The following is a 72,089-nucleotide window of genomic DNA, read 5'->3' as shown; positions in this document are numbered from 1 at the left end:
GGTTTACAGGAGGTGAATTACTATATGAGTCAGTTTTAGTCTTCAGTTTTTAATTATTGCTTTGTCTGTAACAAGGTAAAGAGCTTACTATGGTAATATAATGTTAAAAAAAAACAACCTGTTTACTAAAAAGCTTTTTGTCATTCTGTTACTTACTGAAACCTGGTCATATTTTTATTCAGGATGAGATATTTGATATGGTTAAGCCTGAGGACCCTTACAAAATTACCCTGCAAGATCTTGTCAACAGGTCAGGCAATAATTAACAGAACTTGGTAATCTGTGATAACATCAGTTTCCAGTAAGCTCTCTTTCTATTCAACCTGTTCTAAGCCCTCTCTTTGATAAGCAACTGCTATAAGGGGAACTAAGATCAAAGGGTCTCAGGATTACCCTTAGACTGACTAAATCTCTTTGGAGTCAACTTGTAATCTCACTGTGTGTGTGCTAATTTTTTTTCCTATTTTTAATCATGCAGTATGGAATTGAATGAGTTTCATTACCTTCATATGCAAAATGGCTAATGGCTAAAAAGATGTTTTAGTTTTGTTTTGCTTTCTTTATTTTAATATGCCCCCTCTCAGTTGGCAAGGCAGGCCAGGCCAGGCCAGGCCAGGCCAGGCCAGGCTTAAGGGTGGGTTGTTAGGGGAGGTAGGGTATCCTTGTAGAGTGTTTTGTAACTCTTGATAGATTTCCAATGCAGTACAACTGTGGGACGTTTTGGTTTCAATGATTGACTAAGATGTTTTTAAAATTGAGTGTTTTCTTACCCTTGATGGATTTACAATGTAATACAACTGTGCGATGTTTTGGTTTCACTCAATGACTGATATGTTTTTAAATTGACAGTGGTCAAGGGGAGACAGTGACAAGTATTCTGATTGATCTGAATGGCTTTTGGACCTATGAGAACAGGGAACTGCTAGTACAAGATGTCAATAACGAAGACCATACTTGAAGGCAGCTCCATACCAAATCCTTGAAGGCAGCTCCATACCAAATCAAAAATGTGCTTCATTTACATCTAGGCTTCCCAGACACTTATCATTGAAATTAATGGGTCTCCTGAAATGTCAAGGAAACTGGCCTTTAATAGGCTTTAGGAAGTTGTCTAAGGGTATGGAATCAAGACTTGTGTGATATTAGAACCAGAGGATATTTTTCTTTGTCAACTTTTTGTTGGTCTTTGATATGGGTTTTGTCATTGTAGTAATCACCCCCTCCTTTTTTTTAGAGGAGAATGGCTTCAAAGGAGATTTATTTGAGTGCCCTTTTATCTCAGCAAACTTTGGTCAATAACTTCACTCGAATGGAACCCGTGAAAAGGCTGTGTACTATAAAAAATAAAAACAAACTTTACTAAAATAAACAAATCACAAAAAAAAATTAATGATACCTTCTTTTTTCGTAATTAATGGTCGAGCTTAAAAGCTTCGAGCTTTTGTAAATGCAACCATGAGAACTTACATAGATCTATGCTTTTTACAATTGAAATGCAACCAGCTCGAGGGTAGATAGAAGTTTCGCTGTTCTCTCCAAACTGATTTGCAAGGGAGGATAGATACAAAAAAAACAAAAATAAAAAAGAAACTTTCATTCAACCGAATAGAAGACCTGTACCAACAAATTGATAGGGTTGCAACGAGGTCGCTTTTTAGTCCACTTGTGGAAAATGCGTCGATGTGCTCAGTTGAAAAGAGGTCACAATCGAGAACAAGCCTCCTGGTTTCTATTAGAAGTATATGGATGTCACGCAGGCTATGGTACACGTGCGTGACCATTCCGGTCCATCCATTCGTTGTGACAATCGGTTACCATTCACAGGCGTGGTGACTGTCGTATCAGATTACGTTCTCTAAACCTGTCTTTACAGATGACAGACGAAATAAGGGCTTCTTCACCATCAGTTTTGCATTGACTGCCGGTAGAGACGGTTATTGCTAATAACAATGTCACACCATGCAAAGCGCTTGCTTGTCGTCTGCACATCAATGTGAATGGATATTCCTTAAAATAAGACATCCGGAGACACTTACTGACTCATTTAACTGGCGTTTATCACGCAGTTGAGGGTCATACGCCTTTGGACTTCCCTTTACGAATCACTATGCCTGGTAACGATCATGGATCTGCTGACGGGTTTTCAGCTAAACTCGCGATCTTAGAGGGAAAATCAATCATAACTTGCAGCCGATCTTCGCAAGTTTACTTGGTGTTAAATCGAATAAATGGAATCATTAAAAACTTGCTGACAATCTAAACCAACATGAGGAAACAACAAATTTAATATTACTCGGTGTTAAATAGAATAAGTGGAATCATTAATAAACCTGCCGTGATAGATAAGAAAATTGAGGTGAATTAACATCCAATAAGTTTCATGCATATTAAGTTTGAAACTTTGTCTTCCGTGGAATTCAGTTTCGTGAATTTACACCAATGAAAATGAAATGACTCGTGACAACGATAGTTTTTCTTTTAGATTGAATAGTGTTACAGCCACGTCTATGACACATTATGCGAGAATAACATTTTACGTGGTCTTCTTAATCAATATATTCACTGAACACTTTATAAAATTGCAAGGTTAATATTAAACTTTATGGTCATGCGATCTTGCGTCATTTTTCGCAGACTTGAAGAGCTATTTCATGACTTTTAGAACAGCTCCAAGCATCAGCTAAATACCAAGTTTCAACTTTGGTGTTACCGGAAGGTTAAAACACGTCAATCTTTGAAGTAACTTGTCAGTTTTACATATCCATGCCCTTCTTCACTCGTTTCAGGATAACAAATACTTTTAGACATCTTTCGAGTTGTGGATAAATGAGTTAATTTTTTAAATATTTACACCTTTGCCTGTTTCGAAATAATGTACTATCCAAAATATTAGAGCAGCCATTTTACGAAATCATGAACTGTGGTGACAAAGTTGTAATTTGTATCTAATAGGTACATATGAGAGAACCTCTTGGTACATGATGCAATCACAGATAATTTGATCTACACTAAGTTACTCCCAAGATCTCCCTAACAATTTTCCTCACAGTTTGGATCGTTTTTTAGAATTGGCTGACCCTTTGCTAAAGCGTCATTATCATTAGTACCTTTGTAGAAGTCAAGAGGCAGTAGATTTGACCTGAAAATTGTGCCTCCTGTCATGCGCGGCATATTTTTGTTTCCTTACGGAGGAAGCAGTCAATACTACAAGCTTCCGACTTTCCCTCGAGATCGAGTACAGAGCTTCGTTACTTTACCGTTGTTTTCTTATCTTACTGAGTATTACAGTCTCAACTTTCAGTTTCCTTAAAATCTATCCGGCGAAAACTCTGGCGACAGTAGGGGCTAGTGCATGGAACAATTCATCAAGGACTGAACACAGCACGATACAAAAAAACAGTATCCAGTGCACCGTGGATACAGTTTTCATTAATTTCTTGTTGCCTGCACGAGATTGTAATGATCACATTGGCAGCCACCAAAGGACTCAAACCGATTCTTCTTTTAGTTTGGATCTGTTTAGCTACTTTTATACATTTTCACTCAGCTTTAAACCCAGTTCTCTATTGCTGGACGACAAGAGATCTAGAAGTAAAACAAGTCGTGAAAGATATGCGGCAGACATTTTCCTTATAGCAAGTTTCTCTCCTCTTAAAACCCGAGAAGTATTTGACTAAGTACTATTTTATTTTAAATCTATTTGGAACTACTTCGAGTGAGGTGATTGTTGCCTCAATAAGTCGACGAAACTGTTACCAAGCAGAACTGCTCGCTTGATATTCGAAGCCCTGCTTTCAACTGCCCCTTGTCAAGGTTGTTTTAAACTGCTCCAAACATAATTCGAACCCAATGGCTCCCAACAAATTTGACCACAGGCACAAATGTGACTTGACATCCACTGCTATTTCGCCCCTGTTTAAGGGGGGTGACAACTCTAACAAACGCTGTTTCGGGACAAAGCCAAAATTGTTCCGGGAATCTAGAGATTTCTCCGGGAATCGGGACACTTGGAAATGCTACCGGGAAACATGCGATAATTCCGGGAGATTGCAGAAAAAAATCGGGACATCGAAGGAATTTTTATTTCACGTTATTATTTTTGTTAAACTCAGTAAGTTTGGCATGAAATCTTGTGTAAATGAAAACACTCTTGTTCTTTTTGCCAAAAACGGGGACGGAGTGTTAGTTGTCAATTGTCCCAAAGAGGTATCGCAAACACATGTGTCATCTTTTCAAGGGGTTTGGAGTGCCATTTTCCTTGCATCAAGCGCTAGCGTGCTATACAAAATGAAAGCTGTACAAAATGAAAGCGACACTAAATGCGAGCAGAGATGGCAGAAATTCGTCAGCTGTATTGGAAGTGGCTGGTCATCGCACACACCCAACTCGCAGTAATGGAGACGGACCAGCTGCTTCATCAAAGCTTTCATGTGTCAGTAGACTTTGGAGTGTTGGGTCGGCGTGTTTTATTGCTGATGGTGGCAGGCTTTGTCTATGCACACCAACGCAAGAGTTACAGAATTGAATGGAGACCCTCCGCAACGGCCACGAAGCTTACGGTTTAACTGAAAAGAGACTTGGAGAAATTTACAAATGTAAGGTCAGGCTATGGATTACCCGTCAAAGATTAAAGCGTTGGAGCAAAGAACCACTGAAAGGTTACCGGGAAAGAAGACCGCCAGCATGGGAAAGTATGGTACCCCTGCAACGAAAACCATGGAGAATACAAGGATATCCTCAGAAGGGAAGAGAAGCATAGAAGGTCTTCTAAGAGAACATGGTCTTGAAAGTAGACTAAATGAGTTCTAGTTCACTTCTGTTACAACGCTTCGTACAGAAGGTATGTTCGGAGTATACAACCGAGATCAGGTGGTTCCATCTGCACTTGAATTTAAATACCGTATTTTCTCGATTAAACGCCCCCGGCGTTTATTAATGAAAGGCAATTTTCTGCCATTTTTCTAGGTTGATTTATTATTACCGATCCTTGGAAACCTAAGGGCAGTTTCTCAGTGCTGGACGATTTTTCCCTGGATTACTCGAAGTTACAGTTGCGCTCATCGTAGCCGTTGTTTCATGGAAATTCGCCATTGATAGGGATGAAAAAGTCGTCTGTACTTTCTTAGACCTAAGAAAAGCTTTCGACGTAATTGAACACAACATCTTGATCAGTAAACTGTCAAAACAACAGATGGGCCCTTTAGTGTTTCCCAGTCACAGCTTCAATTTTCGCGCCGTGAGTGAAAACGACGTTTTCAAGGCTCTACGAACCAGTTCCGAGTAAGGAAACACCATGGACATATCAAAGGCCACAAATGCAGACACCATTCCAGCTAAAGTCATCGGGACTGCTGCACCATACATCAGCAATGTTGTAGCTAAGTTATTCAATACATCTTTGAGAAGCGGCCGATTTCCGTCCATTTGGAAAACGGCAAGAGTAACTCCCTTGTTTAAAGGGGGGCTCCAGACCGAACGTGATAATTACAGACCAATTTTCATTCTTCCCTGTATCTCAAAAGTGCTTGAATCGTTTGCCAACACTGATCTTCAAGGTTTTACAGTAGACACCGGCCTCATCACTGACCATCAATTTGCATAGGCCAGGTACTCGTCTACCACAGTTGCGCTCATCGTAGCCGTTGATTCATGGAAATTCGCCATTGACAGGGGTGAAAAAGTCGTCTGTACTTGCTTAGACCTAAGAAAAGCTTTCGACGTAATTGAACACAACATCTTGATCAGTAAACTGTCAAAAAACGGTGTCACTGGAAATGAACTTGAATGGTTCAAAAGTTACCTACAGGGAAGAAACCAATTCGTGTCATACGGAAGTGTCGAGTCCGAACGTCGTCTAATCACGCACGGAGTTCCGCAAGGTTCGGTTCTAGGACCTACATTATTCAACATCCATATCAACGGTACCACCGACACTTGCACAGATAGCGACGTAGTACTATACGTCGACGACACAGAAATCCACGCCAGCGCAAAAGATGTAAGTGCTGCAGAAAAATGTGTCAACAAAGATCTAGAAAGTACAGCAACATGGTGGAATCAGAACGGTTTAATCAGTAATCACAAGAAATGCAAGGCTATGTTGATTGCATCAAAGCACGCTGTTAAAAACACCCAAGCGTTACAGATTATCCTCAATGGAAAACCAACGAAACAGTCAGATTACTTTAAGTACTTAGGAATTTACCTCGATCATTGTCTGACATGGAGCAAACATGTAGCCTATATACAATCTACGGTTTACCCTAAACTAAAACTGCTTAACAGAATTTCATCCTTTCTTAGTCGCGATATTTTGCTCAGAATCTGCAAGCAGACTGTATTACCTTTGTTAGACTATGGTTGTGTTGTACGGGGCGAATGTAGCAAAGAGAATGCCCAACGTTTAGAGCGCCTGCAAAACCAAACAATGCGAATAATATTGCATGCTGACCATAAGACATGTACTCAGGAGATGCGCGCCAAATTACAACTATTATCACTTCACAGTAGACGCCTTTTCATCAAGCTACAGTATGTTTACAAGATAATTAACAACATCAACTGCCCTAAGCAGTTGACAGGGTACTTAGTGAAACGATCACAGAGACACTGTCGAGCCTTTAGAGATCCAGCATTATTAGATCTACCACAAGTTAAGACCAAATGTGGACAGACCTCGTTTAAGTTTTCGGCTGCGAGTGCCTGGAACAAACTGCTAAGAGAGATTCGCGAGCTCACAACACTCGCACAATTTAAAGGCAGAACTTTCACTTACCTCGTAAACACGGACAGCGTAAATCATATTTGTACAAGTTAAATGTAATTTTTATATATAAATTATACATTTTAGATTTGTAATTGTAATTCTTATTGCTTGTAATTCTTTTTAACTGGTCACCGATTAATACCAGTCGATCTATATCTTGATCGACTGACCGGTTTCTTACCAGGATAAATAAAGTTATTATTATTATTATTATTATTATTATGTTACCGTACATGCGGCACGTGTACCATGTTGCAATCAAGATCTGTATCACTAACAGCACATCAACAATATATGAATGATACAATGAATATATATGAAGTTCATATATTTTGAACTGCGGTATCAAATACGTATGATGCACGATCCTTCGCAGTAGATAGCGCTATTCATGCAATAGCGAAAATCAGACCTGAAAAAAATCAGGCCTGTACGGGATTCGAACCACTGACCTCTGCGATACTAGTGCAGCGCTCTACCAATTGAGCTAACAAGCCAACTGGGAGCAGGCCGTTAAGTTGATTCGTAATAAACCCGTGATGATAAATCAGATACAATGAATATATATGAAGTTCATATATTTTGAACTGCGGTATTAAATACGTATGATGCACGATCCTTCGCAGTAGGATGTTATTGTTATTCGCAGTGGGATGCTATTGCATAAATAGCGCTATCTACTGCGAAGGATCGTGCATCATACGTATTAAATACCGCAGTTCAAAATATATGAACTTCATATATATTCATTGTATCTGATTTATCATCACGGGTTTATTACGAATTAATTTGATGGCCTGCTCCCAGTTGGCTTGTTAGCTCAATTGGTAGAGCGCTGCACTAGTATCGCAGAGGTCAGTGGTTCGAATCCCGTACAGGCCTGATTTTTTTCAGGTCTGATTTTCGCTATTGCATAAAATAGCGCTATCTACTGCGAAGGATCGTGCATCATACGAATATATGAATGATGTAGAACAAGTAGTAAATGATATGAACGCAAAGGTTTAAGTTTATAAACGGCAATGTCAACAACATCCGTCTTCAAGAGGTTACTATTTAGTTGTAATCGGTCCTTGTGACCTCAGTCGACCCCGAATAAACGCCGGGCCCCCGATTAAACGCCCCCGGCGTTTGATGATGAACTTTATTCATGTATGTATGTATGTATGTATGTATGTATGTACGTACGTACGTACGTACGTACGTATGTATGTATGTATGTATGTATGTATGTATGTATGTATGTATGTACGTATGTATGTATGTATGTAAATCTTTATTTAAACACGGAAAATCATCAGTTACATAATAAAAACTAAGATTAATCAACTGCTTTACATGATTGCCGTGTGGGAATCCTATATACCGACTACGTGAAGATTTCGCCTAAAATGGTTAATGGATGAAGCATTCTTTAAGTGTTTGGGCAATTTATTCCATAACATGGCCCCACTGTAAGAGAAGCTTCGTTTCAAATAATTGGTGTTTGGTTTGGACAAGGCCAGCCTTCCCTCAGAGTTTCTTGTGTCGTACACAGAGTGATGCTGAGAGAAAAGACTTTGCAGATATTCGGGAGCAAGGTTGTTTATAATTATATACATCATTATGGCTTTTTGTTTCTCTCGTTGAAGAGATAGCCTCTCCCAATCGAGGGTGGAGAGAAGGTGGTTTAAGCTCGTATCAAAGGGTAATTTAGTGATAATTCTGGCTGCTCGATTCTGTAATTTTTGGAGCTTATCGCACAAGTAGCCACTTAAACAGTCCCAGACGGGGTTGCAGTAATCAAAATGGGGCATAATCAAAGCGTTATAAATTTGGATTGCAGTTTCTTTGGATATAAAGGGCCGTACACGCTTTAGGGCGCCTATAGCTGAAGAGAATTTCTTGCAAATCCCTTCAATGTGGCTACCCCAAGAGAGTTGGGCATCTATAGTAAGACCCAAAGATTTGGTCTTGTCGACTCTCTTGATAATTTGGTCATCAATTCTAATTTCTAAGTCGTTGCATTGGGCAGATAGTCTTTGTCTTGAACCAATAATCATTAATTCTGATTTCTAAGTCGTTACATTGGGCAGATAGTCTTTGTCTTGAACCAATAATCATTAATTCTGATTTCTAAGTCGTTACATTGGGCAGGTAGTCTTTGTCTTGAACCAATAATCATTAATTCTGATTTCTAAGTCGTTACATTGGGCAGATAGTCTTTGTCTTGAACCAATAATCATTAACTCTGTTTTAGCAACATTTAGACTGAGCTTGTTAGCTTTCAGCCAACGGCTAAGGTTATTCAATTCAGGGGTTAGAGCTAGCTCAAGCTCTGTTAGTGTCTTAGCAGATATCGTAAGATTGGTGTTATCGGCAAACATTCTTGGTGCGGCGCCCCGCAGGGAGTTGGGAAGATCATTAATGTATATTAAAAATAGCAAAGGACCCAATATGCTACCTTGCGGCACGCCGCAACTGGGGGTACGGGCAGATGATAGTTTGCCACCGACACTTTCTCTGAGTTCGGCCACTCAAGTATGACGAGAACCACTTAATAGCTGCCAGATCGACACCCAAGTATGACATCTTGCGCAAGATTATTTCATGATCAATAGTGTCGAATGCCTTAGTGAGGTCAATAAAGACAACGCCGTTTAAGAGACCATTGTCGATATTTACCGACCAAGAATTTGTTGCCTCAAGCAAAGCCGTAAGCGTGCTATGTAGAGAAAGGAACCCTGATTGGCAGCCCAATAGCAATTTGTTATCATGTAGATAACGAAAAAGTTGATTGTAAACAATTCTTTCAAAAACTTTGGAAATTATAGGGATTACAGATATTGGTCTATAGTTGTTAGGATCCGATTTAATACCCTTTTTGAAAAAAAGTGTCAATTAAAAGTGTCCCTTTTTGAAAAAAAGTGTCAATTATAAAATAGCAGTAATAAAACCACTAAGTAAGGACACAACAAGATAATTTAGATAAAATAATAAATGACTAAGTATTAATATACGATTAAATAGCATAAAATATACGAATAAATAGCATAAAATTTGTGGTCAGCAGAATTAGGCTAGGGGACCTTAAGACGTGGGAGGGGGGGGAGGAATAGTCTGAGCCTAACTAAGATATAACTAAGAATCATGCACTGCAAAGACGTGGGGGGGAGGAATAGTCTGAGTCTAATTAAGATATAACTAAGAATCATGCACTGCAAACCAAGCAGCGCACACAGCCACCATCGTCCATTAACATTTTCAAATCCATTCCTCTAACTGCCCTCTTAAAACCCGCTAGTGAATTCAACGTCCTAAAACGGGAAGGTAGCTTAGCCCATAGCACAGGTCCTAAATACCTAAGGGAATGTCTGCCGTAATTAATAGAGTTAAATCTTGGAATAGTAAATTCTTTAACTCTTAAGTTATACACTGTGTGATTTGCTGAAAAGAAATCTTGTATATAGCTTGGTGCTAGCTTAAATTTTACTTTATACATGATGGTCGCTATATCTTGCAATCTACGGTTCACTAGGGTGGGAAATTTAGCCCATTCTAACAACTGCCTATAGTTAGCGTTCCAGTCACGGAAAACTGCCCTAAGACCCCTCTCCTGGACATCCTCCAGTTTTCTTGCATCACTTCCCCTACAAAAGTGCCATACAGTACTGCAGTAAGTCAAATAGGGCAAGACTGCAGCCTTATACAGCTGCAGCTTAGCAGTGGTTGGTATCAAGTTGCGCAACCTGATCATTACTCCCACTCTCTGACTAGCTTTTTTGCAAATCTCACTTATGTGGACATTAAAGGTCAATTGAGAAACAATGCGTACACCTAATAATTTAATGTTCTGATAGTTGGAAACTCTATTACCGTCTATGTCAATATTGATATTGGCATCTTTTTGCTTTCACTCGATGTTTTTCCTTGTATCAAAAAGATGATGCGAAACATCAATTATTAGCCGAAGGCGAGGTGAATATCGTCGAATAATCCCCGAGACAAAGTCAAGGGGATTATTCGACAATATTCACCGAACCTGAGGCGAATAATTGTTTTAGTATAATTTCAGAGCTGAACAACAGAGAAATTTCTAAAATCATAACATTTTAGTAACATTTATTAACATTTTATTTTAACATTTTATATAAACCGCGTGGAACGGTTTATATAGGGTCATGTAAGGAACCACTCGACCAATCAGATTGCTGGAAACTCTTCGCTCGGCTCTGAAAATATACTAATTACTTAAATAATCAGCTTGAGGTAATGCTAGTAGTAGTGGTGGTGGTGAGGAGGAAAGGGGAGGGGGAGTGGAGTGGAGATAGAACACCTTTTTCACTAAATGTCGGACGGTATTCTGATGGTCAAAATGGGAAAGTTTGCTTTATACATGAAGGAGACAAATTAGTAAGAACTCGACCCTGGTGAATTCAAACCAAACTTTATTAAACTCATAAACAAGTTTATTCTGCACCAGCGGTAAGCTCCCTCTCGCGATCTTTTTTGAGGAGACCCACGAATGCTCTCTTCTCGGCGGGATGCTGGAAGCGTCTATGGCCAAACTCGGACGACAAGCAATGACTGTGAACGAATGAAATGTCAAAATGATCATTATCAGAATAAATTCACTGATTTCTGGAGCTCATTAATTCATACTTAGCTCCAATTCTGAAAAATATCAGACCTGTGTACAACGTCCACTTAAATAATTCCTTTATTTAGCTAACACTTACTGTACGTTCACACACTAAAACACAAATATTAAGCTGCTTGTCGTTATAGGATCCTCGTCTCACCTTGCGCAGAGTTAGGACACATTTCACTTTGCCTACAACATATCCCTTGACCATGACGTAGTCTTCGTCCACTTCACCGTAGTGAGGGAAACTGCCCTAAAGGTAAGCCAGTGAGAGAGTTAAAGCATTGGTAAGGTGCAAATTACACAAAAAAAATACTTGTATTTCTTAACTAAGTTTGAAGAAAGTTTTCACAAGATTGGAAAGAGAGAGACGTCATGAGCTCTGACCTTTTTTTTGAGCTGAAAACATGGAGATTATTACACTGATCTGCTGGTGCCACTATTTTAAATCCAACTCAGCAACCTGGCCTGTCATTTGTGAGGTACCAAAGTTTCGATACGTCTTTTTCTGTCTCTAGGCAGTGGCTTGAATAATGTAAGGAGCTTCTGAGCTCAAATAACCTTTTTTGTTCTGATCAGAACAGCAGTTGTTTGTGAACCTTGCGTGTTGTAGTTTTGCGTGTGCGGTCAGGTTACAAAGCTGTTTTCAAAACCGTAGCGTCCATAGGCGAGTTTTAAGATACTTCAAGATAATCTCAAAATGCATTGAATAGTAAAATGTGATTATACTTCTTACTGGCGGTATTTTAAATCAGTCGGGTTTTTGAGATTACTTCTCAGATGAACTAAAGGTAAAACATGTCTTAAATTGTGAATGATGGCAGAAACAAGCAAACGGTTGCCCAGATGTTGAAATGTTTTTTTTATACATTATAGTAGCATCTGTTGTCTTATCTTATTTAAATTGAGCATTTTCACTAGAAGTAAACTTTTAGTGAAACCAAGTTGTGACGAGTTGTATAAGAGCGTTAAGGGCGAGAAGATTATGCAAGCTTTAGTAGATATTTCGTTAAGTTTGCAGCATTGTATGTTTGTGCTTAATTAGAGTCAAATGGCTTCGGGGACTGGTTTGGTAAAGGACTCTCTTACCCGTTAAGTAGACGCACCCGTGGACCCGAAACCACTATTGTACTTTCCTCTCACCGGTTCATTTCACCCTTGTGTCTCTGTTTGGATGGTATTTCAATTCCGTACCATAGTACAGTAAGTTGTTGGTCAGTGGTGACAACTTGATGTACCGTACACTGCCCGTTGTGACTTTGAAGATTATAAGTGGAAAAAAATCAATCTACTGAATTAAAGAAAACATTTTTTTCATATTTAAACATTCAAACCATATCCATCATTCAACGTCTATAGCTGCTTGTCTCAAATAAACAAAGGATATTATAGAACTCATGTCTCTACCCTGCATGAATTATTTTAGGTGGATAACGACAGAAAGGAATATTTTCATAGTGAATTTTTTCAAGCTGAAGTGCCACAACTACAGGCCAATATATATCGCCAAGCCTAAACAATGAGCTCGGAATGTTTCTTTCAATGTTGGTTCGATCAGCGCAAACAAATCTCGTAGGAGAGTACCTGTTTTAGATATGGGATACTAAAAATACACTTCAATTATAAATGTGTTTTCTTTTTCCTTTTTCTTTCTTTTTCTTTTTTTTTTTTTCTTTTTTCAATTCCGGCTTAACAGCAAGCCTATCAACAGCAATAAAGATAGTACATAAAGAACTAAGGCCGTTCTCGATATATTGGAACACTTTAGTTCAGGTCTGCAAAATATTATAAAGTATAATATAAAATGAGACAAACAGCAACTCATGGAAAAGGTTAAACCTAATTCTTAACCAGCCGTTTTGAAGATCAGTAGAGGGTTTTATCCAAGAAACCAATTAAACCAGTAAAAAGTGATGTTAATGACGAAAAATTAAAGTAATGAAGTCTCATTAAACACATTCCGTTACATTCTCTAATATCATTAAGATAAGCCGCTCCTTGCTGTGTTACTCGGTTTCACTTCTCCGTCAAGTTTTAATCGCTTATATACCAATATTCACTCTTGATCTTCAACGTATGAGAAAAAGCTCAATTAAAGTTCTAGTGTTGATGTTTTTCACAGTGCATCCATAAAATGCTCACAGTTTTATGTGGTGTTACATGAAATTCAGCATTTATTAATGAAGGGGCTTACCTCATTCTTTATTTCACCACTTATTTTAATTATCTATTTATTCACACAAGGCCTTTGACTTTGCTGAGTAGAGTGCAGATGTTGACGAATCGCTTGGGATTGCCGATAACAACTTGTCTCCAGGTCGATATATGCTAACGTAACCGTGATTAGCTAGTCTACACTGAGAATGAGTCACTTGGCTTTAAAACAAATATAATTCACAATATGTACAACAGAGGAGTTGGATTTTTATCGGTATTATTAAGATAAAAGATACACATTATATTATATACAAGCCTGAAATATGTACATTTTCGGAGTAAAAAGAAGTCGATGCAATAATAAAAAGAAAAGTCGATGGCTCCCTAATTTAAACTCAACTGCACCGCATTCGTCGAATGGTGCCAATGGCTGCTCGTCTGACTTCTCTGATCTTCCAGCAGTAAAGGATCGGGTTCAGAGTTGAGTTAAAGTAGATAAGGGTTATAGAAATTGCCCAAATGGAAACAAGAATTGGTGCCGTACAACCTTGTGCGATCATTACTAAAACAGTTGTACCAAAGGGGAGGTGACAGGCAATTAATGAAAACTGTATCCACAATGTACTGGAAACTGTTTTTCTGTATCGCACTGTGTTCAATGGCTCGTTTCCATTTGGTTGGCCTTGCCGAAGATTTTCTTGTATCTGAGCTCGATGCTGAAGAAGCTTTCGATAAATCTTTATATAACAGCAAGTCGAAACCGTTAGAAACAAGAGAACATTAGCCGAGATGTAAGCAAGGGAGACTGTAAGGATGTCGATCCAATTAAGCGTGATAACACAGCCGGTGATGGCAGCCCAAGAACAGACCACGATAACTAAAGTTTTCCTTAAAGTAACTACGTGTTTGTATCTGATGCCCAGGAGCAGAGCGAGACATCTGTCCAAGCTTATTGCGGCCACTGTGAACAAAGATGCTAAGCACAAGGTTGTATTAATGTAACCGGTGAGTCCCACTGTGACGGCAGCAATTTCCTCCATTTTAAATTGGAACGCCATCAGAAGCGTGATGAAAATTGGCTGTGAAATGAGCCCAGCGCACAAATCAGTGATCGCCAGGAAGCCTAACAAGATCTTAGAAGGTGGATGGAGGGACGACTGCTTTTTAAGGGCGGCTAAAATGAGAAGATTACCCAGAATAGAAGTAATCGCGAAAATAATATTAAGAAAAATAAGAAACCATAGCGTTAACTTCCCACCAAACCAGTGCAAGCCTGCTTTTGGGATTGTCCATCAGCCATGTTCTGTGACGGGAACTTGCTATCGCATGATCGCTGGTTACTCTGATACTGTGTTTTGGATCTGGAGTCAATTTTTTAAATCAGTGGTAACAAATCAGGAATAGCCAAAGTCGAAGTCGAGATTAAGTTGATTCAAACATGCAGCTGCTACCAACTGAGTTTGGCTAAATCCCGCCCTGATGATCATAGTTTCACTTTTAACTAAAAGCCGAAATGTCATCTAACTTAATCAATGAACACGCCGGATTTCAAAGTCACTTGAACTGACAGTTTGCAATTAGAAAAAAATGTTCATGTTTGATTTGTGATGTGGAAGAAAATGTCGGAACATTTTTTTAATTCACCAATGTCACTATAATTCTGATGATTAAATTTTCTCCATTATTATCATTGAAGCGAATGGAAAAACATCGATGGGGAAACTGTTTATTGTTTTTGACTGCTGTCAAATCTCGTTATTTTTCTTAATTCGTGAATGAAATCAGTCCATTATTACATTTTGAACATTTTTTTCTTAAATGAAGGAGCCGATAAACTCATGGCGTTTCCATCTGGCCGTAAAAAAAAACATTTGTTGGTCGCATTATGGTGCGACCCACATAAGACCTACCTACGTTCGCAGGTACATACGCACCTCCAAGACTATGTCACATCTCGTACATGTATCTACATATGAACGTTCGACAAAAGAACAAACTGATAATTTGACACACTATTATATCAATCGAAATTTAAAATTTTGAGTTTTTGCTGAGATACAATACTTTTCCAAAATAACTGTAAAAAAAAAAAATGGAAATTGAAATGTCAGTTTTACGGAAGTGAGCTTTCGACTCCACTAAGTCCATTACAATTAGAAAATGGTCCCCGACTTTAAGTGAAGCTTTAAAAAATTTGGAAAAAGACGCAGAAAATATAACTTTTCGGTAAGTGCTTTCATTTCTTCTAACTCTTGACTAAATCAACACTTTATGTTAATTTAACTTTTGAATTTCAGAATCTTAAACGTTGAATGGAGCATGTAGGAAGGCGGTTAATTTGATGGGTCAAGAGCAAAGCTAAATACAAATTTTTAAACGTTATCGGCTAACTTTATGGAAATGAAGCTTTTCAAAATTTAATGAAGAATGGTAGGGTCCAGTACATCATTTTCCAGTTTTCACAATATTTCTGACCATTTGTTTCGTTCAAGAATAATTATTAACCCAACAAATGTATACATTTGTATAAATGAGAGTTTGGATGATTCTTTTCCGACGGAGTGTGCCTGTATGGGGAACGAAACTCAAAATACTCTCCTTACCTTTTCTTAACCATCCACCATTTTGTTTTGTTGCGCTCTCGCGACTTTCCGGTCAATAAACTTAATTTCCACCTTCTGCACTCAATTTCAACTTACTACTTTATTTGGGATGGACCAATGAGCATACTAAAATTATGGCATGCATATTGATAAACTGCAGAATACCCATTTTTTTTTTTAAGATTACTCCCATCCTACGAATCGCAACGACCTTGGATCCTCTCATCTTGCCTATTAAATGAATATTTAAATGAACATTTATATTCCAAGGAATATAAATACTCCTGCAAAATCAAAGAGATAAATCCAGATATTTCACAAATTTTGAAAGTGCAATTGAAATCAAAAGGTAAATTACAATTCCAGTTACCGTGTTATTTTAATTTCTTCTTGCACTCCGACGCTTAATGCATAACGTGTCGCTAGTTTAATAGTGTCTACTGTGCATTGTTAATGACTCCTCGTGCTCTAACCAAAGTTATTATTGTGATTAATATTAGCTTTTCAAGTTTTGTAAATTATTAATGTTAGCACTGTTAGTACTGTTATTACTGTTTGTGCTGTTAGTACTGTATGTAATGTTTTATTTTGCAGGAATTAATAGTACAAATAATAAATTAATATAGATATAAAAAACCGCGAACGCTTTTTGCTCCGAGTTGAAATAAATTTATGCCAAGGAAGCACTATGGCCGCTACTTGAAAAAAGATGGGTCTAGGTTAGGTGGGTGGTATCCTCTTCAGCTTCCTTGTTGTTGTAGTAGTTATTGGGAAGAAATAAAAGTTACTCTTAACAGTGTTCAGCTTATTTATTTTGGACTCGACCAAATCTCTTCGGATGGGTGGGTGATGTTAGCAATAGTAGTATCTCAAAAAAGCCTTAAATTGGTCAGCGGTATTAACAGTGCCTCATAGATAACTCAGTTTGCCAGCCGGCAATCAATTTGAACATGTTATAGAAACCTTAGCAGCCTTGACTTGGAAAAATGTTTTCGAGAGCTTTCATTCCAAACGGAAAGGAAATTAATTCAAGCTCAAATGAGTTGCATAGATTTTCTAAATGAGCCGAGGAATTAGCTGATAGATACCCGTTATTATAATTAACAATTATTCCACGAGCGCGCGTTGGATATGAGATGATAGATAGCCAACGAGGCGCGTAGCGCCGAGTTGGCTATAATCACCTCATATCCAACAAGCGCGAGTGGAATAATTGTTTTATTAAAAACGTTAAATTAAATTATTAAATTTTATTAAATTTTTAGCTCCCTTTTAATTTTAAGCTGCCACGTACGCTTACCATATTTGTAGATTATGGTATATTGGCTGATATACGATAATGGCTAAGCCAATAAAAAGTCTTGAATTGCATTATCCAATGATCTAGTTTTTTATAATTGTTTATATACCATATGTACAAATTTTGCTGCTCTTTCATTGCTCTTTTTTTTTTAGTTATGCCCCTGGTAAGAAATTTCGCAAAACATTAGCTATGCAGGCTACAGCCATCTTGACCTCACTCATGGTCCATACTACATACGTCGTGTTCACTCCTTCCTTTTGAATCTGTACCTATGTGATCATTGGCAACGTGATGGGTTTACCGGGACGTTCTCCTCCAAAAATAAACGACAGTTTACAAAAGAGACAGAGGGTCTTAAATTAGTGCGCAGTTTGAATGACTACTCTCAAGTTCCTGTCTTCGTCGGGTTTGAATGCAGGTCGCGTTTGCCTTGGGCATAAGGTGTGGTACACCACTCCATCCAGATACTAGTTGGGCGCTACTATCAACCGAGCAACGAAGCCACATCGTGGGAACAAGGCAAACTTTAGTGCACGCATCGTTCTCTTAGAGGAGTGTGAAAAATTGTGATCCGTTGTTCTCTAAGTTCTGTCCTTGCTGCCTTTCGAACTCTTGAGAAGATTAGCGCCTTGTCATTTCTCGGAGGAAGTTGATGCTGGCTTCCATCTCATTGATTTTTCTGTGAAAGTACCAGCGTAAGTCATCGATTTTCTTTACCATGCATGCGAAAAATAGTAGGACCTGATAATCTGTAGTTATATTCAGTAGTGACAGGGGACTACGGAGGTAAATTGAAAGCGAGGATTGAGGAAATGATCGTCACTTAAGAAAGCTCTTAATCGATAAACACATTCTCTTTGTCAGTCACAGAAAATGTATAGAGAACAGTGTAGATGGGTTTATAGGGATGGGATGAATAAATGCCCGATGGTTTTATTTATGGTTTTTGAAAAGCAATCCTGATAATGTTGCTTGTAACACTCGACCGACTTTCCCATACAAGGCAGATTTCGTTCCTTTGATAGAAAATCTAAATATTCCAGCAACAAAATAAGATCGTGACGTACGAAAACGAAACGTGAAGTTCTAATTTCAGTTGCCAGCTCAGTTTTCTTCGAATGACATACAACCTCTGCACGATTTCCTGTCTGAACACTGAGTGTGTTACAGACAATTACATTTTGGTTAACATAGAAATTAGAATCGCATCATTGAATACAATCTCGCATTCTGATTGGTTAACGAAGCGAAGTATTTAGCGTGGAATTTTGAGTTGAAAACGAGGCTAAGTGAAATTGTTTCGCATCTTCGTAAGCACAACTGTTACAAAGTTTGGTTTCTAAGTCAATTTAAAATGTTTTCAAAACCACTGTCACCTTCTAGAGAGTAAAAACAAAAAAGCATTTCAAAGTAAGCCTGAAGTTCTTCCTTGTTTTGAAGTGAACTTCAAATTATTGGAGAGGCATGAAAAAGCTCTTTCGCTCGCGACAACTCGAAAGCGAGAAAATCCTTTGAAAACGGTTCAGAAAAAAACAATCTCCGAGCTAACAGGTCACGCCAACCCGGGTTCAATATCCATCTGCAGCCATAATCTTTCAGAAAAACAACAACGGATGTCAAGCAAGTTGGCTGGGTTTTCAGTCGTACCACTACGACTGTCACTGCTGCCAACGCCAGCGACGGTCCACGCACTAAAGCTTTGCGCAAAATTTAGGTGAACAGTCTTGCACTTCCATCAGTAGTTGGCAATAACACAGCATCAATGAATAACGGCATTGATGATCTAGCAGCAAGAGTTCTAGGTGGATTGTTCACCAATGTATCGTTCAACAACTCTCCAGTGAATATTTCTATCAACTTTGAGTCGAATGCTCATCCCAACGATTCTGAGCTAATGGCAGTTGCCTATAGTGAATTTCTACAAATAAAAAGATTAAAGTTTTTGGACTTTTCATGAAACACTTCTTTGTTTTTAAAAGAATAAAGAATCGATCAATACACGTATTTACACTTCAAGGCACTTACCTTATATTAATCGCGATGTTATTGCACTCGAAGTTAGTGCTTTCGCTTGCACACTTCATTTCTCTCAGTTTGCCACCAAAAAGGTAAAAGATGTAAACTATTTTCCTTCTCGAGCAAATTATTTGGAATTTTGAAAAAAGATGTTAACGATAAACGGCTTGTACATTCAGTGAAATACCAGTATTTTCCTTAAATAGTGTGAAGCTTGTTTAAAAAGTTAGAAAATTATTGTAAAATCAGCACGAGGTACAAATCAAATTGTCGTAGGTTCAAACGTGTACGACTAACCTTGATTGTGAAACTTTATCTTCAGTCATAACTAAAAACAGAACAGAATCTAAATTGTTTGCTTTGTGTTATTTGTCTGAAAACAATTTTGAATGCAGAAATTAAATGGGAAAAACCCACAGTCAATAAACCTTCGAGAAAGTTAGAAATGAACCTTTCTGTTGATTGATTCCGATCTACCGAGAAGGTAAGCGAAGTAGTACTTCATGTGCAGAGATACCTTCATCAGAGACAGAGGGACATGCAAGTAGCCTAACATTTGACCGACTTCATTGAAATGAGCAACGATAAATGGTGATGTCAACCATCAAACTGCAGAAAATCAACGAATTACAAACCATACTGACTGATTAGGTCCTTACGTGATTTTGACTTCGAGTATGAATTACTTCCAACTGTCTGACTGTATAAAGAAAGACATATTTCCCAAGTCCAAAGAATTAATCGAAGACTAAAAAAACTGATCTCGCGTTTTTTGTTTTTTCAGATTTCCATTGAAAAAGTTTATGCAATTTACTCAAAATTTTACCCAGTTCCTGCCCCTCTTGCCTCCAGTACACCACCCATACCCTATTCTCATGGGTCCACACCCACCCTGTCCACCACCACATAACTCGTTAGACACTGGGAATTGCTTTAGAAATTAAGAAAGAAAGTGTTTATACACAAACCATTGACAAACGTATAATGCTTGAAATACAGTGTTTTTTTTTTTAATTTTTTATTAACAATACATAGTCACGAATTATTTAGAACCTGACCTTCTAAATTTTATCATAAACTCCAATTCCATAATGTTTTTTTACAGGTTAATTCTTCAGCCATAAGTCCTGTAAATGGTTGGTAAACGGTTTACTGTATCAATTAGATTGGAATGTACAAAGTAAAAAAAGGGCATTTTATCACCAGCTTCTGGAGATGTGTCTTCAATTTTGTCTTCAGTAAGTTCTTGTTTGGTATTTTATCTTTTGCTTGTCTGTGTGCCTTTTGGTTATTTCTTGCTTCCTTTACGATTACAGTTTCTGAAATTGTTCGTTCCACAGTTCTTGTCCAAAAAGATGTTTAATGAACATGACATATCTATTTCATGAGTTTCTCAGCAAATTACGAGTGCCTAAATCAAGGAAAATTTGCTGTGACTATAACAAAAAAGTACAACTGATCACATTCAGTCAGTCAAATTTTGACTGACTTAAATGATTTGTCTGTTCACAGTACACCTCTTAGGCGCTTTTACTACATATTCTTTGAAAAAAAATATGCTTTAAATTATATAGCTTGCTTTAGATTTAACAAATGGTAAACACCACAGCGTACACTAATAAGTTATGGATGCACGCGGGAGGTTGCTAAGCACGAAAGAAGCGTAAGAGTCGCTTGAGGCTATAGTCGAGAGCGACTCCAGCTTCTTGAGTGCTTAGCAAACCTCCCAAGTGCCTCCATAACTCAATAGTGTACGCTATGGTGTTTACCATTTGTTTTATAACATAACATTGATACATTGTAGCTAAAGAGTTCCCTTTTATTTAACAAATCTTACGTGACCAGAAAAAAAACAAGCGCGCGCGGAAAAAAGTCTTTGCATTTGCTCACGTCAGCAGCGCACACTCATGGGCAAATGGGGGGGACGCTAAATTGACCAATCAGAGCGCGCGCTTTACTTTGGTTATGCTATAAAATACATTTTAGAACAATTTTTTTCCCTCAAGTGTAAATTTCAACAAGCCGAGCCACAACTCCATCATATGCTTTAAAAAATGAAAAGAAGACTCCCAAATAGGTTGCTATTTGTGTGTATTTTAAGTGTATGATCATGGACAATAAAAGAAAGGATCTTGCAATGCTGTGGCAAAGTTCACTCCTAAACAACCAGCATGGAAGAACTCTCCACTTCTTTTGCAGCCAAGGCAGTCTTCCTTGTCATCTATCTGACACGCCTTGCAAACAGGAATATCCCTTCCACTGCCAAAAAGTGAAGTAAAAGTTCAAAATAATTGCTTAATTCTCAGTTTGCTATTTAGGATTGAACACAATACAGTGGTTATTGTAATAATAAGAAGGGAATAATTATTGTACTGACCTCAAAATGTCATTGTAACAGCTGCCAAAGAGTTTGGGTAGAAGCTTCCTCCTCTCAATAGAAACATTGACCATTCTGATCAGTCTGTTATCAGACAAGTCCCTGGCAAACTAAAGATAGATCTTACAGTTATATTATATAGACCACTTTCATAAATGGCTGCCGGATTAATATCCTTCTGCTTAAATTTAAATTTGCCTGGGTGGCCTCGCTTTAGATAATGTATTCTTTTGAATTTTGTACTGGAGAACGAGGCCACCTAGGCAAATTTAAATTTAAACAAAAGAATATTAATCCGGCAGCCATTTATGAAAGTGGTCTATATGATGTAAGATTTATTGATGCAAAAATGTAAATATTTACATCAAAAAATGTAAATATTTGTGAAATCGTTACTGTGCTCGTGGGCAGAGAGAGGAAAGTAATGACCACCCTAAGAACCAATGAGATTGAAGGACTTGTTATCGTGCCCTCTGAGAAGAAAATAAAGATCTTTATTTACCTTTGTATAGTAATTTACTCCCCACATATTAACTGTTTCATGTATCTGTTGTGGTTCAATTTTATCCTTGGTTCAAATTTTATTTTCCTTTGTTTCAAACTCATTATGAACATTAACATGACCAAAAACAAAGGAAAATAACATTTGAACCAAGTTATAAAATTGAACTACAACACATCCACCCACGTGTCGTCCTTGGAATTTTATTTGGTTAATAAAGATTTCTGGAAACTCACGCTTTCACAATCTTGAGCTGCTTTCTTTGTTTTCTGAAAAAAAAAAAAAAAAAAAAAAAAAAAAAAGAGAAGAAAGAGTGCAAACTAAACAGTTCCGTTCCACACGCGCATGTTGTTCACAGCGCGTCGTCTTTTCTTCCAAACCTGTGTACACTATCAAAATCCGTTCAGGCTGAGGTTAAAGAAAAATGTAATAATTTTGAGACTATGAAAAACGCTTTATTAAATAGTCGCTAAATCTTGACAACCACGAATGATTGTTGACATTTATGAAGATGATTTTGCATTCTTTCGTACTCATTTTCTCACCGGCAGAAGTTGTGCACCTGTGGAACGGACGCAGTAGATAGTTGCCTTCGGACAATTACTTTCGGGTTAAGATCATCATGCTGCATCGAAACTATGGAACGCTTTACTGGACGAGTCTCGAAAGATACAAACATTTACTACTTTTAAAAATTACTTAAAAACATTAGATCTCACGGGACTCCAGCGCGGTGAGGATCTCTCCTTAATTATATTTCCTGCTTTTAATGTTTACGTTTTATATATTCAACTCGGTGACTACATTGTTAAATTCTTATATTTTAATATTAGCTAAGTCTTAATCTCAATTTATTCAAATTCATATATCTTCACAAGGTTTTAGAATTTCCTTTTCTCTTTTTATTTCGTGGCGTACCTGTAAATTAGCTTTTAGCTAAGCGTTCTGACCACGTTAAATAAATTGATTGATTGATTGATTGACAAGGAAGTCTTCCCTGGGAAAACCTACGCTCATTTGTCACTCACCGTTGACGTGTGCGGGTCAAATTTAAATGCTGGTAGACGAACAAAAGGAGCTAATGAGATATCTATTGTTTACTTCCACCAGCATGGTGGCAGTGAGGTAAAGTGCGAACAACCTACTTCGATCTCAAATTTAAGGCCACAAATAAAGACAGTTTCCATTGGAGAAAGGAAATAAAAATCTCAAAAATTCTTGTATTGTGATGAAAACATGAAATAATTTTGAGGAATGCTCCCGCTGTTCACTGCTTTAGAGTAGCTGTAGCTCAAGCTGACTTAACTCTAAGAGTTCTACATCACACGACGGTTGATTGACAAATGGTCCATTGGGACCTAAGGCTCCTTTTATAGCGCGCCTTCGTGTTTAAGTTCCCAAGTTGAGCTCCCCTCAGTTAGTTATTAATAAAGTGGGACGACCGCTGACACAATAAAATCATACTGCGGGAGGGGGTCACAGAGTCCACGTGGAATATTCGCGACCCAGTATGAAAAGTTCAGTTCAGGCTGACCTTGCTAGAGGAGTGTTTCTTTCACTGAGTAATTGCAATCTGCCAGTAGTTCTAAACTTCAATATAGCAGGGTAAGTTACATTTCGTAAAGGAAAATTTCGTTACTTAGTTCATAGCTCGTCTTACACAATCATGCGGCGGCAACGCGAAGGTGCGATAGAATATTGCTGTGAACATCAAACATGCATGGTCCTTAATAGCTTTCCAAATCTCTGTGTAACCACTATTTCTAACCATTTTTCAACTTGTTTGTCATAATATTGTATGGTTAAGGTTCCTGGAGTTATGGAAGGAGGATATTCGGTCAAGTGCTCGCGGTTTGGACGCAGATTGGTCACACCAGAAATCACGCTTTACAGGATGAATCCTACTAAAGGTTTGCGAACCACTTTCGTTACGTTAATGGTGTCAAAGTTTCAAACATTCTGTTATTCTAGTGCACTATTCAGATCAGTGTTTGAGAAATATGTATAAAAAGTGTTGACAGTCTGTTGTTTGGTTCACTGCTAAGAATATTTTATTAGTTTGAAGCTAATTCTCCCTCAAGTATACCTGCGACGTAGTGACACTGATGTAAAGACCGTAACAAAAGACAGAAAATCGCAAGAAGTCCTCAGGTTTGCTGAGGTAAAGAATTAACCTAAATTTTGAAAATAACGATCGTTGCATACTATTGTTGTCACAATAGTACTTTTCGCGATAAAATGTACTATTTTGAACATGGGTCAAGCTCTAGCAAAGCACACAGAGTATTGCCTATTTCGTACGGCCAGTGTGGTTGTAGTTTAATTTAGTGGCTTGTTTGACCTCCTTTTCTAACGGAAATATTTCATGGTTAAAAAGCAATTATTTCTTAGCTCATTCAATAAACATGAATTAACTTTTGTTGGTCTAATCATTCAAACTCGACCAGCCTAATGTTACATATTGTAAAGAAACTTACACATGGTATAATCTTGTCATAGTTTTGGTTTAAAATGATATCACATTGAGCGTAAAATCAAAGGACTTTATGACTTTGTAATTATTCTTCCATAAGTGATGGACGAGAGGAAAATCAAGCATGATGTTGCATGTAGCAAACAAAGCACTGCAAGTTGTGTTTCAATATCAAAATGGGGAATACAAGTTCTCTCATCTTCCCTATTTCTTCTGGGGTTGGCAACTTCTTGTTACTAACTCCACAAATGTTGTGGCCTTTGAGCTCATATGTGTACGTTTAGGGCTGAAATATGTGCTGTACTAATTAAACTGCAAAGTATGGTGGTCCACATGTACAGGGGTCAGCTGCAAACAAATACATATTGGTGCCAATGAACATATGTAGATGAAAACAAGTATATATTGATGCAAAAAGAATAAAACATTATGTAAAACTAATAAATGTTGCTTTAAATTAGTAAAAGCTCAGACAAATGAGAGTGAACATAATGGAAAATTAATGAATGCTGCTGCAAACAAATAAATGTTATTGCATCAAACAAATAAAAGTAAAAGGTGCTGCAAGTAGGTAGAAGTTGCTGCAAACAAAAACTAAAAAACCTCTGTGCTGTGTTTGTGGTTTTGCTTTGCTTATCTTGATAATGTTAAAGATCATTGGAGTAGCCATCATGTACGGCATTCAAGGCATGACACAGTCTCAGGAGTGCCAGATGTCTTGTTCTTTTTACCCGAGTATTCAGGAGCTACTGACTGTCTCACACTTCTGACACAAGCTGAAGTCAATGAATGGATGAGCATTGTGAGCTCCCACAAGATACAGAGGAATATGCAGAATATTTTGAATATGTTATGAGGAACAGGAATTGTCCAATCAATTTAAAAGAAGCTTTTGATTTGTTCCAATATTAATTTTTATTCACCTATAACAAGTTTAATCCAATGCTTAACGTAATCTATGGTACCAATTTAAACTTTCTGCAAAAATGGAGTACTAAATGTTTGTCAAGAAAATCATTGTTGTGATGGAAACAATCACTGAATTAGGAATAACAGTAAATGATAGATAATAATGAAATGTCGTGGTCCTTTAATTTTTTTTGTTAAGAAATCTAAGTCCGCAATGTTGGTAATTTATATAAACAGTTTCTCTGTTTTCTTTGAAAATCATGAGCTTGATATTATTTAGTGTCATTACTTCCTTTATTTCAAAAGTTGAATCCAATACAGCTAGAAGGTGTTGAAGTTCTTGGTGTGGCAAAATGAACCATAGCTTTTTGTTGTGTTCTGTAATGACCAGTATGCAGACATTCTATATTATACAGTGTGGGGAAATTTTCCAAAATCTGGGAAACACACCACATGATTTGCAATCTCCTATTATGTTAAATGTGTTAGGGTTAACTTTTTTAAGGAACGAAACACATTAAGTTTTGTTGGTGGCCTGCATATGCCCATGACTTTACATCAAACTGTTACCATCCATGAAGCCATTATTATTGTCAAAATCAGGCAGTGGTCTTTCAAATGCAGCTGAATGTTCTGCACTTAAGTCTTTGGATTGATAAGGTACCTATCATTCTATGAGACCTTTCACCTTTTAGGTTTTTGAACAAGCATGTTGTTGACATCTAGTGTATCAATATATTCCTCTTACAGGCCAAGCTTTATTGAACCTGTTTCATCTTGAATTGTACCCTCTTGCTTCTTCAGCTGACGTTTACTGTGAGTGTAGATCACTTTGGGTGGAGAAATAGCTACTTAGCTCATAAATTGATGGGTTGGTTTGGTGTCAAATTTTAAAGAGATGTTACTGGAAGAGCGTCAGAGCAATCAAGCTCTTTATATATTGGATAGTCACTTTCATCAAGAGAGATTGGTTTTCATTGTGGTATTATTTTGAATCATGAGGTCATCTTATTGACAATCAAATGAGTACTTGAAGTTTGTCATTTTGATTTGGCTTTTGGTCACTTGTAGAGTGGTTGGGTACTGTGTTTACTGTAATTACAGAAGAATATTTGGCAAAAGACATGAAAAAAAGACAATAATAAACTATCATGTTACACACATGCTCTTTGCAGCCTATTTCCAGATTTACTGAATAACAATTGGTAGCAATAGCTTGCATCAATTGTAGACACACAACACTGGTGGAGAGTATTGCAATCATTAAAACGTTGACATGCCCAGTTATAGTGATGCACAAAGTAAAACAGGAAAAAACTAGCTTAAAAAAGCGGAAACTCTTCTGGTTCATGAACAGATTACACAAGCATCTGTAAATAACGTTAAGAACTTTTAAAACAAACAGCAAGTTTTTCTACATACTAATTAGCGTGTCCCTGTTTAGCTACCTTTTTGTAGATAGATAGCTTTATTTAAAAAATCCAATGCAGCCAAAAGGCTGGATTACAGACTGTACAAATGTTTACTTAATACAATTACAAAAAGAATGAAAAACTAAATAAAAAAAGGCTAAAAATACCATATATGTATATATATTAAAATTCATGAACGAGAGAGCAAAAATACTATTGATATATATTATTAGATATATTATACATAATGAAATTGAAGAAATAGCCGAATTATACATGATAAAGCCATTAGGAAATAGCTGTGTTGTACGTGATAAAACTATTCTTTAGTTAATTTTTTCTGCAAAAAAAGATATGTTAAAAGTGCGCTTTCTCCTTAAGGCTATGTTACTGAGATTACATGACGGTAAAAGGCCATGTAATTTGTGGCAGCTGTTGTCTTTGATCTCACTGAATAGGCACTGCGTCAGCAATTGGCACCGTTGGTAGAGGGTGGCAATATTGCACTCTTTAAGAGCTTCTTGGTAGCCTAAATGTGGGAAAATTATCTAAGTGTACAGCATTGAATTTTCTCCAGCTCTTCAGAGAGATACTTGGGTAGACCATAGTGGAAAACTTGGCAAGTGTATTCAGACATGGGCTGGATTGTGATGGTACCTGTCAATGACCTTTTGACAATCCTGTCACAGCTGTTCCTGCTATGTTGACAACTGGAAAAATTTTAAACGTTATTTGTTTGATCTTGTCTATTATTACCTGATCCTAGGGAAGCTTGTTTCGAATTCCCCTCGTGTTTTTTCCATCTAATTCATCCAGTTATAAGAAATGCCACACAAACTGTACTGCAAAACTTTTTCAGAAGTGGATCTCGATTGCTGTAAAAGAAAGATTCTCTTTGGTATGTCCACCCCTGATGTAGTTGATTTATACAAAGATGAACTGGATGGTGGACTTGGTTGGACCTCAACGGTTTTTGACAGGGGGCGAGCTGATTCTGTTGTGCCACTGATAACCGAAATTAGTGTGTCAAACTGCTTCATCATTTGTTTCTGTTGCTCCCATCACGTACCTTGTTACCGTAGATGAGACATTTGAGCATATGCTCAGTAAGCAAATCACTGGGCACTATGATCCAACTCTCTATCAGAGAATGACAGCATATAGAAGACACCATAGCTGTCAGATTACTCTACTTAGACTCGTAGAAGACTCGTAGAAGACTGGAAATAAGCTGTTGACAGAAAGGAACTGGTGTACATACTGTCTACTGACTTGAGTAAAGCCTTTGACTCTCTTAGCCATTCTCTAATCGTAAAGAAACTTGAGGCCTATGGCACTGGAAAAAAATTTCTCAACCCTCTTATATCATACTTTGACAATAGGCTCGATAGAGTGAAAATAAAAGGAGTGACAAGTGACTGGAAAAGGATTGTGCTTGGCTGCTCGCAAGGCTCCTCCTTTGGCCCCCTTCTGTGGAATTTGTTCCAAAACGATATGTCATTCCATATAAATAATGCTAATTTGAGCATGTATGCCGACGACCATCAGATGTATATCATGGGGAAGAAGCATGACGTTGTCGCGCAAAGTATCAAGATACATGGAGAGAGAGCTCTATCCTGGTACAAGAACAACTATCTCTCAACCAACCCAGAAAAGTTCCAGCTATTAACGATCAACCCGAGAAATGTTGACAAAGACAATGATAATCAAACTTTTTCTGTCGATGGTCATACTATTAAGAGAATTGGGGAAATACGGCTTTTAGGGGTTCAAATCAATGAAAAATTGAGTTTTACTAGTCATATCAGTGATCTATGCTCTAAGGCCAGTCAAAAAGTAGGGGTCCCAGTGCGGCTATGCAATTTGATACCCTGTAATGCTAAAGTATCACTTTACAGGTCTTCAACCTACTGCCATCTAGTATGGCACTTTTGTAATGCATCAGATCGGAGAAAGCTTGAGTGGATTCAGGAGCGAGCAGTTAGGGCGGTGTACAAAACTAAATCAGCTTCCTATCAAGAACTGCTAAGTCGCGCCAAAGTACCGACATTGTACAATCGGCACCTACAAGACATTGCCACTTTGATGTTTAAAGTTGAGCACAGTCTCGTACCTGAGAATATTTCTGACTTATTTAATATAAAGAACACTCAGTATAATTTGCGGAACAGTGACTTTGAACTGCCAAGATTCGAAACTGTAAGATTTGGTAGGAATTCTGTTAAATATATGGGACCTCTCATCTGGTCGAAGTTACCAAGACACTTTAGAATGATAGAAACTCTAAATTTGTTCAAGAAGAACATAAGAAAAGTCAACCTTTCAACTCTCGTTGAAATTTAAAACAATTAAATAGCTTTATAATCTTTTAATTATCTACTGTAAATATCTATTATCTACATATTTAAATGTATTTGACTTTTAAATGTTTTAGTGTCCCCCATTAGCTTATAGCTAAAAACATAGACACTTAAAGTTTTTCATTCATTTCATTCATTCTACAATAAGCTGGAAACATGAAATGATTTGTGAATGGCCATTGCGCTCCATGCCACAGAGCGCCACGTACACGGACAACATTTGTGTGCTGGTGACAGAACTGGTGGCAGTTGTGTTTGTACTGATGGCAGTGGTGTCTGATGAAGGTGCTGAAGATGGTTCTTTAGGTGATTTGAAATCTTGTAAAGTAGACTTGTAATGCTTGGTTTGGCTTCTGCGCTCGAGGTTTTCATGATCATAAGTTCCTGCCAACTGGTTTGCACCTTTTATTACTCTTCTTACGTGTGTTTTGTGTCCACTACGAATTCGTCTGGATTTAACAAGGCTCAGCGACATAACGACGACTCTTCCCAATTATTATCTTTGTACAAATCCAGTATTCACGGACGGAAATCAATGCTTTAATAGCTGGGAATACCAGAATGTGATGGCTCGACAATACTTGTTCTTTGGTCAAGTCTTCAAACACTCCTATTACAAAGTTTTGCTTGCCATCCGGCTTGAAGGACCATGTGAAAACTTTAATCTGGTACTCTCTACAGGTTAAGTGCCATATGTAAAAACAGCGTACAATTCTTGAACACAACAACACTAGAACTCAATGAAAACTTGGCGAACTGCCATAAGCACGTTACATCTCTCTCTCACTTGCGGGGGGTCTCATACCCCAAAGATACATGGGAAAAATCTCTGACACGCACATACATACACATACATAGGTTAGCTGACCACTCCTTATGGGGGCTTTTCAGGGGTAATTCCCACCCATCCCACCCCAGGGGAGGACATCCACTACACAGTAATCTTGTGCATGGGAAATTAACGTCTCCTACCCCTAACCCTGCAGGAGACGGGGCCTACAGTTTCTTCGTCCTTATCCGAGAAGACTAGAATATCTATCCATTTCTTGATTATAGAAAGGTAGCAATTTCTCCTCACTTATTTTTAGACGACGAGTATTGGTCCAGAGACCATGAGTATTAGTAGATTTCAATTTTCTCCGATATGTCAGATTCTGGGTTGCCCAACTTGGGTGACACTTTTCACTAGAATTGTTTGTTGTTTTGCTTTGTTGATTGTGATAATGTTTAAGGGTATCCATGTAGGCATGACACAGTCTTAGGAGTGCAAGAATGATGTCTTGTTCTTTATGCCTGATTATTCAGGATCTACTTACTGTCTCATACCTGTAACACAAGCTGAAGTTGATGAATGGCTGAGCATTGTGAACTTCTATAACATACAGAGGAATATGCAGAATATTTTGAATATGTTTTGAAGCACAAGAATAGTCCAACTTGTGTAAAAGAAACTTTTGCTTTGTTTTTTTTTTTATTTACTTGCAACAACTGTGGTCCAATGCTTAACATAATCTATTGTATCAATTTAAACTATCAGTTGAAAAATAAAGTACTAAACATTCATCAAGAAAATTAATGTTGTGATGTAAACAATCGTTGAATTAGGAATGACAGTAAATGACAGATAATAACAGTGTCCTGATCCTTTAATTTTTTTTGATAGGAAATCAAAGTTCAGGATGTCGTTTATCACTCTACTGACAAGACTTTATACTCAATGTCAATATATTCAATAACAATCTCTGTTTTCTTTGAAAATCATGAGCTTGATATTATTTGGTGTCATCACCTCCTTTATTTCAAAAGTTGAATGCAATATGGCTAGAAGGTGTTGAGGTTGTTGGTGTGGCAAAGTGAACCATAGATTTTTGTTATCTTCACTAATGACCTGTATACAGAGATTCCATATTATATAGTATAGGGCAAATTTCCAAAAGGTGGGAAAGCACCACATGACTTGCAATCACTCATTATGTTAGTTCTGTAAGGGACAACTCTCTTTAAGGGATGAAACACGTGAAATTTTGTTGGTGGCCTGCATATGCCCATGACTTAACATCAAACTGCTACTGTTCATGAGGCCATAATTATCATCAAAATCAGCCAGTGGTCTTCCAAATGTAGCTGATTGTTCTGAACAGAAGTCTTTGGATTTTCAAGGTACCTATCACTCTATGAGACCTTGTACCTCAAGACTTTAAACAAGCATGTTGTGTTGACATCCAGTGTATTGATCTATTCCTCCTGCAGGCCAAGCTTTATTGAAACTGTTTCATCTCCAATTTTACCCTCTTGCTTCTGCTGACTTTTACTTTGAGTGTAGATCACTTTGGGTGGAGAAATAGCTACTTAGCCCATAAATTGAGGGGTTGGTCTGGCATCAAATCTTAGAGAGATGTCACTATAAGAGCTATTAAGCTCTATTGTACAGTCACTTTCATCAGGAGAGATTGGTTTTCATTGTGGTATTTGAATCATGAGATCATCTAATTGACAATCAAACAAGTACTTGAAGTTTGTCATTTTGATTTGGCTTTTGGTCACTTGTACTGTGTTAACTGCGATTACAGAAGAATATTTGACAAAAGACATAAAAAACGACAATAAAAGAAACTGTCATGTGACACGTATCCTATTCAGAACCTATTTTCAGATTTGCTGAATAACAAGTGGTAGCAGTAGCTTTGGATGGATTGTAGACACGTGCCTGTGGAGGGCATTGTATTCCTTAAAATGGTGATATGCCCTGTTATACTGATGCACAAAGTAACTAAAAAAAGTTAATTTAAAAAAGAGAAAGCTCTTCTGGTTCATTAGCAAATTATGCAATCATCTGTAAATAATGTCAAGAACTTCTAAAACACCGTCAATTGAAACTCAAATCTGGCAACAAAATAACTCAAAGAAAATAGCAACACAGGGCTAAAAATTAACTCCAGTGCTTGGTGGCCAGTTGGGCCAGTTAACTTGAATTCTTAGTCGCCCATCCCAAAAAGAAGTAGCCCAGGATTTCCTTTTGTTTAAAATGAAACACTCGAATAAATGCCCTATGGCCTTTAACGGAGCATTAACTAACAACACAAAAAGGAATTGCTCCCCCCACCTCCCAGTAATGCCATTCCAGCCATTCATGATAAGATGTGTTGGATGTTTTTGTTTTTTAAAGTAAATAAAGTAAACTGCAATAAAGTAACTTTAACAATTTATTTGCACTTGTTATAAAACACTGTAGAAGACTCGTTTTTTAAAGACATAATTTCTTGCATGCAGTGACTGTGGTTACACTTGTTGATAGGCTTATCCAGAATTGAGAAATACCTGTATTACAAGTATTTCTGGATAAGCCTATCAACAAATTCTTCCTCAAATTCACTGTCATCTGCATCATCTACTCCAGAATCTCTTTCTTCATCTGCATCATCATCTGTGCAACCAATTATTTCATCATGAAGAGCTTCCTCTGGTGAAGCTGAAGGCAGTGCTTCCTCTGAATAAGAGGGTGCCGTTTCTGGATCAAGAATCACACATTCTGCATTAGAGTCGGCTTCTGCAGATGTTCCTGCTACTAGACTTGCAATTGGAACTGCAACACTTGAGGCAGTGGAAACAACAGTGTTATCAGCAGCCACATTCACAACAGCTGTTGAAGACTCTCTTTGACTTGCCCTGTCCTTTAGAAGGGGGCGTCTTGTCCTGACACTTGAGGTGTTCCACAACTCGATGGCAGGCAGAGGGTCGAAGTTCTGTATATCAGCACTCAGAAGTTTGACAGCCAATAAGTCATTTAGATGTTCTTCTGACAAGGTAGAGCGGATGTCACTTTTCAGGATTTTAAGTTGGCTGAACCCTCTTTCAACTTCTGCACTGGAAGCTGGAAGTGCAAGCACAAGATCGATGACTGCCAGAATATTTTGGTGGTTATCAGAATACTTCCTGTTGATGACAGACCAGGTGAGCTTTGGTATGTGTGCAGCCTCACTGTGGAGGAATAAAGAGATTGTTTTAGTCATCCGCCATATTTGACGTACATTTCCAATTAACAGTAAAATGCTTAAACCAGCAAGTAAATTTCTAATTACACTTGCAATTATGTATGAAACTTACTGCTCATCATAAATAGCAGCTTTCAGTGACGTCCATTCACTTTCTACGTTCTCCAGTACAACGTCAGATGATTGTAGAACATCTCCATAGTGCGCCAAGATGACTTGAAGTTCTTGGTCTCCAAAGTCTGAAATGTAATATAATTGTAATTTAATTAAATGTATATAAATGTATAAGTAGCTGACAGATTAAGGAAGCCACAAAATGACAAAACAAAGAGGAATTAAAAGTGTCACAGTACTCTCTATTTCAGCTGTCTTAGCACTGGGCCAGCTGGAGATCTTAGCTATGTGAGTAGCCTGGAAAATGCCCCGTGTTGTGTCAGAAAACTTCTTCTCCAGAGAAGAGATGAGGTCGGTAATAAGTTGACTACGTGCTGCTTTAAAAGCCACATCTGTTCCTTTCAGTGGATGTTCACAGAAGGCGTCCTTGTCATTCACCTTACGCAAATGGGCCCCATCACTATAATCAAAGATAAAGCCTTAGGATTATTTTTGTTAATTGTTGCATGCAATTGCTGTAAGACTGCTAAGCTGTGAAAAGGAATAAGAATCCTACTTGTTTAGAATTGGTTGGGTAAGTACTGTACAACGAGAAAGAAAAAAATACTTGCATGGATTTAATTTTCTTGAGTACAGCAAGAGTGGAATGTACGATTCTGTGGACATCTGACACTGCTGCTGTCTTGTCTTGTTGAGAGGCTGACAGCTTTTTCAGTGGCTCACAGACTTCGAGGAGAAGGTGCATGTAAAGGATTACATCCTTAGAAGACAGAAGCTTCAAGAAACATTTGGCTTTGTTCACTTGAATCTTGTTTGATATTCTGCTGTCTGTCAGAGTCATCTGAAGTTAGATACACAAAACCATCAATTATTTTTGTAAATTTTTCACAAACAAGAATTAATTAATAGTTGTTTTTAGTCCAACTGATTACCAAACAGAACGAAAACATGAACAATGATATTTAGAGTTCTATTCATGCTTGCCTTATGGGTAGGCACATTAAATAAAGATGACAAGTAATGGTAAGTACGCAATGCCAGGATAATTTAAAATACTTATAATGTAAAATCTCAAAAACTTTACCTGTTGAAGGTGAAGTATTATTATGGGATATGAGGAAATAACACTTTCCAGTGCCCTGTGTAGATGTCCCACCCAGCGGGTTCCACCAACTCGTGTGGGAATGCGAACTTTCTTATGGAGGGTATTAGAACACCTCTTAAGCATCGACCGATTCACTGTGCTATTGTGATAAAAGTAGTATAAGCCCATCAGCAATGTAGCAACGACTTTTTCATGGAGACTGTTGGACTTTGAGGCATCCTTGAAAGCCAGCTCCAGCCTGTGAGCGAAGCAGTGGACCACTATCACAGATGGCTGTTCTTTCTGAAGCAAAGCAATGAGGCCATTCCGATGACCAGTCATATTTGAAGCTCCGTCGCAACCTAGCCCAACCAATTTTGAAAAAAAGACATTGCATGGAATCTCAAGATAGTGGGCAACAGCTTTCTTCATGGCACTCAATATTGAAGCAGAGTCACTCCTTTCAACTTGGACACTTGCTGCAAATTTTACCACAGGCATGCCGTCTTCTACATATCTCAGAAAAAACATTTCTTGTTCGCATATAGCTGAATCTGTGGATCCATCACTTAGAACAGAGACGAATTTGGCTGTTTTTACAGCAGAAGCAAGCGACTTTCTTTCTACTTGGGCAATAGCTTTTGTGAACTCCTTTGCTGACTCAGAGTTTCTGTAAGTTTTCCCGAGTTTCAAACCTTTTACTTCATCCAGTTGACAAAGCCAGTTATAGTCAGTGAATGGTCGGTTGTGAATTGCAAGGGCATGACAAGTTTTAAAGAGTTTGGTCAACTTCTCTTTAGTTTCACTGTTTAGGGTAAGCAAGTATTTCACGACTGGTGTTTTACATGGGCGGTTCTTTGCAGCTACAATAGCTTTTGCCGATTTGTGATTACGTGATTTCTCGTGCAACTTTATGGACTCTAACTTAAATTGGCTATTTCCGGTGGCGAAAGTATTCTTGTGACTTACCGTCGCATCCACAGTTGCTGCCTCTTTGCAAATTGAGCAAAACATCGTGTTACTGTTAGCTTCGTAAACAAGCCATGCCCTCCCAACTGTCCAGCTGGTTTGAAATGCTCGCTGCCTTTTCTTGCCGTAACTTTTAGCACTTTCCAAATGATCTTCCTTGGTTTTAACTTTTTTGGGTGGTGGAGGCTCGCAACCTTCAACAAATTTCCACATATTTGTCTGCATTCTGTTTTCACATCTAGGCGAAAAGTATGTTCGAAAAGCGAAAACATGTGTTTCGAAACCATCCCGCACGGAAGTCTGGGGGAGAGTCACGTGGCAATTCCAAAATGGCGCCTTGAATGTGGATCGCTCGTGAAAACACCCGGGTGAAAACGGCTCGGAATTTCCACTTCAAAACTAAAAATTTACTAAAATGGACGATGTTAGAGTCCAGGCAAAAAACGAAGAGAAAGGTAGTCCGATTAAACTACATATTGGGTTTTATTTTTAACTTTGTACTTCTCATAATTTACATTGCATTACAGCTTTTCGAGATTGTACATGTAGTCGCCCATCGGGCGATCAAACTTAAACTTTTGGTCGCCCTAGTCAGTTTTAACTCGCCACTGGCGACCGTGCGACCGTCAATTTTTAGCCCTGCCAACAACGCGAGTATTTTATTCTCATGACACCCTAGCTTATTTTACAGTAGAAAATCAAACTATATAAAATGTTGACAAAAAAAGTTTTCAACAAAAGAACAGCAAGTTTTTCTTTATATTAATTAGCATGTGCCTGTTAGATATCTTTCTGTTGCAAAGATACCCGTCAGTGGCCTTTTGACAATCCTGTCACAGCTGTTCCTGCTGTGTCAATGACAATGGAGAAATTTTTAATATTATTTGTTTGATCTTGTACATTTTTACCCAAACCAAGAGAAGCTTGTTTGCAATCTCCCTTACATTCCATCCACCTAAATCATCCAGTTATAAGAAATGCCATACAAACTGTGCTGCAAAAGTTACTTCAGAGGTAGTAGACCTTGATTATAGTTGGTTCATTGAAAGATGGACTAGATGGAGTGGACCTTGTTGGACCTCAAGCGTTTTTGACAGGGGGCTAGCTGATTCTGTGATGCTACTGATAACTGAAATTAGCATGTCAAACTGCCTTATCATTTGTTTCTGTTGCTCTACAATAAGCTGGAAACATGAAGTGATTTGTGAAGGGTCATTGAGCTCCATGCTACAGAGTGCCACGTACATGGACAACATTTATGTGCTGGTGACAGAACTGCTGGCAGTTGTGTTAGTACTGGTGGCAGTGGTATCTGATGAAGGTGCTGAAGATGGTTCTTTAGGTGATATGAAATCTTGACAGTATTAAGCACAGTGAAGAGCAAGAGCTCATAAAGTTTAAATGAGATACACAGGGTGAACTTTAACATGTTTTAATTACAGTGGGCAATTTAATTCAAGAGGTGGAAGAGCTATTGATAAATGCAATAAAGTTTTTGTGTTAAATATTAATTAAAAAATAATAATAGTATGGGAGATATTGTGTTTTAAATAGTATCCCTGACACTTGTATCCCATCTTGGGGTAGTCGCCCTCTTTTGATAACTTTGATTTTTTAATTGAAGGTGATTTGCAAACATGGAAGGAGATAACTTTCATTAGTGAATTATTATCTATGCTTTGAAGGGCTTTACAGTAAGGATCAACAGTGCAAGTGGCAATTTCATGCACATCTTCCCTCTTGGCCATTGTACATGCGTAAGAGAGGTCTGGTTGTGAAAATTTACTTTTAGAGCTGCTTGAGATTTCTTTCATTCCAAGATCGTATACCGCAGCTGCTGTAAGCCTTGCTTTGACCAAAAACTAACATTTCTGTGTATCAAAATTCTCTCATGACTGTAGAGTGTGGACTTGTCTGCATCTGAATTTGTGTTAGAATATTTTAAAAGTAACTTAGTAAGAGATATATATGCAGACTCAATGTTACTTTTAGCAAAAGAAGATAATCATATAAAAACTGATTGGAAATGCTTTATTGTAACACTTTTAATGAGATTAAAAATCATAAACAAAGGTGTTAACCTTAAAAGAGTAACACCCTTGGGAGAGTGGTCAAATCAGATGTTGTGCAAAGTACTGACTTTAGTAGCTGAGGAAGACAAGATGGGTTCCATAACAGGAGATTGGAAATACTGTCATTTCTCCTGCAACATTAAAAAGATAAAATGACAACTTCTAGCTCCACATTTTTTTGATCTGCCATATCATTATAACAACTAAAACAATAAAAACAGGTTGCATTTTTAGCAAATGCATTTTGCTAGTATGAAGATCTTACAGAAACTTAGCTACCTAATTTTCAATGTAAAACGCATTGCAAACACTGGTACATGAGGGGCAATAGTTAATTGGCTGTAGTAGTCGACAAGCTGCAACCCAAGTTTAAGCAAATAAGTTTGAAAAAAGTTTTCGGAAAGAAACCAAAAGTGGAGTCATGAGAAAGCACTTTTTTATTGGTTGCGAAATTGAATGAACACCCATAGCAACTCACTAACTTTGAAAACTGAGAATGTGTGCATGAAATAGTCATGTACCTAAAAAAACAATTATCAATATGGCAAGATCTAGGACACAATATTATGATGGAGCAGTATCAATGGATTTTCAGTGAGGAAGATCAGTGAAAAAGTTTACCACATTTTTTATAGAATCAAATGCTTATTAGACCTCAATTTTTTTAATGACTATTAAAGTATTAAGATAGATTACTTCTGTCATTGCTGAATGGAGGTTGTAGTTGTTTCTTGCTAAGAATTGAGAGAAGATCAAAATGATACTTGAAAGAGTGATATATGCAAACTGATTGATACTCAAATTATCCCCTAAATTATACAAAATGGTAGTAGCTATCAACTGCATTGCTCTTGTACATGAAAACGTGTTCGTTAGCAAGGCTGGTGCAGATGTGCGCAGAGATGGCCTCAAAAAAACAAAAATTCATTCTTTCATTTGCCCTATCTTGTGTTTCTTGTCCATAGTACAACTCTAAACAAGGATCCTTTTTCGTTCATGTCAACTTACGTGATACTGCTCAACAATCCAGCCCTAGAGATCTCTGGAAACTTGGATTCCGTTAAGAACAAATTGTAGTACATTGTCAAGTGATCTCATTAATCAACTCATCGTGAACTTGATGCAAAGGCATTGCTGGACCTCTGCTTCTTCATGCTTCATTTTGTTTGCCTGATGGTGGAATTATGATATAAGGAAATACACAATTGCAACTTCTCTAACAGCTCCATTTTAGTCTGTTGCTCAAGATCCTAAAGTGTTATACCACCGTACCAAAAACCTAACTGACAGTATTTTCTTCCATTCTTTATTATGTTCTTTTGGTATAGTTACCTAGGTACTAACAGCTGAGAAAATAAAGATTAGAAGCTGTAACGCAGAGACACTTTTTTGAGATACTAAACAAAACCATGACATAACGGAGTGGTTTAAGATCAAAACTGGAGTGAAACAGGGCTGCAACATGTCAGGTTCACTATTTATACTAGTCATGGACTGAGTGATGAGAAATGCATTGAAAGAGGGTAACACCTGAATAAGATGGAAGTTTATGGAACGCCAGGACTGTCTTGTGTCAATTTTCTTTATTATAAGCTATGCTTTTGTCGTTACATGCAGTACGATTGTCATTATATGCAGTGCGATTGTCGTCATATGAAGTGCGTTTGTCGTTATATGCAGTACGTTTGTCGTTATATGCAGTGCGATTGTTGTTTTATGCAGTACGTTGTCGTCACATGCAGTGCGATTGTTGTTACATGTAGTACGGTTGTCGTTATAAGCAGTTTGACTGTCATTGTATGCAGTAGGTATGTCGTTATATCGAACTGTTATGATCTACCCACAATTCAAATCACTCGTATCGGATCCAAGCTCCTCGCAGCCAAATGCCGCCATTTTGTTTGTTTTCGCGGGAAAGTTGAAAGCTAAAAAAGCCAAATGGAGGGCAAAATGGAGTCGATGGCCTGCATCCTCAAACGACTAAAGTTAGGTTATTTAACGGAAATCTTCCAAAGGGAAAAGAATCACTCAAGATATAGTTTCACATGTTATCCATGCATGAAATGAGTCAATTAGGTGTGAATAACGTGGAAGACATGATGAAGTTACGAATGGAATGCTCGACTTTCGGAAACTGTACACCTCGGGATGTGGAGCTCCTTCGTTCATGTTATTGTTAATTTGCTTAAAATCCCGTGGGAGTTTCGTAACCCAGAACTTTTATGAACTTATTAGCATTCTTGTTTTTAACCGCATGTGTTGTAAGTTGCTGGTCAGTTTTAGTTTAATCGTTGTGTATTAAAGGTCGTATCTTAAAAGTTTAGAGTTGCTTTTCGAGTGAAGACACAACAGTTCAATATCCCAAAGTCCGTGCTTGAGTATCATTTAAAAGAAGGATTCAAGATCAAAGATATTGCATCAATGTTGTCCGTGTCAGAAAGCATAGTGTATCGAAGAATGCGAAGTTATGGACTGAGTGCCCTCGATTTCAGTGACATTTGTGATGATGAGCTGGACTATCACTTATCAGAATTATCAAGAATTTCCCTTCTGTGGAGAGGGATTGATGAACTTTCTTCTACGAGAAAGGGGTATCAAAGTTCAAAGAATGAGGCTGAGAGATAGCATTCATCGTGTGGATGAGAAAGGAGTTAGTGAAAGAAAGGATGCATGCAATGTAGGGTATACAATGTGCAGGGTCTAAACCATTTGTGGCATATTGATTCAAACCACAAACTTGTTAGGTGGAACTTTGTTATAACGGATGCAATTGATGGTTACAGTCGACTGCCAGTTGTTTTGAAATGCACAGACAAAAACAAGGCAGCGACTATTCTAAAGTGCTTCTTGGAAGCGGTTGAGTTCTACAGCCTATCAAGCAGAATTCAAACTGGTAAGGGCCGTGAGAACGTTAGTGTTGTTGATTACATGATATAGATGAGGGGAGTCGACAGAGGAAGTGCTATAACGAGTAAGAGCACCCACAATCAAAGAATAAGACTGTGGAGGCATGTCTTCAGAGGTGTCTGGGCATTCTACTATCAGTTATTCTACTTCACTGAAGATGAAGGTATTTTAGACCCCTTGGATAACCTCCATCTGATTGCTCTTCACCATGTATATCTGGCAAAAATCCAAGGAAAACTAGAAATTTGGAGTAGGGCTTGGTCACAGCTCAGAATTTGTGTAGAATTAAAGCACAATGAGATTGACTGTCGTGGCATTGAAGGGTTTATAAATTATGAAGACGTAGAAGATGGCTCTGGAAGGCCAATATTTGACTCCCTTTCTTTTGATGTTTTGAATGATGATTGTAGGCAACGACTGCATTCTGACATACAGCTTTGTAATGACTCTCCGTCCGTGTTCAACCCACCCCCTGAATCACTTATCTAAACTTACTTCCAACTCATTTCCTGCCCTGGGACACTGGACACGTGACTTGTAATGCAAGCCTAAGGAAGTCTTTGGGAAGAGCTGTTTAATGAGCGTGACTTTTCGAACTCTAAGTCTTAACCTTAGCAGGCAATTGGCAGCATGACAGTTGTCTCAGTAACTCTTACACTTGTCATCAGAATCTAAGTCTTACTCTAAGCAATTGACTAGCGGCGGAACAAGACACTCATAATGCAAGGTGAACGACGTCTTAGGGAAGGGCTGTTTTATGAACGTGACTTTTTGAAGTCTAGTTCTTAACCCAAAGTAGACAATACGCGGCGTGATAGTTGTCTTATGATGCAGGGAGATTTCCCATGTGAGGGTTTTAAACGGGAGATAGACGGGTGTTACAGATAGCGTAGCTATAGTAAGGTGTCCAGACTTTGCATGTTCCTTTTCCAATAGTTTATTCCAAGAAATGTCTAAGTCTAAAGTAAGTGTTACAGTTAGTGAACCTCCACCGCAACATGACTATCTAAATCCGTGACCTGAGAAGCGTGACTTCCAACCTGTATTTTGTAGGAAAAACTCTTAAGTGTCGAGAAATTGAAAAGTCTTACAGCATAAAGCCTAGTTGTATCACTTGCTAAAACGCTCTTGGTCCTTTCTAGATACTACACGCGAATTTAATGTTACTCGGCTTTGAAGTCATGCTGACAAGACTAAAAAACGAAAAGAAATCTACGTGAAATAAGAAAGTCAAAGGAAAAAGACTCTTGAACATAGCTGCTTTAGTGTTTTAATGTTAAGTGGTTTGACTTTTTGGAAACGACAATTGTTCGCACGAAAAAGCATGGCTCTTAACTTTGTTTTCAATGCTTCCCACAAAAAAGCGTGGCCTATAGCTTTAAGTTCAAATTGTTTGCAAGAATAAGCTCGGTTTGTAAGTTTGTTCTCAATTTTTCGCACAAAAAAGCGTGGCTTATTGTTCTTAGTTCAATTGTTTGCAAGAGATGGCGTGGCAGCTAATGTTTCGTATAAATGTTGGCATAACAGTGTCCCGTAACTGTATGCAGTGTTCTCATTGTCATCAGTGATCCGTAACTTTTTAATGTGAACTTTGCTGAGCATTCCAGGTTCTTTGTTTCCACAAGTTTGACGCAACAAAGTCTTGGTGTTCCAAAAGCTTAAAGTGAATGACGATTGAGATTCCAGGTTTTTTGTACCCGCAACTTTAACGCAACAAAGGTTTTAATCGCAACTTTCATTCAACGATGGGTGGACTTCCTGTTCCAACATGTAGTGTCAACTATCAAGTTTTTTTGTAGCAGCAGCAACTCTAACGCAACAAACGTTTAACAGACTCAATGAGCAAAGTTCTGAGTCTCTTTGTTACTGAAACTTTGACGCAACGATGGCTGGACTTCCCTTTTCAAAAGCTTAAAGTCAACGATGATTGAGATTCCAGGTTTTTTGTACCCGCAACTTTAACGCAACGAAGGTTTTAATCGCAACTTTCATGCAACGATGGATGGACTTCCTGTTCCAACTGTAATGTCAACTATCAAGTTTTTTTTGTAGCAGCAGCAACAAACGTTTAACAGACTCAAATGAGCAAAGTTCTGACGCTTTGGTACCCCAACTTTGACGTGAAAAATTTATACCATCCAGTGTCTCTTCTTGGGTGTAGCCATTTGCAACGCTTGCTATTGTGTTGACAGCACGCTCAACACTGAGTTGATCTCCTGCAAATAACTGAGTATCAACTTCACCTTTCCCATTTTGTGGCAGATAAGTGTGAAATTTCTGGAGTACAGCCAACATTTCCTCATTTATTATTCCTCGGTTTTGAAAATAACTCCAAGGGGAACCTATAAAGTAACATAAGGCATTTTATCTTTTGATTTGAAGTTACACTAAAGAAATAACCTAATTGAGTAAGATCGTTGTCAAATCTGTAGTTTATAGAAGTATACTTAAAGTTTGTAGTCTAAGAACATTTATTTCATTAACTGCCTTGGCTTACAGCCTGTTCTCATGGTAACAAATGCTTTTTGGAACAATAACCTATTTTATTTTAATAGCCAATCAAACTATGTCACCTATACAGCATTTCACATCTAGTGTTACTAATGCTAGTTAGTCCATACATTACCTTGCTTGACTTTGAAGACATCTCCTTAGAATGTCTATGAGGGATGTGGTTGATACAAACATCTTTTAGTGGAGCTAGCTGTTCAAAGTAATCTGTCAAAATTCTGGATGTCAAAACAATATAATCCATTCTCTGTTTTTCATTATCAGCGATGGTGGGGAGAAACTTGAGATTCTGTACAACAAGAATGTCAGATTTTGCCTTCTTACTATCAAGGTGGTTGCCACTAACTCTGTTCTCTATCATCTTATGGTTTACGCAGTGATAGTCACGGTTCTGTTTGGTTGCTGTCATGTTTCTTCTATGCAAATTCAGGTCGATGTTATCAAAGGAGACAACAAATCCTGGAGGGGATGATTCTTGGTGCTTTTCAATTTCCTTGGCAATGTTAGCTCAGTCTAGAAAAGAGGTTGAAGCACTTTTCTTGTCAAGAAGTAATTCAAGGTGAACATTGGCCTTTGTTATTTCTTTCTTAGCATTTTGAAGCTGTATGTCATGATCCTCTCCCATCTGATCCAGTTTGCTTAGTATACAACTGTTAGATGCAGTTAACTTCAACTTGGATAATCTTTTCAGAGTAGTCTGTAGAAAGATAAGAAGAAAAATGCACACTTCAAAAACATTCTAGAAGTATATATGGCTATTGTGTTCTTGAACTTCTTTACTTTTTTTGTGTTTATAATAATATTACTTATAAACTATATGTTGCTCACCTATTTTACTTGATATAAGCACAATGCAAATAACAAATATATTTATTTATTTATTCACATGACTATTTAATGTTTACTTATTTATATGTTTGTTTTATTATTTATATACTTAATTTACTAAATTATTATGATAGCCACACTTAATTAAGTATTCTTATAATTATTATAAAAGTTCTATTCGATATTGCAGACTTTCCAACTTACTTCTATCGATCCAGTCTTTAATAGTATACCAAGCACAGTTGCTGTAGCATTCATTTCGCAGTTCCTTTGCTTTAAAAGGATCGAACCTGCTAGGGCCATACTGGGGCTCCATGTCTGAACACTTGATTTGCTGGTTGTACTTGCCATCAACAGAAAAGAGTAAAATATGGGCGCTTTCTGTTGCCATTCATCACAAAGGGACTTGAATTCAAACTTCATCAGGTCTTCTTTAGAAGTTTTTCTCAGAAGGGTGGGATTCTTACGAGAACAGAGGATCTTTACTTCTGTTGAAACCTGCATCAGAACCCTTTTAATTACATGTTGCCTGGTTAGTTGGCACTTCATAATTGCGGATGATATGCGCGACGGTTCACCCGAGGCTAATGCTTTTCCAATTCGGCTAAATTCACCGTGTAAGACTTTTCTAATCGCTCGACTAGGATAGTTTATCTTTATCTCTGCTTCGACGTTCTTTGCTGGTGAAGACGTAGGAGTTGAAGTTTTCAGTGGACATAATGGCAGTACGTTTGCTTCAAGAGCATTTGTTGAACACAATGTCAGAGGCTCAAACAATATTTTACTTATAGAAGAGGTAGAACTTTGCACTTCCCTCTCATTTATTTCACGAGAAAGCTTTTGCGATGAAGTACATGGGGTATCATCAAAACTCCGCGATTTCGCTGTTCTCTTTTTGACAACGGCGCTACTCTCTTGTTCAGGTTTATTTAGCCTCTTTAATCTTGTTCTGCTCTCTTTAAACTTTTCGTTAAGTTCCCTTTTAAGTTCTTCGACTTTCTTTCTGGCGTTTTGAAGCTTTTTCAGTTTATCATAACACTGTTTGCAGACATAAACATCTGGATTGTGATTATTAGACAAATTAATCCCGAGTGCGAAGTCAACTAGTCCCTTTAGGTCGACTGAACTCTTCCCAAATATCAGCAATCTCTCTTTCTTGGCGGCTACTTTTGAGCAGAAGAAACAGTTGTCTTTCTCCCCAAGATATATTATTGGTGTTTGACTCGTAGGTTTGTTATAAAACGTTTTGAAAGTGGATCAAACCCTTTCGCTCGAAGAAAATCTACAAACTTACAGCCGTAACAAACCTACGCATGTTGGCGCGAATTCTCGCTAAATCTGATTCGCTGATCGGCTAACAAAAAAAACAATAACCGAATTCTGATTGGCTTATGCATACAATCGAAACGGAATGTGGTACTGCTTGAAGCAGCCGTGTCTGTGAGGCAGCGTTGCGTGACCGAAACGTCACGGCTGCGGGGAGACTAGTTCTGAGATGGCTATATTGGGTCTTGACAACCACTCGAAATTCCAGCTGTGAAGGCGGCTCAAAACATTATCATCATTAGGACTCTGCAAGGGTGGCCCGTAGTTGAGGAGAAAACTGCAAGGAAAGTGTCTATACCCCCCCGTCTTTCTGGTCATGTACCCATTTCCCGATGACGATATAGACTGCGACATCTGCAGAACAAGACAGTAGTTAAGTTTTTACAAGTCGTGCATTTCCTTGGTGAAAAGCCCACAGGAGTCCCTTGATTTACTTCCATAGGTTGGAGGAAGGTCAGGTCGGTCTTCCTGCGCACCCTGGAGAGGGCAGTATAGGCCAGGCCCGGTGGGTACTGTTGGACAAACCAGCCATAGGAGCAGATGTTTTGGGTTCTGCACCTTCGACCTGCAGATTGTTTCCTTGCACACGCAGGAGTGAACTAGTACCTGGTCACGTCGCCCTCTCCTTCCACAGCATGGGTCACTGGATGCACAAACCGACGCTCCCCTTCTGAAAACAGAACGACTAAAGTGGTCCCATGGCCATGTACTAGTGTGGCATCCTGCCCTTTGACTATTCTAGAAGTTTTGTCCCGGTTTTCGTTGATGACTATCTTCATACCACGATAAGCGAGGATGGCATTACCCTGGGCTACTACACCAACAGCAATTTGACTGAGGGGTTGTCGGTATCCGAAGAGCGGCTTGATGACGATCTCGTTAACCCTCTGGGCAGCAGCCCGAGAAACTGTCGTGATTGTTGTCTCTGGGAAGCGTGAAAAGGCGCCAAAGATCTTCTCGTCTTCTAGCTGTCCAGCTGGACACAGTACGACTGCCTCCTGGAAGTCATCAAATTGAGCGTTTGTAGGCTGCATGTATCGGATGAGATCCAGGAAGCGGCTGTACTTTGTATCAAACCACTCTAAACTGTAGGTAGAGTCCATGCTTAACGGTGTTTACCTTCACGAAGGTTCCATCTGCAAAAATCGATACAGTGTTGGTGATCCTTCTTCCCAGAACTGTCTGAAGGGGCTGCTGTTGGCACTTATCTCCAGCTATTACCACTACCGGCTGGGAATTAAGGCAGTTGAAAGTGCTTGCCACCATGTTGAAGGTCTTGGATGAAACCAGGGACGCCTCATCGATGATGACCATATCAAAGCAGTTCAGTGCAAAGTTGACGTCACCTACCTGCTCCGGGAAAGCCGTGTGGATGGTTTCTGTGTAGATAAAGTTATTTTCCGAAAGAGTCAGGATAAATACATTTTTTTCAGGTTAGATTGCTGTTTTTACCCTGAACGTCGTCCAATAAATTTTTGTTGCAGCCTACTAATCTACACAATTTCGAAGGAAAATATTCAGATGCTTCACCATTCCTGGAGGGTCTCCACTCATCGAAGCGTGTACTGTAGCCAATGTAGTGTATTTTCAGTCTCTTGTTGGGTTTGTCAACCTCCGTGACTTCAACATCATGCAATTTTGTATCTTTTCTCTGTGAAATGACCTTTTTAACAGGGGTGTATGCTGAGTATTCGTTGCAGAATCGCTGTGGTTCTCTTATCTCTCTCTTTGGCTTGTCGGCCATTTTGAAAATTTTCTCAGGAGGGCATCTAGGTTAGCGGCCGCGCCAGGCTGGAACCGACAAAAACAAATCTCCATCGCAGTGGGGAAACAGTTTGATATGTCTTTTCGTGTGTTCGTAAGCAAATACGGTTCTCCCTTGAGAGTGAGACATCATGTCTCTCGATTGACCCTTTGAAAACGCTCATCTTAAAACTAACGTTTTCAGCAATTAAAAAAGGAGGCCTAAGGCTAGGCTTTTTAGGCTAGTTTTTTTGTTGACAAAGTTTTTACTTCTTTAGGGAATGATTGATAATGAAGGGTATGAATTTTTAAACTGTCTATTTATCTTGTTTTCACATTTTTTTGTTTCCAGGCTCCGGAACTGAAGAAAAGCTTTTCAAAGAAATTTTACGTCATGAGATAATCGTGAAATATAATCGTAAATGTGTCCTAGGCATTGTCATTGACATTGACATATTAAAATACATATCAATGCACTAGCAAATAAATAGCGAACTTAGGGAGAAATTGTATGCAGTCACTCAATGAGAGTATAGTTCAAAACCACTTTAACATAGCATTGTAGAACGTATTATATAGTATTTTAACGGTTGATATAGACATATTTTTAGTCCCTAAATATTAGTTTAAAATTAAGAATTTGTTCATGCTTAGCGTGCGTATATCGCATTATGGATGCATGCGGGAAGTTTGGATAGCACGAAAAATGCGAGGTTTTTTCTGCTTTGCTTTTTCTGATGGTAGGATAAGGACCTAAAAGGTACATGCCGATAAAAAAAAGGGCAATTCTTCGCTGGTTTCTTCCATATTAAAGAGAAGGAAACTGCATTGCAGCTTAACAAGACGGCAACTCTGCAGCCCCACGTAAAAAAAAGCTCACGTCATATTTATGCACGGGTGTGCGTAAATAAAGATTTTGTTCATAGCGGCTCAAGTACGCCATGAAGGACTTACATAGGGCAAGTACGCACGCTATGTTATAACGGGCAATTATACCATTTTTTGCTGTTTTTGAAAATCCAAGGAGAGGTAGGCAGGCAAGCAAGAAATTGTACAACAAATGTTCCGAAAATTCTAAATCTCAAATCGTCTTCCTAACAGATATTTTTTCCGAAAATTGTCGTTAAGGTGTCCTTGTGACGTATCTATTGTTTATGGTATTCTCTCACAACCGACAGAAAAATACAACTCTTTAACTTGACTACTTTATTTACTGAAGTAACAATTTTAATACGGAGCGATATTGATAACCAATAGAATAAATATCCACTTAACTTAGCTACGGAGTGATACTAACACCTATACAATGACTTTTCCTAGAGCCCTTTAGAGTGGCTTAGAAGTTGACAAGAATAATTGTGAAGAAAAGACTAAATTCTTTTACAATACTGTTTAATCGTAACAGTATTTGGTTGCGAGAGTCGGCACCCTCGATTAGTCCTTTATCACTGGAATAAGCTCCCATCCTTCCTCACCCTTAAACCCTCTTCAAATAAGCACCCACTTTGAATAAGCCACGGAATGAGTCTAAAAAGTTAATCGAGCTCCAGCGGCCCGTTTTCTCTAATGGCCTGGTAACTTTTAGGGGTCGAGATCAACGTTTCAAATCGAACTAATAAGTAGCACCTTGTACGGACGGCCCATACAATCACAAGTCCAAATTTTTCGGCTTTATGGGTTACTACCAATTTTATAATAATGGGGCTCCGCGTGCGTGCGCTGCGAGCTCCTCTATAAAGACTAAAGAGCCTGGGTCCTGACCAACAAACGACTCCATTTTGTTGCATTAACAGAGTTTTTTCACGTAAGATAAAAAGCTATCGAAACTTCTATAACAATGATAAGAATACTTTATTCAAATACATATATGCTCAAAGATATGATACACGAAACATGTTTGAAAAATTTTTGCGAAGGACTCTCCGACCTGTTGGCATTAAATAAATGTATGACCCTTCATAAGAAATATAAAATAATATTGATACCTCCAGTTTAACTTAAGGGAGAGTAGCGTTGAGAACAAAACTCTCATGACTTAATAATCATAGGCATGTCTACACTGAGGTCCAATATTATATGTTTCACTATAAGTACAGGTAAGAGAAATGTACGCCTGAGTAAGTACAGAAAATGCAAACTTGACTTGGCTCTAGGACGAATCAAATGTAATCTGCTAAGTCAAAGCAGTAACATATTTTTGATGTGATACAGTTTGTGTCAATTTGAAACACTATATTTAACTAGACAATCTGCACCTGCAAAAGGTAACATTATTATTAAAAAGATTACTGTCCAGGGAAACTTAATTCAACTCATACATATATATGTATGCAGAAATCGCAACATTTCAAAACACCTATATATAGTGAAAGAAGATTACCCAAGGTTCACGTACCAGAAAAGAGGATTCCATTTGTCAATAAATCCACTGCCTCGAACAATTAAAAAATGTCCACGGGACCATTTCTGCAGGCGTTTTTTTTTTTCACCAGTTTCTTTTTTGCAAGATGTTGGTGCTTCCTCTGCACAGTCAGCTAGTAATGCACCTGAGTTAGCTTGAGATAAAATCTCTTCATTTCCTGTGGTGTGAGCAAGAAAAAATTTTAGGAGAGTTTTTTCCTTTAGGGACTTGTCCCTATTACCCGCGACTGGGGTAATAGGGACAAGCGCAAGAATGGTGGGGTGGCGATTTTTGTTGGGAATCACTTGAAAGTACTCTCTGTTGAAAGGAATGAAGCGTTTGAGTTTATCAGCGTGAAGCTGTTACTGCCCTCAGGACATCATATGCTTGTGGTTGGTGTTTACCATCCACCAAGTTTTAAATACAGTGAATGTGATCTGATTGACTGTATTATAGAACTAACAGATGAATTTTCGGACTGCTTTCCAGATGGTGTTATCCTTCGTGGAGGGGATTTAAATCAGCTTGATTTCTATTCACTTGCAACTTTATCCGGACTAGTTAAATTAGTGGACTTTCTAACTAGGGGTGGTGCTGTACTGGACAACTGCCTGACGAATAAACCTGAGTTGTTTCAAACACCATTTCCATATCAAGCTTTGATAAAAAACTGATCATGTGGGTGTGATTTTACCGTTTGAAGGAAGCATACCTTCAGAGACTTTACAGAACACCATAAGATCACATTTAAATCGATTATTGAGATGTGTGATTGGACAGCTGTTCTGAATGCCCAAGATATTGATGGTGCTACCAATACACTAAATGAATCTTTGCTTTCCCTTATGAATACGTGTTTTCCAGTTAGAACCGTGACTTTGTCTTTAAGCACACATCTGAAACTTCAAAAGCACTCCTTTCTTCTTCGTACAAATGCCATCCCATCCGTGGATTTCCATACTTGGAGTGCCCATAAAAAATTCCACAGCCATTACACTTTAGGGAGGCCTTAGCTGCAACAGAGCGTCCGGTCACTTTAAAATACTCCGCTTCCACAGGCGTCTTATGAGCGACTAAAGTGTAACCACAACTCGCACAAGGACTACTTGGGGGTGAAAAAGCGTAAACTTCATCACCTTTGCGTGGAACCGGCCACTTCTTTGGAGATACCCGGGCGAGGCAGGTAAAAAGAAGATCCACGTCATCTTGGAGGGCATTGGGGAACAACAGCTTGAATACCTGGCGACGGGAATCAGAAGGAAGGACACTGAGGCCCTCTATATAGCGCCCACCACAGGAGAAACAAATGCTCTCCTGAACTTCAATAGCAAAGCAAACATTGTAACATCTTCAGAGCTGTTATCCAACAAATGAAGGTCGATTTTGGAAATGTCTGCAATGATCTTCTGAGCAATAGTTTCTTGTTTGACTTCGTTGTCTACTTCCTGTTGCAAGGAATCAATCGAAAAGGCAGAATAATTTTGCCACTTTGCCATGTTCAATTGTTAGCTGATGAATGAGTCAAGTCCAGCCTACCTTCTGTTGTACCGCTTCCACAGGTGTGTTATGAGCGACTAAAGTGTAACCACAACTCGTACAATGACTACTTGGGGTGACACAGCGTAAACTTCATCACCTTTGCGTGGAACCGGCCGTTTCTCTGGAGATAACCGGGCGAGACAGGTAAAGAACGAGATCGTACAGATATATCGGGCATCAAATAGATTTGACGGTGCCGTCAGTTAGTCGAAAATGTACACATCCACACGCAAACATGATTTTTCCGCATTTTACATCGAAACTACAGCTTTTTCACCGTAATATCCACTTACCCTTCATGTTGATGTATCACAATAGAGGATTACAGTCATGAAAATGTTGCATCGATCGCTCTAACAGCAACGATTAACTTGAAAGGGTAGTCAACGAACTCCTGATAATGATTGATTAAAGAAACTACACTTTGCTTTGCAAAAGCCAGGTTTTCAGTCGATTGTTCTGTTTAGCTCTGAGTTAAATAATGGGTTATTTTTGACCAATTTTTAATTTAGGTAGAGGAAAGCTAGATAAAGTCAATTACAATGTGTATACAACAATCAAGAATCTAAATTTGGATTTTGTTTTTCAAGATTTGGCACTATTGATCCGTCCAAGTATTTTTAATTCATGGCGCGACGCTCCGAGATTCGTCTGAAATTTTGAGCTTCTGAAGCGGCGTTTTGGCGGAATTCAGTTCTTAACGATTTTCTCGAAAACAAATCGATATTCAGCCAAACGAAGTATGTAGTGGTTTGTTTCACTGTAAAGCCCACCTGACTTGAAAAAGTGAGCCGAATCGATTTTTTGGCTGTTGTTACGATATTTCGAAACGGTTCAATTTTTGGCCACATTTCCTCTTAATTAAAGGATTAAGACACGAGTCAACACTCTGGCTATAATAGCAATTTATAATACATCCGAAAAACTTATCACAAGAGAGCATTTTAAAAGAAAGGGCCACAAGCAAAAAAGATAAACAGAAGCCAGCAAGCTAATTAACTAGAATCTTTGGCTCTTACCAAGGTCTTTACAACACTAGCAGACAAGATAAGTATGTAATCGTGGCTCACCACTATTTAATACAACGACAACTTCCAGCTTAAAAGGATTGAGGAGAAAAATGACTCATTATATTCAAACTTACATAAATAAGGGATAAAACTTCCTTTCATGAGGTCGATTTTTTCAAAGCTTACAGAAAAAACGGCGTGCGTTTTAGTTTGTTTTCACACGCGCGGAAGTAAATATGGCAGTCAGCCGCACTCGCCCCGAATAGTATTTGGTAAAATTGCAAACAAACATTTCACAAGACAGTACATTGTTAAATTAATACCATAAATGACAAAGCTTGTACACTCCCAGAAAGTTAATCAATAATGACCCACTAGAAGCCTGTAATGGCATTTTCTTTGTTAGCTCTTATTACTGTCCTTAAGCTTGACTAAGCGAACTTAGTGAAGCGCTTCTTGTGTTTTTATGTGACGTCACATTGGCAGTAATCATTTGACGGCTGCTTATACCACAGAACGATAGAACCACCCCCTCCCGCCTGGTTCATCTAGATAATTACACAAAATGTCATTTGAAACTCACACTTCATTTATTGGGTGTAATGTAAAGAATTGTACCTTGTGTGGAATGAAGGCTGACATAGTCTACTTCATGGATGTGTCCCAACACAAGTCTCCTGCTTTTGTCAACAGGACATTGTGGCCGTAAGATAACATCGTAAGTAGGGTAGACTGCTGACCACACGAATGCAAGTTTTGTAGCAGTTTGCTGAGGCACATAGAACAACATAGTCACCCTGAACGCCATTTTGCTCCATGCACGTTAAGTAATCAGCCCATGATTGATGTCCATGGACGAAGTGACACAGATTTGTTCCATTCGGCTGTGAGAAGAGTAAAATAGAGAACGAAACTTAGAGTGTACATTTGGAAGGAGTGATTGAATGAGAAAATATCAAAGAGATACTAAACATACGTATGATGCACGATCCTCGCAGTAGAGAGCACTATTTATGCAATAGCGAAAATCAGACCTGAAAAAAATCAGGCCTGTACAGGATTCGAACCACTGACCTCTGTGATACTAGTGCAGCGCCCTACCAATTGAGCTAACAAGCCAACTGGGAGCAGGCCGTTAAGTTGAATTGTAATAAGCCCGTGATGATAAATCAGATATGATGAATATATGAAGTTCATATATTTTGAACTGCGGTTATACATACGTGTGATGCACGATCCTCGCAATAGAGAGCACTGTTTATGCAACAGCGGAAATTTATCATCACGGGCTTAGTACGAATCAACTTAACGGCCTGCTCCCAGTTGGCTTGTTAGCTCAATTGGTAGAGCGCTGCACTAGTATCGCAGAGGTCAGTGGTTCGAATCTCGTACAGGCCTGATTTTTTTTTCAGGTCTGATTTTCGCTATTGCATAAATAGTTCTCTCTACTGCGAGGATCGTGCATCATACACGTATGTATAACCGCAGTTCAAAATATATGAACTTCATATATTCATCATATCACATACTAAACAACAGCAAGAACGGATAGTGACCAATCAGAGTAATAAACACAAGTGAATAAAGGCTGATAGTTTCTAAAGAAACTGTTTTAGGCTGCGTCGGTGGGGGTAACGAAATAATTTGAATGTAACAACAAAGTTGAAATGGTAAATAGGCCACCGTTACGGTTATAAAAGCTGACGTTTCGAGCGTTAGCCCTTAGCTCCGATGAAGGGCTAACGCTCGAAACGTCAGCTTTTAAAACCACAACGGTGGCGAATTTACCATTTCAACTTTGTTGATACATTCAAATTAATAAAAACCAGGATCTACATTGGATGTAGCAGTCTCAACTCTTGTATTCGCCCTTCTGAAACATCGAATACCTTGTGTCCACCTTATCCAGAGTCAGGGTTATCCAATTAGGATTGTCCCGTCTGGGGGAGATTCAAGTGCGAAGTACTTTTGAAAAACCTTGGGTTGGGCACTTTCTCCACAAGGCAAAGTCCTTTAAATTCCACAAAGAGGTCTGAATTCATCCAGGACCCAGACATGGTCAATACTAAAGCGCTTGAACAACACAGCACGTTCAATTATTACTATCCGAAATAGAGGTGATTATTTACGGAGGCAAGGTAATTATCCCACCACTTTCACTGACACTGATCGTGAGGTAGAAAATTATTTACGTATATACCAGAAGGCGGTGAATGATGCTTGCTAATCACTTACCAATGAGTGCGCGGTGTGTGGTTCAAACTAAACGCTGATTTCACAGTATTTATGATCCTTATTATTCCCTACAGGAGGAGTAGTAGTGATGTGTTGGCCAATTGGCCCACATGTAGATCTAAGCTTTATGGTGCTCCTAAAGTAACAGTGGTTAACATAGAGTGTAAGACATCAACGTACTATTTTAGGGTTTTTTAGTGAGGGTACTGGACCAATATTTGTCTTAATTCGTCATGCTTGATTTTGATTCTCATAGCAATTTCCAGTTGATCTGACAAAGCCTAGAACATGCAATTTCCTGATCCTTCATTGTCAACAATTCTGAAGCCCTTGTCTAAAGCAATTTCCTTCAACTCAATTCTTAGGTCTGCCCTGTCACTGACTTTGCTTGCATCGAGTTGCATCTGCTGAAGCTGAGCAATTAACTCAACAGAACCTAAATGAACAAACGGATGAAGGAAGAGAGGATAAATTCCACTCTGCCCGTGATTTAAGGAGGACCAAAACAGTAGAATACTACATTATAAATACTTTTTCTCTAGGTTTCCACGAGTTTTTAATAATAAGTTTCTTTGATATAAGGAGGAACTTTATAGAAAAAGAAGTAAAAAGGAATTCTTAACAACCAACTGAGCCTTCCATTTAAGAGAGAAAACGAAAACCTTTTACAACCTGATTTGAAGTACTTCAGCTTGGTTTTCACGTTAATTTATTTACCAATTTATATAGCACATATTTGCATATGCTGAACAATAGCACTTCACATCATATGTTTAAGAGAAAGCGAAAATACATTACTGTGAGAATAAAATGAACTAGGTTAGAGACTATAAAAATACTTCTTAAAAAGGTAGGTTTTAAGTCGAGATTTAAAACTGTCAAGTGATGTTACTTGACGAAGCTCCATAGGTAGGCCACTCCAGAGTTTTGGAGCTTCTGCTTAGAATGATCTTGCTCCCAATGTTGTAAGCATCTTTCCCTTTGGATGGTCCAATGAGAGCTTACCAGTAGACCTAAGATTGTACAATGAATTCGATTTGATACTAATAAGATCACTAAGATAAGTTGGCGCTAGGCCATAAATACATTTAAAAGTCAAAAGTAAAATCTTACAGTCAATACGTAAAGAAACCGGCAGCCAGTGCAGCTCAAAATAGTCAGGAGGCCCAGCTCGAAAACGTGCTTATTTTTCATTTTCGCTAAACATTTTGAGTAGAAGCAGGAAACATAGCTTAAAATCTTCTTCTTGCCACGCTGGCATTTAAGGGGGTGTTTCTTTCAGGCTCCCACTCCTACAACATGGAAACGAGGCTGAACTGGTTAAGGTAATAAAGCAAGACAAATAGTACCACATTGATGGAAATTAGTCATATGATTTAATAAAAAGCTTAACACTTAGTTGGCATCAAAAGCACGGCATTAGAATGGTCAAGGCATAATCAAATGTACAACGAATTCTAGCAAACTGATGGAAATATCAGTTTTATCATTGTAGAAACTTTTTGCCCTTGGTTGGAATTGATAATTTTGTTTATAGAATGGTCACTTGAGCACTGTACTACTTGTGCATTCAGACTCTTTTTCAATAAAATACATTAAAAGCAATTTCTGTTCATCGATATTTCTAGTTCTTCTAGCTAATCTTGTGCGACAACAAAGCCTATTTCCCGGGCCCAACACCAAAACAAGGCTAAATGCATGATTATAATCATTCACTGCTTGTAAGAGTTACAACTGTTTATGCACTTTTATTCCTTAGCTTTCCTTGTATGCAAAATATTTTTTCTTGTGGGATAGTCACTGCAGGTTTCTAACTTGTGCACACAGTTTGATCAGGAAATAGAAAAGGTAACAAAAACCTGCTGCTGCTGCAAAGTAGGCTGTCTGAGCTAAATCTATAATAGTCACACTTCTTCTTCGTCAAGTGAATTGTTTCTAGTGTTTCTACACGTGTCTCCACACTTGCAACCTTTGGAACATCCAAGAGACAGCCGAACACAGGTACATCGGCAGTTGACGCAACTATCATTGCGCAAACATCCACAGAACGCTAATTGTAAACACGATGCTGATACTTCCTCTTGATTTGTCAACTTCGGCTTAAGAACTTATTCCTTGCAGAACCACCCATTTTCTTCTAGACTAGCCAGGGATAGACGAGGCTCGTTTGCTTTGTTCCAAATCATGCATCGGTAGTTCGCCCGCCTTATATCAAGGTGCAGTACATCCTTTGTCGGAGGAAGGGAATTAAGGTTCTTTTTCGCCTTGCGAAATGCTGATGCTCCCTCCTTATTTGTATCTTTGCCATTTGTTCCATGGTTATAGAGTTGACATATGAATGCTTCGGCATCGGTCAAGACGCTTCCGTGTGGAGGGCAATGTTTGCCAAGATGCTCGATAAGCTTGCCAAGCTAATTGTTTACCGATACCGGCAAACTGGCTAGTGGTATCGCAGCCTGTGATTGCATGAAATGCAAGGAGTGACTTTCTTCTCTTTTGGCAATAAGATGTTATGAACTGGAATGTATTTCTTTCTTCGGGATATACCGGAGAACATCCAAATTTCTTCACAGAGATTTTGTCTGTGTGCCAATAGGAGGACAAGAACATCTGTGTCACGACATAAGATGTTCACCTGCTTGTAACCCCTAGGGGTTGTGTCTCTAGCATGGAGTACAGTTCGAGTGTCTGCCTTCTTGTGGTTGAAAGACAGCTCCTGCAGACTTTTTCTAGATGCATCGGATGATTATACCTTCCGTATGTCTTTAAACCCTCCGCTAACCACCAGCTTGCGTCCAGGATGTGTCTCATAATGCTGTGAAATTTCAGTGGACAGAAAATGGACAAGGCTAGCCTTGTTTTCTTCAACGACAATAATCACCAATTCGTTGCTCCCTGCTCTCCACATTTCTTCTAATACCTCTGTTCTTCCCCTTCTTCCGCTTTGCTCTGGTAACTTCCTTGATAGAATTTGGATTTTACCGGTCGAATCCCACATCTACTCTTGTGGATTTGTCTGAAAAGTGGGAGACGACAAACGCCGTGAAATTGGTACTCCACTCTCCAAACGTCTTTGCACCTGTAGTATTGCCAAGGGATTGGTCGGTTGCCTTTCCATCGATAATAGTACATGTCTGGCACTGGCTGGTAGGGGGCTGACATTGATCAGACTTTGTAAATGTCTCGCAGTTCATAATTTGTAAGCAAAGTCGGCAAAGTTTTTTCTTGCCAAGATGCAGTCATATCTGCTGTGCATGATTTTGCTTTGCCCGAGACTGTTTTAAATGTAACACTGTGCCTATTCTTCCAGCAGTCAAACCAACCATTAGATGCTTTGAAATCTTCCATTCCCAGCTCTTCGGCATACTTTCTTGCTTTCTCTTTGACTAAAGGGCCACCGACAGGTACGCCTTGATCTCTAACTCTGATGAACCACTTGTATAAGGCCTTATCCAAGTTATCACAAGTACTCACTTTCAGCCGAAACTGAGTTCGATCACTCCCTTTTTCAAAGGCTTTTACAATCTTGTCCTTGTTCTTTAGCCATGTTGAGATTGTATTCGGTGGTACTTTGAACTGAGCTGCAACATCTTTCTTGGCTTTACCTTTCTCAAGCAATTTCAAAGCTTCGTATTTGTGACGAACACTTTTAGCAGAATATTTTCTGCGTCTGGAAGAAGCAGATTCTTCCATTTTCTAGAGCCGTGTGATCACCGCACAAGCTCCAGCACAGAAATACATGCCAATTACCACCTCGGTAGAAAGCCTAAATTGAAAAACGACACCGACAAAGTGATCCACTTACGCTAAAAGTGTGACTTAGCGTGTATTGTTTACTCGTATCGCGTCCTTGTCATTAGACACATGCACTCAACTGCTAGATACTGGCTTTGAATTTACTAAATCAAGCTCTGCTTAAATAATGGTTTGCCCAAGGAATGTTGCTTCGCTTCAGATTAACTCCTACATAAAGGGATATCATAACTACCAGGAAATCTGGAAACCAACAGTGAATGAAAAACTTTCAACCAGAAGAGAGCCCGATAACCCAGTGGACAAATATGCTTTATGTGTGATGCAAGATCAAGAAACCATTGTTGGATATCTGAAGAAAGGAAAGAGTGGACGATTCGCCAAGACAATCTTTTATTTTCTGAGAGTGGATAATAGAAATTCATGCACTGTTATTGTGACAGGCATGCCTGTTAATCTTGGCGACGGTGAAGGGATGCAAGTGCCATGCAAACTTTTGTTTGAAGGAGAGAGGAAATACGTCAGTATTCTTGAAAGAGAGTTCACAAAGCTGAAAGACTAAAATTGCATTTTTCGTCAACTCTTTAGGCACATGGATTTTCATCACATCGACATGTTGACTACTTTTATAAAGCACCGCACATACAGTAAAGAGATTAATGCACACAGAACTGTTTTACACAATTATAAAGGGATTAATGAGCTGTGAAATGTTCGAAACTGTTATTACATAAATATATATTCTAATTTCCAACAGCGTATGCTCTTTTTCATTCAGCTGGTAACTTAACTTTGAATTATTGGTGTAAATTCCGACCTAAGGGAACAGAAATTACTTTGATTTAGCGGGGACTTCGAATTATCCGAGGTAAAGTGACTGAGAAAAGTGGGGCAAAACCAAGGGAAATTAATTGTACTTCGAATTAGCGGGGACCAACTGTAATAATAATAATAATAAAAATGGTTTATTAGTACTCCACCCGATGGCTCTTCTGTACTTACTCAAGATATACGAGGTAAAAAAAAAAAGGATATATGAGATGAAAAAAGGAAAAATCAGGAACAAGTTAGAACGCCGGATTGTGATGTGCAGGAGGTCGAGGGTTCGAGCCCTGACTGGACCAATAGTCATGGTCTTGAAATAACTGAGGAGAATTTGCTACCTTTCTATAATATCAAGAAATAGATAGAAATTCTAATCTTCTTGGATAAGCACGAATAAACCGTAGGCCCTGTCTCCTGCAGGGTTAGGGGTAGGAGACGTTAATTTCCCACGCACGAGATTACCGTGTGATGGATGTCCTCCCCTGGGGTGGGATGGGTGGGGGTGAAAGGTGAGGTCGTTACATGGACTGAAGCGGCTGCCAGAGGCGCCTGATAATGCTGACGTCCGATCCCAACCTTAATAACATTGTAAACCTTAGCAATTCAGCTCATGCTGCCATTAAAGTATTGAATAAACCATTCACTTCTCAAGTTAAACCATTCACTTCTCAACTACTTGTTGCCAGTGTCATAAAAATGTTTTCTGCATTTACTGACTAATACTTTGGGTTCTCTTAGTAGTATACTACTTGAGCGGTTTAGACCATCAAGCCTGGAGCCTAAAAATCTGAAATAATCCGTGAAAAATATATAACTCTAATCTGTAAATCTGATCTGTGAAACCGATATGACAAAATCCAACAATCCAGAAATTTTTAAACTGTATGGAAAAATTAAAATCATAAAACAGACTCAAAATGGCTTCTTCTTAATCTTGTTTTCAAATTAAAACGCTTAAATTTTTTTCATTTTATTTATAGTGTAAGAGATGTGTGTTTATAATATTCATTTAGCATTACTTGAGGATGATAGATGTTATTGTCCTTTTTGTGATAAAACCATCAAAGAAAATGAAATTGTTGAAGAGAAATGTTGTGAGAATCAAATTGTGAATTTAATAGATGGTTCATTTGTTTGTATTAATTGTGGATTAGTTGATAGTTATAATTTAGCAGATTGCAAGTTCATTGATTTTTATAACAATATGTATAAATTCCAAAAAAAATCAGTCTATATCAGAAAATACCATATAGAAAAAGTTATTTATGAAATTAATGGTCAATATAGAATTCAAATATCTCAAAATGATATTATATTATTAAAGTATTTGATCTTGTTGAAGAAATAGAACCTCAAAATAAAAAGTGGAAGAAAAAGGATAATATCAATAAAGTTTATAATTGGTAAACTGATTTATATGGTGAATCTATCATCAAATGAAATAAAAGCTTTAAAATCGAAGAAGAATATTAAACAATGTAATAAGTATTGGTCTCAAATAAAAAATCTTACTGGAAATAAAATTGATTCGATCCTTAATCAGCAAATTTAAAATCGTATTTTTTAGAATATTTGTCTGCTAATAGGCAACATTTCTATTATCAATTCATCAATGACTTTGACATGATTTAAAAACACATGCTCATCAAATTGAAGCCCTCTCAAATATGACCTCAATTCAGTTAATATCTTTTCATAGGATTTGAAAGCAAACTTACACATCTCAATATTTTTCTTATAATTCTTTAATTCCAAGAAGGTTTTTAATACTATTGCAGATCCAGACAAAATACCAAGGATAATTGGGTTTAGTGTTACACCACCAACAATGGTTCCAGTAGCAACTAATCCAGCGGATGTTACTTGACAAATGATGTTTCCTATTCATTATTTTATGCATCATTTTAAATGTCCAATATTTCTTGTGATAGAATTTATATAAATTTTTTAATTCATCGATTTGGTCTTTGGTCAGTTTGTCTGATATGTGATTCCAATTGAATATATTTCTTTGTTTCATATATATTAGAAAGATTAATACAATTTCCGTAAATATAAAACACAAGCTCTTTCAATCAATGCATTTCGTGAAGTCGTTGTTATTTTTAATCTTGCTCTAGATTGAAAATTGAAAATGATAAAATCATTAGAAATTTGAGTGGTTGGGTTTTCGTTAAGTTGTATGGTTACATTTGTTTTATTTCCTGTTTCAATATATGAGGTATAGTGAGTTCCTGTTTTAATGATTCGATAATTAAATCTGAAATTGAGTGAGTATGTACCTGTTTTGAGAATTTCGATTTCATCAGAATGCACTCTGAAGTGAGTTGAATCGATTGAAAATATACTGCTATTTTGAAATTTGATTGCTCTTGCGACAACATTTCGGCGATTGTCTGTATAGTGCAAAAAAATTCCCTTCACTGCTTCATCTACATAATACTTTGTGGCTGGGCTGGTTGGTATTTTTGGTCGACGAATCATTTGTGGTGCATTGAAATATATAAAATTATTATGAACTACACTATACAATTTATCCCAAACATCTTTAACTGGTAAGTCATTGTGATAACCTTTAGAACCATAAACGACTACCCAAAGATCCACGGAATGATTAAGTATCTGACCTGGTTTGGCTTTCATCACAACGTCAACCATTAAATAATTTGGTGTTGTATCAGTCTATTTTGTCATATGAACAATACTTCTGACATGGTTTGAAAATTTATTCATTAGTTGTCTTGAGACTGTCTCGACAGAGCTTGTAGCACTTAAACTTGGTGTATTGTGATCGATATAATTTGCTTTTCATCCTAATTCAATGGCAACTGTATATTTTGATTTATCAGCTTGGTACATGTTAATTCCAAACCATGATGAAAAATAACCTTTTTTTAAGTCTCAAATAAGCCAGAACGGTTGTACACGATTATTAAATTCATGAAAGTTACCAGCCAGTTTTTGCCCATTGATATCGTCTTCATCGCTAAATTAGCCGGGATCATACATAATATACCTGAGATCATTACTCAGTCGACTGCTAATACCACGAGAAATGTGGTCATCAACGTATTTTTCATAGTTTGTTGTCATGAAAGTATTGTTGTCACTTATTGTTTTATTAATGTAATTAACAGTTGATGCATGGAAGCTTTCATCAGTATCTTTTAGGATCTTTGTGGATCTTTTAGGTTTGTGATTGATTTTGAGTTCATGTTGAGGTTACCAGTCATAGCATATGTACCGTCCAAAAGCAAAACAGTATTTTTATCAGGTTTTTTAGCTATTTCTGTATTGAATGTTGTTCTGTGAAGCTTTCCACTTAGTTCATTAAGCATAGTGCTTAAATTGGCTTTTTTATTAAGTTCAGCTCGAAATGTGTTGTCATTTATAGCAGCAGTACCATTCAATGGTTGATCTGAAATTCCTGTAATTTGTCTATCAGCACCATGAACACTGGTGAAATTTAAAAATTTTTCAATATTTCCTCCTTGCTTTTTATTGAGATAATCAGTTAGATCGGTTCTACTACGTGGTATTTTTGCTATTTCATCATCAACATATATTTTATTGACAGCATCATCATTGTTTGTTGGTGTGCCTAATTCGATTTTTTTTTTGTCTGGCAGAGAATTTAGTGAAATCTTGATGATTGAATCCTCTATTTTGCAAATCAGTTTTAAAGTGTCATACTCAGATTTTTTCATTTTCCAAGTGAATCTAATGGAATAATTTGTTGCATACGTTTATGAAAAATATTTGATTCGGGAATAGACATCAAACGATTTTCCTTAAGTAAAGTGTCAAGATCACTTTTTGTGGTGTTGTTGAAACTTGAAGGTTTTGGATTTCTTATTGATTTTCCATTAAGATCTATATCACCAGTCATAGTCCCACCATCTAAATCTAATTGTTTTGAATTTTCATCGTCAACATATTTTTTATTGACAGCATCACCATTATCAGTTGGAGGACCTAAATTTTCTTTTTTTCTTTCATTATTAGTAAGAGACTTATCAAAAGTTATTTTACCAAAAATAGTGTGGTCATTTTGTATATTAAAATAAGCATCAAGATCAGCGACATCAGCTTTATCATTGTCTAATTGATCAAATTGAGCCTGAAAAGCATTTTTTACAGTATTAAATTGAGTTTTATCAAGTTCGGTGTTTAATTGAGAAACATTGACAGCGTTTTTTACATCAACGTCAGCACCTAAATTTATTATTTTGTTGTTTCCCATATCAAAATCACTAGACATAGTTTTTGATCAATCACTGTGAATATATTGGTCAACGTAAACTTTTGTGCAAGCATCTTGAGGATCAGTTGGATTTTTGACATTTGTAAGTTGTTTATTTTACATATCATAGTCACCAAAATCAGTTAATTTGAATCCAACACCAGGTAATAATCCTCTTCGTCCTGTTGATGTTTCACTACAATCGGATGATTTGGAATTTAGTAATCATTCGAATTACTCATTATATATTAATTACATATATTAATTTCGTTCATTCAAGTTTTTTTGCAATAATTTTTCCAGGATTCTCAATATGCAAAAATGTATAATCACCAAGTGTTGCTGCTCAATATTTATTTATTGTAACGTTATTTCCTCTATTTATCAGCCTTTTTTCACCATTACTTGGGAAATCATATATACAAAAATGGCTACAATTCAATCTTATATCTTTTGGTGTTCCGAAATAACTCTGGCTTAAATAAATAACTGAGCAGTTTTTATATCTTCCTCCAATGAAATACTCAATTGATGGCTTTTGGTTCTTATTACAAACAAAATCATCGAATATCACAATTTTCTGCGAGTCATCACTCATTTCAGATACTGGAATGATTGAATCATTACTTGCTTCACTAACAGGAGAACCTACCTCTTTCGATATTGGATATATCAACAAAGTTGAAATGGCAAATTGGCCACCGTAACGATTACAAAAGCTGACGTTTCGAGTGTTATCCCTTCGTCGGAGCTCCGACGAAGGGCTAAATGTTATGTTACATGTATGTTTTAAATTAAGCAGTATAAAGGAAAGGACAGTAAGAATGTAAATAGTTTAGTCAGTATTAGTATTACACTGTGGTCTTATTTTGGTTATGGTCTTTTTATTCTGTCTGTGTTATATTTCACATGATCTCCTGAAAAAATATTGTCTAAATAGAAGACATTATCATTGCAGTATACACTTCTGAATGCTTCAGATTACCAATAAAATTGATATTGGGTACCATGGTGTAGCCTATTTGATTGTCACTACTATATAGATAAAAGCTAAACTTTTTAAAACTTTATACCCCTAGATCCTAAAAGGAAGTAAATGTCCCATCAACCTATTAAAACTATGCTTGAAACTAACATCGTTTAGGGAACTTAGTTTGACAGGACCTGTCCCGACACAAATAAAACCTAAAAGTTCTTAGATGGTAGACCCCTAGACCCTAAAATGGAGATAAATGCCCCATCAACCTATTAAAAACCTATGCTTGAAGCTAACGTCGTTTGAAGAACTCAGTCCAATAGGACCTTGAAAGTCCTGGCAATGTTAAAGGAGCTAGAGACTACAGTTTTCTGCATGTTCCTTAGCACTGAATGACATTAGTATTAATATTGTTATTCAATTATTAAAATTAATACATTTTCATTAATATATTATTATTATTAGAAATTTCATTATAGATTAATGCTGTCTATTTTCCTTATAATGTGTAGGGGAACATCACAAGATAATAAAATGGAAGCATTCTGTTAGTCTTCAACCTTCTGAACATGAAAAATGCAGTAGAAATTAAGGAAAGTCAAAATAAATCAATTGTTGCTTATGTTGTGCAGTATATGGATAAGGACATGGAACTGGAATTCTATTTTGGCTGGCTTACTGATGAACTGAGACAGAGTCAGGAGAAAACAGACAGAACTATTATTTATTGCCAGACTATAAGGTAATTTGGTTTACTTTATGCTACCATTAATGTTTTACTTTAATGTTTATTGGAAATGATTCAAAACATGTGGTTGTTGAAATGTTGCATTCCTGCACTCCTGAAGCCAATAAGCATAACATTTTAGAGTCCTTTCACAGAGTGGGGGAGGGGGTTGGGGAGAACAGTACAGCCTCTTTGGCCCTCCTACTACATTGTGGTAAGAAAATGAGTGATCTAATAAATTCATCATATTTTTAAATCAGATTACTGGTCAATTTCATTGTCTGATTAGTGATATAAATTGTGCTACTCATACTCTATCATAGCAATTGAAAGTTTTGTCATGTGAAGTCACAAAAGATGCAACATCTGTTTGAGACTAGTTACATTTCACTTGTGAAGAAATTACTGTATACCTCTACATGTAATAGAGAAAAATAATTTATGATAATGGTCTTAAGTTTGATTAAGAATGCTATGAAAGATTCCATGGGTTATATTGATGAATTGGTTCTTTGAAAATTGAATCTCTTCATTGGTGGTGCTGCCAGTATCAAATTGTATTCTGCTTGCATCTTGAGCAAAAATTTTAGACTGCTATTAGTCATTATTTGGTGAGATTGCAAATCTTTCAGACTTTTGAATAGATCAGATTCATATGAAGACATTTATATCAACTTCATTTATATCAGTAGTTGCAGCGCCTGGGTACTTCTTGGGTTAAAATCTGGGCTAACAGACTTTTTCAGGGTCCTGTTTTGACATTTTTGGGCTGTAACAGTTTGTCATCATTGGCACATGTCACTAGGCTCTCATATATTGTACATTTGTGTTGTTCCAGACTATTCATAAACTACTTAACACTGCAGTGGCATACTGAATAGACAGTGTGAATTCTCAAAAGCTATGGACTACAGAATTCAATTTCCCATGAGGCAACAAAAAATGTTTTGTTTACTCTGTTTATCTAACTCTGATACCCTGAGCATGTTTTTCTTGTGTTTTTTTTATCCAGTGATATAATTTTGAGGCATCTAAATCAATACCCCCATAGAACCAATAGGAAATCTTGCCGGAGTTTTACGTCCCTGTTGACTGATTGTGGTAGAAATATTAGAATTGGCGGTAGCATTAGAGGTACAAGTTGTATTGATCGGATTGAATTGTAAACATTTCAAGGATTTCCCACGGCATGAAGCTTGGATTTCTCCACCGTCACTCTCAACGCTCAATTAGCAATTCTTTCCGGGAAGTTCTCGATCCTTGAAGATTCCCTTCAATTCATCTTTGAGCTCTTCAAGAAAATTTGAGTGCTCTTGAGATGCAATCTGGTGCATTTTGGGTCCTTAAATTAAGCAAATGAGAAAGGCTTCTTCTTCGAGAGTATTTTTCTGTGCACATATTAAGGACAACAACAAATCGCTACATGGTAAGTCTCATTTATTTTTATTTCCATTTTCAAGCAAATTTTCAGACCTAAATTTTGCCCCATATGCTCTCCCTATTTAACCTTGTGTACGTGACACAAAGAGTGAGCCTGGGTTACCTGTGGTTGTATCTTCGCCCGTTCATCCCACAGGCAATACCAGGCACATTACTTATAAATATTAATGTAAAACAACACTCGAATCGATCTGGAAGAATTTCACATCAGGATATTTTGCCACGGAAATCAAAGGTAAACAAAAATACGAACATCACAGAAAATATTTCGCAATCGTATCCCGCACAATCAGCTGAGACTTACTTTACTTCGGACTTGACCCAAGATAATATTTGTTATGCTTTCGCTTGGTGAGAATAAGTAGTTCATAGTTAAAGTATATCTGTTCTAACTAAAACAGTTAAAAGCGGATAAGTCAAGAAGATAATTGACCTTTCAAATCATAATTAAGTTGAATGCAAAAATAGAATAATTTATGTATCTTGACGCTTGAAGGGATGCCAGTGTTGCATGACCTGACTGCGCAAACTTGTAATGAATGTCACGTACCAGTACACGCGTAAAAGTTTTTCTTCGTATTTTGCTGAAACATGTACTTTTCATCGATTTCCGTTTCTTATACGTCATTGTCAGACGACATACAAAGCGTTTATTATTTATCTAAAATATTTTAAATTATATAACAGCAAGGACTCTTTTAGTTGTCGGCGATGGAGCCGTTCGTAGGCGGCAAAAATCGCCGGTCGCCGGTTGAAAATGAAAACCCTGTAAGGGACCTAAAAGTGCAGAAACTAGAAAATGTTTTGCTAAAGAGCATGGTTCCTATGATCAGAACTACTGAGACTTTGCTTAAAGCAGAGAAAAAGCGGAACCCATCAGCACTGATGGAGCTAAAGGTCTCCTCCAGTTGATCCCTGATGCAATGACATTGTAGGTCATGCCACTAAAGAAGTAAATGCTATCAGAAGGGATCTGATCAAACCTGACCTCAACGGAACAGTACAGCCAGCTTTGTAGCAGTCAGATACCTGTTACCAGTATGTTGTTTGGAGATGACTTGAGTAAATCTATAAAGGATATCAGTGAGACCAATAAGGTAGGTCAGAAGGTGTCATCCCAACACCAACCTAAAGGGAAAAACACCTATCATAGTCATAGGACGGCTAGTCATGTACACTACTCAAAGCCTTTTTTATACAAAGGCCAGAGCAACAAAAACCCTTACAAGAAAAAACAGACCAGCGTGAAGCAGTAGAAAAAACTCGAGAACTACCTTTTCATAACCAAGCTGGTAGATGAACTTATTTCCTCCCAAGGTTGAGAGAGTATACCTCTGACAAAACTATTATTGATTATGTACAAGGGGTAAAAATACCATTTGTAGATGAACCTTTCCAGTTGAAAACCCCAGGAGTACATAGATTTAATGATTCTGAGAGAACCTATATAAGTGGCAAAATTACAGATCTTCTATCTCAAGGGATCGTAGAAGAATGCAGTCACTCTAATGGCGAATACATTTCAAATATTTTCCAAAGACCAAAAAAAGATGGTAGCCATAGACTAATTTTAAATTTAAAAAACCTCAATCAATCAGTTGAGTACCAACACTTCAAAATGGAAAACCTAGAGAATGCAAAACTGTTGATGAGAAAAAAATTGCTACATGGCTACCATGGACCTCGAGGAGGTCTACTATTCTGTGCCCGTGTGCAAATCTCACAGAAAATACCTTTGATATGTCTGGGAAAATAGACTTTATCAATTTACTTGTCTGCCCCATGGACTTGCAAGTGCACCACGGGTATTCACAAAAATCCTTAAACTTGTGTACTCCACCTAAAGACCCAAGGACCCAAGGTCTAGAAAATGTTGGGTTCATAGATGACACTTACTTACAGGGTGATACGCATGGGGATTGTCAGAACATGTCAAAGACAAAACAAGTATTTACAAGTTTAAGCTTCACTATACATGAAGAGAAATCTTCACCTGAACCAAAACAAATTATGGGTTTTTGTTGGATTCAACCAGGATGCGTGTTTTGCTCACAGTGTCAAAAGCTGATAAAATATTGAAGTGCTGTTCCAAACTTCTGACAAGCCCTTTGGTAAGCATTAGAGAGGTAGCCCAATTGGTGGGCTTGATGGTTGCCTACTCCCATGGGGTAATGTATGCCCCCCTTTTCTATCATGATCTTGATAGGGAAAAAACCCAAGCTCTTAAGATTAAAAGGTGATTTTGATACCAGCATGATCATATCTGGCTCAGCAAGAGCTGACCTGAATTGGTGGATTGCAAATGCACACTCCTCATTCAATCCTCTAGATCATGATTCCCCTAATCTCATTGTATATTCAGATGCATGCATTAGTTTCTTTAGCTCCGAGAGAACTTATTTGCAAGTGACATTACGAAGGTGAAATGAATTGCTTTTATCTTCTGGAAGAGAGTCTATCAGCTTCCACAGTTCGTCAGTTGGAATGGCAGATGCGCCGGTAACTCTTTCAGCATTAGAGGCAAAGAAGGAGTTTAGCTCTTCAGGTTATACTGTAATGGTTGTGGGCTTCGGTGAAGAATTCTGTGTATAACTTGCCATATCTCTTTAGGTTTAGAAGAAGACAGTGCCTTCTGATAGAAATCGCGCTTAGTTTTCTTGATCTTGGACTTGAGTTTATTCCTCATATCTCGATAATGAGTCCAAGTGGCTCCATCTTTGCTTACGCAGGCGGAGGTCTGGAGAGAGAGACAGTCTTTTTGAAGTTGTTGTATATCCAAGTCCTTCATCCAAGACGCAGGAGGATGTGTGACTTTAGTGGATTTTAAGGGCGCGTGACAGTCAATGCATTCGCGGATAAGGGAGCTTAAAAGATCAACTGGTATATCGGGATTGTTGCTTGAACACATGATACTTAGGGGCAGCTGTTAAAAGTCCTCAGTAAAAGCAACAGCGTTGAAGTTCTTTTCGTTCCAGATAAATTTATGCCTTGGGACGAATCTAGTGATGCAAACGTTGATACAAACGTAAGGTGCGTCATGATCACTGGTCATTAGGAGAAGTTACATCAGTGTGAGTTACCTGGTTAGGTATATTCGTGATAATATGGTCAGTGAGGGTTGATGAATGTTGAGTAGTACGCGTTGGCTTCGATACTAACTGGTGCAGACTCATGGTATTAAGAAGATCACTATACTTCCTGGTTGCAGGGATATCAGGTCGCTAGAGGTCGATATTTAAATCGCCAGTCAGGAGCAGTGCGCCGTCCCAATGAATTGCCAAGTCACTCAACAGAGATTCAAATGTTACTATCCAATCGTTGTAAGGTACCATGGATTCTGATCGGTAGATGGTTCCCAGGAGGAGTCTACTGTGCTTGTTGCGACCTGGGATCTCTAGCCACAAGTGTTCTAAGGTAGGATATCTCTTTTCAATGTCTGATTGCCTTTGAAACTTGATGGAATCCTTAATATGCACTCTACGCCACCGCCCCTGTCTCTGTTATTAGAGGTGTGGGTGTAACCAGGAATTGTAACGTATCGAAGTAACAGGTGGTTCTCTTTTAACCAAGCTTAGCTCATGGTGATGACATCGAACTTGTAACGATCGATGGCTAGCAGCAAGTTGTCAAAGGTAGAAATCATGCTTGGGGTGTTTGTGTGCATGACAGTTAGTTGTTTGCTATTTTGCTTTAAGGCTTCTAAATGTAGGTCTTCAGCAAGGGTTGTGTCAGCTTCGTCATGGGGTGACACAGAGGCGTGCCAGGTATCCTGGCCGTAGAAGGGCAGTACTGAAATGAGACATTTGACATTTCCACTCTTCAGCGCGCGTGGATTTAATATAATTAATGTTAGTGATTCTAGCGCACCGGGTGTGAGTTTGATCTTTGCACACGACACAAAAGAAGCATTTCTGATTACACCGGACGCCTCTCAGACACTGCAGGCAGACTGGAGCTGGGGTTCTTGATGACTTTTTACTTTACTTTTTGCGTGTTTCTTAAGCAGGATTCTGTACTGAAACAGGCCCAGGATTTAAAGTGATATCGTCAGCACGTAATAATAGTTGAAATGTGGTGCAACAATTTGGGTAGTATGGGATACGAGAATTTGCCCTACGTGATTTAATTCGGTGGCAAATACCAAAGGCTTTCCAGTTGACGCATACTAATTCTTCGGGACAAGTGTCCTTCACAGATGAAGCATGAAGAATAGGTTTGTGTAGCTATGGAGACAAGCAACAACGAGGCCCCCATTCGCATCGTTCACGAGGTAAAGCGTGAAAGGGTAGATTTGTGTAGGTGTTGAGACCAAGATTTAAACAACGGTGAAAATCTTTGATAAAGTTGAGGCCACGTGGAGAACCCCTGGTGTAGTCAAGATTACTGTGGAAGACGGAATATAGGAGTAAAATAAGGATTACGTCGGAGCCCCGGTGAACACGTTTAACTTTCATAATTTGCATTACAGTTTTGTCTTCTAGTGTGGAAAGGCACTTACCTTCAAAATGTAATGTTCTCAACCAACGGCTGAGGTGCACCACAACGAAAAAATTTCAGGGCACGCTCGTCAAGCACTCCTTGAAAAGAAAAGTTGAACAGCACCATCTATCCAGGTCGCTGAAGACTAATTGTTATCCTCACTGACGAACTATTACCAATTTACTGTGCAGCAGTACATCATATTCGTAGTTTTCAAATCATTTCTTACTGGTCCTCGAATACCACTTTTTCCCCCGCGCTTTTGCACATTGTAATACATTTCACTTCAAGAAATTTAGATACCTTTGAGAAACGCATTACGCTTATACCAGAGATCAAAACACCACTTAGCCATTGCCAATGAAAGCAGGTTCTAAGCTATCTTCAGTTTAGCCCAGTTTTCATAAAATGCTTAATTTTGTCAACAGTGTCACATATAAGATCGTATAGCTAAGCTGGTGTAAATATTTCTCTACTGGCAAACAGCCCACTATTTGAGAAATTTACTAGTACACCGATTAGTTTGATAAAAACCACATGCGAAGTTACACGGCCTCGCTTTAATAAATGGATCTTCGCATTCAGGGGCTGAGGCTCATAATTGTTTTTTTGCTTTTCTGTTTGTTTGCTTCTGTTAGTTGTTTCCCTTAGTTTTTGTTGTAGTTGTTGTTTGTTATAATAAAGGACAGACAACAACCCAGTTACACACCATCAATTGGATTCCAGGATACGTCCGCATACCAGTTTTCTGTGTTATCATACTGTCCAAATTTTACGGTCACATTGGATGCAAGCTGTTTTTCAGGTGCAGGTGAACTCTCATCTGCCTTGCTAGGACACTGAAATAAAAGATAACCTTAAACACGAAGGTGCAGTATATAAGGAAGTATTCCTGGGAAGACCTAGGCTCATTTGTCACTCACTGTTGACGTGTGGGGGTGAAATTTAAATGCTGGTAGACGAACAAAAGGAGCTAATGAGATATCTATTGTTTACTTCCACCAGCATGGTGGCATGAGGTAACGTGCGAACCACCAACTTCGATCTCAAATTTATCGCCACAAATAAAGACAGTTTCCATTGGAGACAAATCTCAAAAATTATTCTATTGTGATGAAGACATAAAACAATTTTGAGGAATGCGCCCGCTGTTCACTGCTTTGGAGTAGCTGTAGCTCAAGCTGACTTCACTCTAAGAGTTCTACATCACACGACGGTTGATTGACAAATGGTCCAGTTGGACCTAAGGCTCCTTTTATAGAGCACCTTCGTGTTTAAGTACAAAAAACAACCGCCTCATTGGTTTACTGAGAAAGAGCGATCCGAGAAATATCCTAAACATATTCTACTCATGGTATGTATCGTGTTAATATAGTAAGAAAGGCTTTATTCGACTGAAAAAAATAAAGG

General features: G+C 38.0%; 4 protein-coding genes and 2 long non-coding RNA genes across 8 annotated transcripts in view; 2 read left to right on the top strand and 4 right to left on the bottom strand.

Moving 5' to 3' along the window:
* Positions 1-978, top strand: part of LOC111321893 (serine/threonine-protein phosphatase 2A regulatory subunit B'' subunit gamma) — a 13,566-nt gene extending 12,588 nt beyond the window's left edge. For 2 of the 3 annotated variants that reach the window (XM_022924889.2, XM_088735438.1), the window contains exons 19-20: positions 183-250; positions 850-978. In XM_022924889.2, coding sequence (XP_022780624.1) covers positions 183-250; positions 850-958 — 177 coding nt within the window. In that variant the 3' untranslated portion in view covers positions 959-978. The remainder of the gene's footprint in view (positions 1-182; positions 251-849) is intronic. The other variant, XM_088735439.1, reaches the window with a different exon arrangement.
* LOC148722076 (uncharacterized) overlaps positions 1-17,546 on the bottom strand; it is a 153,159-nt gene extending 135,613 nt beyond the window's left edge. Inside the window, exon 1 of the long non-coding RNA XR_015992298.1 lies at positions 17,335-17,546. This is a non-coding gene — a long non-coding RNA (uncharacterized LOC148722076). The remainder of the gene's footprint in view (positions 1-17,334) is intronic.
* On the bottom strand, positions 13,943-15,034 carry LOC148722077 (melanocortin receptor 5-like). The gene is made up of 2 exons (XM_088736084.1): positions 14,986-15,034; positions 13,943-14,820 (listed from the first exon to the last, which is right to left on the bottom strand). The coding sequence occupies exons 1-2, from the start codon at positions 15,032-15,034 to the stop codon at positions 13,943-13,945; spliced, it is 927 nt and encodes a 308-aa protein (XP_088592210.1).
* Positions 17,547-23,806: 6,260 nt separating the features above from the next.
* LOC148722073 (uncharacterized) lies at positions 23,807-49,352 on the top strand. The gene is made up of 3 exons (XR_015992481.1): positions 23,807-23,953; positions 24,156-24,258; positions 47,404-49,352. It is a non-coding gene; the product is annotated as an uncharacterized LOC148722073 (long non-coding RNA).
* On the bottom strand, positions 32,691-34,452 carry LOC148722075 (zinc finger protein 862-like). Its single transcript, XM_088736083.1, has 4 exons — positions 34,194-34,452; positions 33,851-34,090; positions 33,610-33,736; positions 32,691-33,483 (listed from the first exon to the last, which is right to left on the bottom strand). The coding sequence occupies exons 1-4, from the start codon at positions 34,450-34,452 to the stop codon at positions 32,829-32,831; spliced, it is 1,281 nt and encodes a 426-aa protein (XP_088592209.1). The 3' UTR covers positions 32,691-32,828.
* Positions 34,083-36,328, bottom strand: LOC148722074 (zinc finger protein 862-like). Its single transcript, XM_088736075.1, has one exon. The coding sequence runs from the start codon at positions 35,887-35,889 to the stop codon at positions 34,612-34,614; it is 1,278 nt and encodes a 425-aa protein (XP_088592201.1). The 5' UTR covers positions 35,890-36,328; the 3' UTR covers positions 34,083-34,611.
* Positions 49,353-72,089: the final 22,737 nt, after the last annotated feature.

This window comes from Stylophora pistillata, chromosome 10 (assembly GCF_964205215.1).
Source record: "Stylophora pistillata chromosome 10, jaStyPist1.2, whole genome shotgun sequence".
In the NCBI taxonomy this organism is placed as follows: Eukaryota; Metazoa; Cnidaria; class Anthozoa; order Scleractinia; family Pocilloporidae; genus Stylophora; species Stylophora pistillata.
The sequence above is the reverse complement of the archived record's forward strand: the minus strand, read 5'-3'. Positions and strand labels throughout refer to the sequence as shown.

Bases quoted from the DNA above. Each gene is read 5' to 3' on its own strand.
- LOC148722077 (XM_088736084.1), bottom strand. From the start codon at position 15,034: ATGATCATCAGGGCGGGATTTAGCCAAACTCAGTTGGTAGCAGCTGCA. The intron at 14,821-14,985 runs GTTTGAATCAAC...TCCCAAAAGCAG, and splicing joins TCAGTTGGTAGCAGCTGCAT to GCTTGCACTGGTTTGGTGGG.
- LOC148722075 (XM_088736083.1), bottom strand. From the start codon at position 34,452: ATGACTCTGACAGACAGCAGAATATCAAACAAGATTCAAGTGAACAAA. The intron at 34,091-34,193 runs GTACTTACCCAA...AATAATCCTAAG, and splicing joins TTTTTCTTTCTCGTTGTACA to GCTTTATCTTTGATTATAGT. The intron at 33,484-33,609 runs GTAAGTTTCATA...ATTCCTCCACAG, and splicing joins GCTGCTATTTATGATGAGCA to TGAGGCTGCACACATACCAA.
- LOC148722074 (XM_088736075.1), bottom strand. From the start codon at position 35,889: ATGCAGACAAATATGTGGAAATTTGTTGAAGGTTGCGAGCCTCCACCA.